The sequence below is a fragment of the Erigeron canadensis genome, chromosome 7 (assembly GCF_010389155.1).
Source record: "Erigeron canadensis isolate Cc75 chromosome 7, C_canadensis_v1, whole genome shotgun sequence".
Lineage (NCBI taxonomy): Eukaryota > Viridiplantae > Streptophyta > Magnoliopsida > Asterales > Asteraceae > Erigeron > Erigeron canadensis.
In genome coordinates, this window is record NC_057767.1 from 3276837 (window position 1) to 3337784 (window position 60948).

The 60948-nt window shown below is 32.5% G+C and overlaps 4 protein-coding genes across 4 annotated transcripts; all 4 read left to right on the forward strand.

Annotated features, from left to right (window-relative positions):
- The first annotated feature begins 11020 nt into the window (after nt 1–11020).
- On the forward strand, nt 11021–13102 carry LOC122606971 (bidirectional sugar transporter SWEET1). The gene is made up of 6 exons (XM_043779877.1): nt 11021–11165; nt 11287–11323; nt 11439–11534; nt 11941–12220; nt 12527–12646; nt 12728–13102. Exons 1-6 carry the CDS (start codon nt 11123–11125, stop codon nt 12893–12895), a joined length of 744 nt encoding a protein of 247 aa, XP_043635812.1. The 5' UTR covers nt 11021–11122; the 3' UTR covers nt 12896–13102.
- An 8135-nt stretch (nt 13103–21237) lies between these two features.
- LOC122608249 (sister chromatid cohesion protein PDS5-like) lies at nt 21238–26313 on the forward strand. Its single transcript, XM_043781335.1, has 10 exons — nt 21238–21361; nt 22467–22670; nt 22761–22942; nt 23403–23526; nt 23600–23683; nt 24457–24702; nt 24771–24841; nt 24940–24991; nt 25088–25177; nt 25639–26313. Exons 1-10 carry the CDS (start codon nt 21266–21268, stop codon nt 26173–26175), a joined length of 1686 nt encoding a protein of 561 aa, XP_043637270.1. The 5' UTR covers nt 21238–21265; the 3' UTR covers nt 26176–26313.
- A 17330-nt stretch (nt 26314–43643) lies between these two features.
- On the forward strand, nt 43644–44843 carry LOC122607250 (putative F-box only protein 15). Its single transcript, XM_043780188.1, has one exon. It carries the CDS (start codon nt 43644–43646, stop codon nt 44841–44843), a length of 1200 nt encoding a protein of 399 aa, XP_043636123.1.
- Nucleotides 44844–47059: 2216 nt separating this feature from the next.
- Nucleotides 47060–48019, forward strand: LOC122607251 (putative F-box protein At5g51000). The gene has a single exon (XM_043780189.1). It carries the CDS (start codon nt 47060–47062, stop codon nt 48017–48019), a length of 960 nt encoding a protein of 319 aa, XP_043636124.1.
- The last annotated feature ends 12929 nt before the right edge of the window (nt 48020–60948 follow it).

The following is a 60948-nucleotide window of genomic DNA, read 5'->3' on the forward strand; positions in this document are numbered from 1 at the left end:
TTTAAAATTTTGAGGTAAATCCAAAACTTTAACCAAACATATATTATATTTATCATTACTGTTTATTAAAACTTAACTTCGATCATTAGTTTACTTTAACCAAAGTTTATTTCATACTCACAAATCATGTATAAGACATATTCAAATTTCTTTATGATATAATTTATATAACTACCGTACATCGTACGGGTATTAGGACTAGTATATATATATATATATATTTAAATTGAAATTTAAATTGTTAATGAAACAATCAAACAAAAAAGTGTTGTTACTTGTTAGGTCAAATCGTTACTACTAATAAAAACATCAACAACGATATTACCTAATTAATTCTATTAGAGACGGGATATAACGAAGATAAGTGTATATCTATATATATATATATATATACATGATCGATGTTGATATCCACCAAGTTTATAAGAGAAGCGAAGACAACAACTATGAATAAAACAAACACTAAATATAATGATACGATCTTTAATTTGATATATCATATCATAATTTGACATGCATGAACACAAAACACATTTATGTTGAGATGAAGACAGACACACGAACCCGAAGGAAAGGGCACTCCAACCGCCAACTATTAATTAATGATGAGGTCCAACTTACCTATTATCACTTCCAAGCATGCATGTTTTTCCAGCCCCACATCATTAATCCATCGATTTAATTGCCCCTTCAAATAATTTTAGTAAAATATACTAATGTTATCAGATATAATTTTATTTGTATGCCTGTAAATCTTCGTTTATCATATATATATATATATATATAAATAGGGGTTGGGTATTGTAAAACAAGTATTAAAGTAAAACAAATATCTTGAACCTTAGATCATGGTTAAATTGATGCACGAAGATTCACGAAGCAATTGATGTACGATGATTTTCATGATGCACAGTGATTATCACTGAAGAAAAACATATTGTTTTATTTGTTTTACTTTAATAGTTGTTTTATTGTACCTAAAACCTAAATATATATATATATATATAGGAGAACAATCAAATAAGAACGGTGGGAACACTTAAAAAACATCATTTTGATACATTAAAAGTCCATAAAACTAACATAATGCATAACTAATTATCATTATTTAAGTGTTTAACAACGCATTGATCCATCAAAATCGAAAAAATCACGTTTTTGGTGGATGCATCGTTTTGAAGAATATCCATCCAAGATGGATGCACAAAACAAAAAACATGATTTTTTTGATTTTGACAGGCCAATATGTTGTTAAACACTTAAATAATGATAATTAGTTATGCACTATGTTGGTTTTATGGACTTTTAATGCATCAAAATGATGATTTTTAAGTGTTTTCACCGTTCTTATTTTAAGACTGTTCTCACCGGAGTGTTACCCTATATATATATATATATAGTTTTTTTATTTTGAGAACCATTTTTTTTTTAAGAACTATGAGAACTCTTAAATTATATATTTGTTTACATGGTTTTTTTGTTCATTCACATGTGAAATGATATAAAAATATATGTTGTAGAAGAAACTTTTTGAAAAAACCTTCAAAGTAGCCTTTTATGAACTTGTGAATGAATTTGTTGACATTTTCTGTTCACATGTGACAAACGACTATATATAAGAATTTGAAAAAAAAAATTTCCGCAACATATATTTTTATAACGTTTCACATGTAAATAAACAAAAAAAAAACATGTGATCCAATATAAAATTTAAGAGTTATCACATGTAAATCTCTCACGTCTTGTTTTTTTAATCCATACAAAAATGGAGGCCCATCATTTATTCAAAATATTAAAAAATTAGTATGTGAGTGGTTATATACCTAACTTAGGTACATGACAACCATATACATGAAATATATGAAAGGTAACATGATATATATATATCTATCTATATATATATAAGAAATATAATAAAATGAATATGTACGTGTATTCTATGTGTAGATAGATAAAACTAAAAAAATAAATAGTTTTTAGAAAGATACGAGTGTTATTGATCTTTAGAATGATTTTATTGGTTCATAAGTTAAAGAGAAAATTACTAACTTTAATTAATTTGTTCTTAAGTTTTTTTATATTATTCGTATGTAAGAGTAGGGTCTTGTTTCTTCTATCTATATCTATAATTTCTTATAAGGAGAATTATGATTAAGAGATTAAACATATTTTTTATTCTTAAAATTAATACCCTACTTAAAAATAAAACCCTTATATACCATCATTATTCCCATTCCCTCTATTAATCATAACACACTCTTATCGATCATCTATCACCCTCCGTCGCCGCCCTCTTTCTCCACTGCCTCCCTTTTATATTTTCCTCACTTTTTACTCATCGCAACGCGCAATCACTATGCTCGTTTTTACAAAATAAATTTAATAATTAAGAACTTAATCATTCAATCAAATTTTATGTTTCTTTTTTGACTTAATAATAAAAAATAACCGTCAATCACCTATATTTTACTTAATTTATATATACATTATTTATACATTCAGTCACTTAATACATGCAGTACTTAATGACTAAAAAAAACGGGCTATAGTTATTATACTACATAATGAAATCGTGCCCGGGAACTAGTTTATATTATTTAGTGCGAAAGTCACCTAGATAATAGAACATGAAATTAAAGCCGATTTCATTGACTGTCGACTTCGTAATCTTGTATATGGTGATTGATCATGATGATGTTAGAATGTGTAATGATCGATTAGTGATATAAATAAATGTACATTTTATTATTCCATTAACTACTTGTCTATATTTTTAGTGCCGAAATAATAATTTGTTGTAATTGAATTTTCAAGTTTTATCATCAAAATAGTCATTAACTTGTATAGATGGACCATAGATTTCGATGAGATGATACACTGTTGTTCTTTTAGTTTTTGATTTGCTTTACATCTTTTGTGTTTCCGGGCCCTTTAAACTTTAGTATCTTACTTTTGGGTCCAGACCTATTTGCATATTTATATTGGAAGGTTTGATCGGTACATGTTGCTATCACTATTACTCGAGGTATTTTCTTTTGTAATTATTTTTTGCGGCTCCCGTTTTCTTTTCCTTTTTATAAGAAAGAATGCGACCTCCTTTGTGAGGAGGCACCTTTTCTCCCAGTTACGGGTCTATTTATGTCAGTCTTAATTAGAAAATCAACTTAAATTTTAACAATTTGATTACATAAAAATAAATACAATCTATTACGAGTGGATCTTATCAAGAACTAGTCGGATGCCCGTACGATACGGCAACGGTGCGGTAACGGCGGCGACTGGTGGTGATGGTGGCGGTGACTATAGGCATAGTTATTGATGTAAAAAAAATAATATAATTATTATATTATAAGTTATTTTATTAAGGTTACTTTAGGTATACGAGTTAAATAAAATATTTTGGTAGTTTAAAGATTTAAAGTTAAAAATTAGGAGGTGTTTGTTTCTTGTTTTTAAAAAATATATGATTATCATATTTCTTTCATAAATGATGATGATGATATATATTCTTAAATGAAATCTTTTGGTAAAATAAAAGTGTCATTTAATCAATTTTAGAGAGAACAAAAGTGTCAATAAATGAAACATACATTACATAATTATACCGTACAACACCTTAATACATATTTGGTGTTGTACGATAAAAAATCAATAGTATACAGTAATACAGATCATCAAGTATTAGCCATTTTAAAAAGTGTGAGTCAAAACTATTATTCACTTATTTATAATAGTCTGGGTAAAAATAAAGTAAGTAAAAATCTTTATCCATTGTTGTTTGTTTTATTCACTACACTTTTGTAGGTAATAATGTGCTTTTTGTACCTATCTATATATGACTTCCTTATAATACAAACTGAGATTTTTTAATTCAGTATTTTTTTTTTCTACTTAAAATATCCATGTAGACAAACAAAGCCCTACATGCTTCTCATTTCTCCTTTCTTCTCCCCTGCCAACACTGAACACACACACAACACAAACACATATATCTCACCATAACCACCCACCATCGTTAATCACTGCAGTCCATTACCACCGTTACCATAAATTCCCAAAATCATCACCGTTTAACTGCTGTAAAGCACGAACATCCATCTAGTATATATATTACCTTTTCTTATAAACTTACACTTTTATGCGAGAGTTTGTTTGTTTTACAATTTAACGACACTTTCATGGGTAATAATGTGCTTTTTTACCTATACTGTTTTTACCTACACTTTCTAATAAATGTAAGTGAAAATAAATTTTACTTGTGTTTTCTATAACTAAAGTGTCATTTAAACTCGAATTTATTAACATCTTTTTATATATAAAAAAAAAGTCTCTAATATATAAAAGTTTATAACTTTTACCTACAATTTATTATTTAGCGACATTTTCTCATTAAAACCATTGTTACTGACTAACATCTTTTTTCTGTGATAACATATGTTAGTCTATCTCCAAAAGTTGCTTCAAATGTAATTTTACTCCAAATTTGGAGATTTGGAGATAAAATATATCCTTCCCAAACGATGTTTTTAATTAAATATGGGTATAGAAGAGATTATTTATCCTTCGTATTTTGATCAAAGATCGGATTGGTCTTAGATTAGTTAAAAGTCATTAAGGTGATGTTTGTTTGAGGATTTATTAAAAAAGTCATGTCAAAAATACTTAATTCATTAAGTCACTAAATTGTTTGTTTTTTTGTTTAATAAATAAAAAATAACTGTATTGACTTAATAAATACAGACATTATTTATCTATTCAGTTATTTTATTAATTCAGCCACTTAACGACTAAAAAAACAAACAGGCCACTAGTCCCCTAAACGAAACTAAAGGCAAATCTAGCTCCAATACCAATGAGGCCCTTAGACATCCTTAAGCTGTCACATTATATCCTTACAAATTCTTTGAGCATCCACAATGACAATAAGTCATTAAAAGCTTTTTTTTATTTTAACACTTCACAAATCCACTAACTTTAACCTATAAAAAAAGTCTTCCCTCCAATGGAAAAGCTTTTTTAAAGCTTTTTTTGTTTAAATTAACATATATTCATACACAATTAAAAAAAAGCTTTTAGTCAATAGGTTGAGATTTCTCAAAGTATTGATCAAATAACCCTTTGCACTCAATAGTGTCAACCTTTTAGAAAAGCTTTTTTCTTCAAAATAAGTCATTTAATTTTTACCATTGGAGATGCCCTTATAAATCATATAATTTTATCTCCAACCATACAAATATACTTACATATCCTTACATAACTAAAAACAAAAATATATTAGGTATAGACAAGTAAGGGCATACCCGTAGGTAAAAGCATCTTTCAAAAATTCTTTAGTTTTGGACAAGATTTAACGACAACAAATTATTCAAAGACACCCCATTAGAGATAGCCTATAAAGGGTCCCGTCTATTGACCTCATTGGAGGCACAACCTGATCGACGCCTACAATTTAAGTTTTACGTTTCTTAGGCTTGATGGGTGTAAGCTTAGTACATATCTAAGGGATAAAGGCATGGGAGTGTAACCAGCTATGACCAAAAGGCTATGTAATGTATTAATCTACTCGACTTGTTATCTAGTGTAACAAACTATGCTTTTTGGGTTATGCAGTGTCAACAACCCGCTACAAAAGGTTTACATCCGGTTTTTATCATCCTTACTAGTCCAACACTCAACGGGAAAAATGGTAAATCGTTGGAAAGTTAAAATCGCGATAACTTTGTTGTTTCTTCGAATTAAGACTTGAAATTACCACCAATCGACTCAAAAGGTGATCCCGCACAAACCCTGACCAAAAATTTTCGAATCCAACACTCGCTAGAAAAAATGGTGATACGCCGGAAAAATTAAAATTGCGATAACTTTGTTGTTTTTTCGACTTAAGACTTGAAACTACCACCAATCGACTCAAAAATGGATCTCGCAAAAACCCTGACAAAAAGTTTTCGAATACAACACTCGCCAAAAAAATAATGATTCGCCGAAAAGGCAGGGGAGTGAAACTTCCTGTCGTAAGCATATCTCTCTTTCTCTCTCACCATTACACACTTTTTTTTTTATAATTTGATCTCATAAGTCAGTCCAGTAGATGTTGCTCACTTTTCACCAACTAATCTAATCATACAACACCGGTATTTTCCCCTTCTTCATTTTCCTTTTCTATTCTAACCCCCTCCCTTTTGTTGTTATTATTATATCTTAATAGAAAGCAGATTCATTAATTAGGATTTAAGATTTGATTCTTTTGCATTAGAGTTTACTAATAGTCATTTTATCTTATTTCTTTTTGGCCAAACGAATTACTTTCTGTTTTTCGTTCATTGCTTTTTTCCTTCCTTTCAGATTAGATTAAATTAGGGGTATATGCTACTGTTAGTACAGATCCCCCCTGATTATTATTCTTATTTAACTTTAGTAATTAATTAAATTAAATTAAATTGGAACATACCTATTGGGTTATAGCTGCTTTTTTTGGAATTTTTTTAATAAAAAGGAAATAAAATTTAAAGTGGTAACTGGTAACTTAATGACTAACCGGTTGCTTACATTGCATAACCCAAAAAACAAAGTTGGTTACACTAGATAGCAAGTCGAGCGAATGGGTACATTACATAGCCTTTTTGGTCATAGTTGGTTACACTCTCATGCATTTATCCCTTTAAATCCGATTGTTACCATCTTTTAAAAAGAATAACCTCCTTTATCTATACCCCATACTTTTTCTTCTAAATCATCCTCTTCTTTGTTCGATAATTTAATTTAATTATCTCCACTACTATACCTAAAATATTCTTAATGAAATAAATTACACTATCAGTCATTCAACTCTTAAAATAACTTCACTAACAATTATATTAATTACATTTACATCAATAACCTACACTACTCGTTGTCCCCACCATCAGTTGTCGCCGCATTGCTATCATCACTATCGCATTTGTGCGGGCACCATATTAATATATAATTACAATAGGTTAGCGATTAAGAATTTAACATAGGTTAGCAATTAAGCAAAATATTTAATTGTATTGTATTTTTTGAGTTGCTATCTAATTTTTGGGGGTTTGAGGACTTAAATATTTCGTTTTTTTCTTTTTTCCCTTTCCTAGTATTATCTGGTATTAAAAAAGTATAATTTGTCCTTTTTTTTTTTTTTTTTGAAAAAAAATGGCAAAATTAGCTTTACCTATTAAAGTACGATTTTTTGTTTTTATTCGTGCCTTTATTATCACATGCGAGAAGTATCTGACTGAATGTGTAAAAGAAAAGGCTAGAGTAAATCATAAATGTTATTGACCGAATGTATCCCCTTTATACTTTTCAAACTCTTTAGGCATCTTTAAGCCAGATTAATACAGACAAATACTAGTCATTTTCATATTAAAGTAAGAGAATATGTGGCTTTTAAACATTTAATTGGGTAAAAAATTTCTCACATATTATTTTTTAAACCATGAAAATCATGGAAACCAAACATTTATTCAATATATTAAAATATTGTTATGCGGAAATTTTTCACCAAAGTTGAATGCATAATAGCCTCATACTCCAATTTTTTCTCTTCGTATTATTATTATATGTTACTATTCCTTCCAAACAAATTGATTGAACCACACCTCACTTGCGGTAGCTAATTCATCCAAAAGTTGTATTTTCAGCTGATCGATGGAACGCGTATCAAGTTATTTTAACGGAAAATGATTAATCCTTTTAAAGATCTTTTTAAAATCTTCAAAACTTAATATGTGAATTCCACTAATTTTATTACATAATCTTATTTCTTGATTTTGTTACATGCCATGATCTTATGATTAACAAGATATTTAAGGTAATTATTAAAAAGATTAATCATTTTCTTATTTTAATTTGATGGTCATACTACGAGTATAAGCTAGTGAATCAACTTTTCATTGCCTAAAATTACAAGTAAAAGATAACTTAAAATCCAATATAACTATATTTCCGGATTTTAAGACATATTATGATCACCTCACTTGTTCTTTTTAGGTTTGTCGACATAGTTTGGTTTGTATAAAAAGGGTATCAAATTAAAGTAGGGATTGAAAGGTTTTTAATATGGAAAATGATTAATTCTTCTAAAAATTAACTTAAAAATTCTCTTAAAGCCTTATGAATGTGACAAGTGAATTTCACTTAATGTCTTTCCTAATCTCTCCATTTAAATTTCCACATGTCATCATCCAATAAATTGAAAGATTTTTAGACTAATAAATTAGGAGGATTAATCATTCTCCACTTATGGAGTGACCAAAATATAAGTATCTAATTAGGATCGTACATTGAAGGATAACTTTATAACTAAATAACTAATGGATGCCTGGATGGTCTTTGATGGAGCTTTTTGTCTTATTCCTTCTCTAATGTTTTAAATAACTTTTTTATATTTACTTTCACCTTTATCTTATATTTTTGTTAATTAAATATATGAAAAAAACTAAAATACTAAGTTATAAAACAAACCGCTATTATAACATATCATACCGTAATTTTCTTTTTCTTCCTATAATTTGAAATGAGTTTGAAAAACATATCACAAGGGTATTATAAAAACTACTTCAACAATGTCTCATTTGTGATACTTATAATATAATAAAAACTTATATGAATGTACAAGTGTTTTATGCGTGGAATGTACAAGTTCTTATAATACATAATATCTTTTTACCATTCTTTCATTTTAACCCCTTAAACTTTCTATGTTTTAACTTTTGTCTCACATTGAAGTTTTCGTTTGTATTTTCTTGATGCTAAATTTTGGATTCTCATATTTTTATCAAACAACTTTCACACAGTACGGTTTTACTTTAATTTTCATCCGTCTTTTTATATATCTAATTTTTTTTTAATATATTACTAAAAACTAATAATTTTTTCCAACTTTACATTTTAACCCCTTAAAGTTTCTATTTTTTCACTTTTGTCCTAAATCAAAGTTTTCGTTTGTATTTTCTTGACACTTAACTTTTGAATTTTTATGTTTTCATCAAACAACTTTCACACAGTACGGTTTTACTTTTAATTTTCATCCGTCTTTTTATATATCTATTGTTTTTAATATATTCCTAAAAGCCTATGTAAATGTACAAGTTCTTTATGCATAAAATATACAAGTTTCTATAGCACATAATAATTTTTACTAGTTTTTAATTTAACCCCCTAAAGTTTTTATATTTTCATTTTGTCCCAAATCAAAATTTCATTTTTATTTTATTGATACTTAACTTTTTGGTTCTTATGTTTTTACCAAGAAAACTTTCACACAATTATGGTTTTACTTTTAACTTTTATCTTTTTTTTTTATATATCTAACGTTTTAATATATAATAAGTTTTATCATCTTTACGTCTTACGTTCATGTAATATTTAAAGCATCCATATAACGCATAATAATATTTACCTATTTTCATTTCCCCTAAGGTTTCTATCTTTTAACTTTTGTCCCACATCAAAGTTTTCGTTTCATTTTCTTGATACTTAACTTTGGGTTCTCATGTTTTTATCAAACAACTTTTACTTGCGGTTCTACCTTTAAACATTTGATTTTTTTATATTTTCATCCGTCTTTTTATATATAATACATTCATGTAACATTTAAAACATTAATATAGTTATTGTTTATATTTTTATATATCTTATTATTAATTTTTTACATTTTTTTTATTGTTATTGTTATATGTTTAGTTGTCTTTTTTAAATTTTGGTTTAAATATTTGACATAAATCCAGGTCTAAAATATTGTCATGTAAAAGCGTATCCCGCAGCAACGCGCGGGTTAAAAAACTAGTTTTTAACTGTATTAATTTTAAGGATTTCTCAATAGATTTTTAAGGATAGCTGTTGTGTGAGCCTTGTAATTAATTAGATAAAGTATTATGATGGTTGATTGTTAATGTAAGAAATATTATTTTTCTCTATCGTGTGTTAATAAGTCATCTTAGGCTAATTAGAGCGAGGCTTTCTCACAAAAGACCGGCTTGCGTCATTTCAAATCTTGGAGTGAAATAACCGAGTTAGAATAATAGAATAGTGAAAAGTGAAAATGTGTGTGTGTTATCATTGTGTGTAAATGTACAATGTTTGTGAGAACTACGGGAGAAGTCGTCCAATAGTTTTATCATTGTGTGTAAATGTACAATGTTTGTAAAAACTACGGGAGAAGTCCTCCGACTAAAATTGGACTGGGGCAGATTTATTTTTGCCAAATTCAGCTAACCATTCTGGTAACGTAGAGGCCAGAGGGCAACATGGGGGCAACTAGAGGCTTCTTGGGTGTGGTAGCGTCTCACTTCTAAAAGCCTTAATACCTTATAAGTTATAAGGTTTATAAATAATCAACCTATTGTTTAGTTGGTCTTAAAAATAATGAAAAGACTCTCTGAAAATCTCAAGTTTAGATCCAAACATCAATATTTAATTACTAACTACTTAAAACTAGTATCTGTTTGGTGAGAAAAAAAAACACTTTACAATGTGATAAATCAATATGTTGTAAGACTATAATTATAATAAAAATAACAACAACTAGCACGGTACACATGCAATACGACGGTGGTGGCTGCAATGACGGTCTAATGGTGTCGGGGACAGTGGTGATGTCGGCGACTATTGGTAGTTATGAAATTGAGTGGTATGTATTGATGTAAATATAACTGATGCAATGGTGGTAATCGAAATATTTTATAAGATAGAAGGTTACCCGCGCAATGTGACGGTGATATGATGGTGACAGCGACCGTCGGTAATGACAACGACGACGAGTGGTAAGAAGTAATTGAAGTAAATGTAATCTATTTAAAGCGGCAATTAAAATATTTTAAAAGATAGAAGAGTCGCTGTGTAAATTGATTTATTGGGTAAATTAATTTATTTAGTAAGAATATAACGGTGATTCCTTAATATTTTTTTTTTCGAGAAGGTTACCTTTCATAAAATCCTTATCCATTAAGAAGTAGTACTACACTACTACCTCTGTATATATAACTCTCCCTCCCTGCCTAACCGTTTTAAAGGAGGTTACCTTTCATATTGGGTATACTTTCATTCCATTTCATTTTCCACACAAACTTTCTTTGTGGAAATTTTAGTATATTTCAACTGAACAATGGGCGCGGTTTCCATTTTACACACGATTTTCGGTGTTTTCGGTGTGTGCTCTTCTTGCTTTTTCTTTCTTCTAATTTCACACACACTACTTACTTATTTATTTATAATTTAATTGATGATTACTAGTTATACTACTTAATTAATGTGTAATTTAACATGCAGGAGATGCCACTGGTTTGTTCTTATTTCTTGCACCAACGTAAGAATTATCTTAATTTTGTTGAACTATTGATTAATTAATACTACATGAGTACATATATAACTTATAACTGTATTTATTTAATGTCTCTTAATAATTTAACTTAATTTTGAAGGATTACTTTCAAGAGGATACTCAAAAACAAATCAACAGAAGAATTTTCAGGGATTCCTTATCCTATGACTTTGCTCAACTGCCTACTCTCCGCCTGGTACGGGTTCTGAAAATAACTTTTTACTATATATATACACAATAGTTACATAAGTAGTACACTGCATTTTCAAGTTTTATTTTGGACAAAAATGAAATACTAGCTCGTTATATTTTCAAGTTTTTTTTTTTAGTATGAAATACTAGCTTGTTATATGTAAATTTCCCAGTGTCTAAAGATTTTTAATTAGAATTTGTAACATAAGTTTTTTCTTTTGAGAATGAGATGATTAGAAAAGAAACTTTGGTAACTGTCTATATCATTTTCCTTTCCTTTCCTATCGACTCGAGAATGTGAATAAATCAATATTCATTTCCCCACATTTAAAATAAAAATGCGAATAAGTTTATAAATGATGTTGATATATATTTTTGATCAGTTAATTTAATTAGTTATACATATGAAGGTACGGACTACCGTTCATATCGGAAAATAACACCCTGGTGACGGTTATTAATGGTACCGGAGCAGTGATTGAGGCAGTATATGTGTTGATATTTTTGATATATGCACCTAAGAAGGAGAAAGCTAAAATCCTTGGTATTGTCACTTTTGTTCTTGCTGCATTTTCTACGGTCGCTTTAGTTTCAACTTTTGCACTTCATGGCAAGACTCGTCGCTACTTTTGTGGCTTTGCCGCGGCTATTTTCTCGGTTATCATGTACGGCTCGCCCCTCTCGATCATGGTATGGGTTGCCGCTTTCGTTCATTTTATACATCCAAACTAATCGATTAATAATCATTGATAAGTTGTGTTACTAGGAGTAAGAACAAACTTTAAAAAAAAATGACGTTGACACGTGACAGAATCAATGATTTTCGTGTAAGAGAAAATCAATGATTCGGAAATTATTTTTCTATACGTTATTCGTTTTGTTATGTGTCATAATCATATTTTTAGGTTTTTTTTGTCTTTGATCTACATTTTAACATCATGTATCATTACTTCTCACGATAATTATTAACTCGATTTTGAAAAATGGAATTGGCAGAGGATGGTGATCAGGACCAAGAGTGTGGAATTCATGCCATTTTTTCTGTCACTTTTTGTTTTCTTGTGTGGTACATCCTGGTTTATATTTGGGCTCCTTGGAAATGATCCTTTTGTCTATGTAAGTCCTTGATCTTTAACTAACTACAGTTTACACCCTTGTATTTGTTTTACATCTAATTTGTTTAATTTGTCTGTAAAGGTATGCAATGGTTTCGGAAGTGTATTGGGGGCACTACAGTTGATCCTATATGCCATATATAGAAACAACAAGGGGCAGAAAGATGAGAAACCACCACCGGTGACTAAGGATGGTGCCTTGGCAATGGAAATGGGGCAGGTCAATGGAAAATATAAGGCGGTGCCATAAAATAATTAAGTGTAGAAAAATATGTTATCTACAAGTTTAAACGTTTCCCTTTGTTATGATCAAGTATCTCTATTTTTCTATAACAGTGACCTTTCGAGGAAGTAGTGACATGACCGATTCGAATAGCTATTATTATCATCATATGGATGTTTTCTTATGCCGTTTGTTACCAAAACTTGTGAATGAGTAAACATCTGTACTTGGTTCTGTCATGGGCAAATATACAACTATTTAATTTTAACCAAAAAGATTGTGTTTGAAAATATGAAGAAAACGAAATTAGGTTGTAGATCGACATTCTAGTCTCAAGTGTGAGATTATGGAGGTAGCGGATATGGTCATCGGTTTTCATGAACATATCCTTCAATTCCTCTACTGATTATCTCACTGTGGCATTAGGCTTACAAATAATTAACAATCAACAATCATAAATTGCATTACTATATACATAAAATACAAAGAAGATGGTCCAGTTTGTAATAATGCATTAACAAAATGGGGACCTTTTACCAAAAAAAGCCCAGGCAATGGCAAAACCATTTACACATGCAGAGATCGACAAAAACAAGGACTTTGCAGTTTGGACAACATGTGCTACAATGAAACCAAATCATAGCAGCCTAAGACCATCTTTAACCCGAAATTGATGTCACGCCAGCAATATATGGAGTCACCGACACATCAATATAGTGTCTACAGCTACGACCTGTTGTTCTCACGTTCCATCAATGTGCACAAGCTTAGTTTTGTATCATAGGTGCAAAAATTTAAAAAGTGAAAGACCTTAATGTAATAATAAAATTGGTTCCAATAGTTTTCTTAAAAAGAATTCACATGAGAGTGACAACTCAAATTTGTGACATAATCCTTACACTACACATGTGATCATCTGCTTCTACTTCACAGTTGCTGCTGTCCATTATACAAATTTTAAGGCAGTGTGAATAATTTGATGATTCCGTATGGGCCTTTATTTTGAGATTCGAAAGTTATGGGTCTGTTTAGAAAGGTTCTTTACTTTTTATGTTTATTCATATTTTGTTTTTTCAAATTAATTAGTTGATAATCTTAAAATGTCAAATTTTTATTCAGAATTGTAAACTATCATCACTTAAACCTATAATATCAACTTGAAATATCTATAATAATTACTGTAATAAATTTAATTTACAACATTTAACTTTAAGTCTTAGATAACTACACTACTAGCCGTTTTACATCAATAATTTTTACATTAATAACTACACCGTTACTCCTGCCGTTGCAACCACTCGTCACTGCCACCGGCCACCGCCGTTAGCCCGTCACTACACCGATGTGTGAATACTTCAATATCTTGTAAGTGTAAAAAAAATAAACACATCTTTTAGTACGAACACATGGATAAAAATATTGACAAAGTTTTTTTTTATCAATTTGTTTATACTTTTTAACAACATGAACAAATGATATTTTTGGTGTAGTGATTAATACAGGGTGTAAATCTATTACAGAAATAGCTCTACAATAGGCTATGATATTGTACATAGACATGTAAGTATAATACATGTCTCAGGCCAATACGGTAAGATATGAGCTTTTCCCTTGATAAACAAAGCAGATATACAATATCTTGAGTATGCAAGTTCCTATTCCGCATGACAAAATTGCATCTGGTACTTGATAGGCACAGATAAGTTACCGTATACATTTATGAAACCAACCATCTATCCATCCATCCATCACAACAGCTCGAGAACAAGCGAGGCATGTGTTCAAACTTGTAGCCATCTACTTAATTATAAAGATTATTCCATTTAGAGGTAGAAAAATAGTCGGCTAGGTTGGGTGTAACGGCTCAAGATGATTATATGTTTTTGGGAGTGGGTCAATATGGGTAACGCTAACGAATCTTTGTCTTATCTTCTTTGACTTTAAAATATATATATTTTTTAGGATTTGTTAGTGAAAGCCGTAAAAACTAATTAGGTGCATTAAAATTTGTACCTTGCTGTTAAGAAAATCAGGGGGCGGTTTTTAATATATAATGTACAAGTTTTTAAGAATGTAATAAGTTGTTAGTGACGGCCCTTAGGGCTGTCATTATCATTTTTCGTTTTTTTTTAAAATACAGTTGGTAAATAGAACAACCGAGAATATTTCACAAATTTTCAGAATAAATTTTGGATGATTATTGATCGAGCCGGCCGGTCAAGTCATTCCTATTTTAACAAGCTAATGTTAACATCCATAGCACTCTTGCAAAATCGGTTGTGTAGATAAATAGAAGATTGCCTGGGTCACTCTTATAGTCCTATACTCCACCTCTGTTTTGTCACCATTACTTCAAAAACACATGCGTTTAACCAGGTTTTTGATAACGGTTCTAGATAAGATACTGTATATATTTGGGATTAGCTTGTTTTGACATCATTCATTCTGATATGGTTGTTGAGGAATAAGATAATGAACTTTTGGTAAATGTATAAATGTAGAATGGGCGTATCAAATAACAGATCCAAAAAAGTAATAATTTTATGAGCCAAGACAAGTTGGATTGAGTTTACCCGTTTGTTAACTTTTGAATACCATTTTTTTTATACCATCTTAATAGTTAGAGAAAAAAGGGTAATTAGATGAAAACCCCCGATCCCATGTACCATTTGGTACCTACTAATATTCTAGTTAGGCTAGTGTTCAGGTGATTCTCAACAACTTAATAATTCCCTGATTATCTCAAGTTTGCCTTTGACAAAACTTACCTAACACCTCCACTGGAAAATGCCGGCTGGTGACCACTAGACTATTATCCAATGGTTACGATCTTAATAATTAGTGTACAAACTATGATCAGGAAAGTTATAATGTCTTTATGAAGATTTAAAATGTTTTATTGCGTTAGAATTATAATCAATATAGAATTGTAAGTTTGTAACTATATGTTGCACAATTGGCTCAATAATAATGACACAAATGTCAGTTTTTGGAAAAGGTAGATCATATGATACTAGTTTACAATACAAAGAAGCCCATTACTCCAAAATGGGGACCTCTTTACCTAGAAAGCCCAAACAATAACATAGATAGTACACAAAATATGGGCTTTGCAGTTTGCACTCAACATGTGTATACTATACTATACAATAAAAGTTATGAAACGGATCCATTATAGCCAAATGCACAAAACAAATTACACACAAAAAAAGAGATAATTACTAGGATAATCTTATTTATTAGATGCATTAACTATTTTTATAACACTTAAACTAAAAAAGTATCAAAATTGTCTGTTGATCCATGATTTTAAGTCGTGAATGGTACTTAGTAGTTAGTATGCCTTGATTTCATGTCGTAAAAAAAAGACCTTTATTTCAAAACCAGTGAAGTTGACGTGACTTATAACTCGTACGACTTAGACAACTATGGTTATTAGTATAATATGATATAATATAACATAGGACAGGGATCCTATAAAAAAAATTGCCTAAGAAAAGAATGGAAAGATGATGGTTTCTAATTTTTTTTTTTACCTTGTTTTATTTTTTATTTTTTTTCCTATTTTTTTTTTTAAAAAGCTCATTCCGAAATAATAAAAACACCAAAAAATAAAAAAAATAAATTAAAATAAAAAAGACCAAAAAAAAAGTTATAAACATTTTTTCTTTTATCATATGTTGGGTCACTCTATCATCTTTTTAAAATAAATATATTAAAAAACTAATATATAATATTTCATCCCAAAATAAATGCTAGCACATAGCTTATGTTGAATATGGATTTGACTCTAATCCCATATAAAAAGTTAGTGGTCATTTTTTATAAAACTAAGTGGATGTAAAATCTGCTTACATTTTAACATCCGGTAAAAATATTAGACCTCAAAATACTCATAAAGAGTTTCTTTAGTTGTATTAATTACGCGCCCCGTATCCCGACCAACATTTTTAGTAATTTGACCAGTCAGATTTTGCAGCGACCCTCGCTGCAAAAACCCATGCCACGTCAGTATTCCACTAAGCCGCTTTAAATGTTTGGCCGACTGTTACTCGACTTATTGCAGCGACCTTCGCTGCAATAAGTTAACCCGGAGCACTTTTTAAAAACCGATCCACCCATCTATTTCATCATTTTCCTTCCTCCACCCTTCAATATCTAACATTTTCTTACACTTTTTCTTCCAATTTTGTTTAACAAAATTTAACAAATCCATCCACCAAAACACCTCCGGCTACTAACAATCCAGTCCCCTTAGTATAACAATCCGGGTATCACGAAGTGTCGGGATCATCACCCCCGCCAGCCACCACCGGGCAGTACCGCCAGCCGCCGCCGCCGCCGTCCACCGCCAGTGTCGGGATTATCCTCCCCCAAATTTTCCGGCCATTTCAAATTCTAGTATGTATTTTATGCTTTTTCCAATATCCAAACCATTATTTTTTAGTATCTAGACCATTACTAGTTTTTGCAGCGACCCTCGCTGCAAAAAGTGAAAAAATGCGGGCCTCCATAGTATGTTAGTATAGTTTTTGTATATATATTAGTTTTGTTAATTTGTTAGGATTATTAGTTGTTTATAGGATTTTAATAGGTTTGTTAGTATATTGGTATGTTATTATTAGTTTTGTTAATTAGTTAGTTTTGTTAGAATATTGGTATGTTAGTATAGTTTTTGTATATTTATTAGTTTTGTTAGTTTTGTTAGGATTATTAGTTGTTTATAGGATTTTAATAGGTTTGTTAGTATAGTTAGTTTTGATTTGTTGATAATTTAGTGATTTGTTAGGAGCCACGAATTTGTTTTGTTAGTGATTTGTTAGAATATATATCATTAAATGCAAAATTACGTAGATTAAAATTTGTTAAAAAATTGATTAAAATAAATAGGCAAGATTATGTAAAAATTTTGATTAAATAAACTACTTAAGACGTAATAAAATTTAGTTCAACAAAAATATGCATAAAAATTAAATATAAAAATTAAGTTCAAAAGTATGACGTATAAAAAAATTAAGTTAAAAAGTTAATATATTGATTTGTTAGAATATTTTAGTCATTAGTGTTAGGTGTTTTACTTTTTGGTTAGAATATTGACAAATTAAAAATGACGTAGATTAAAATTTGTTAAAAAATTGATTAAAATAAATAGCCAAGATTATGTTAAAAATATATGTATTGAACTAAATATACAAAATTATGTAAAAATTTGAATTAAAAATTTTGATTAAATAAACTACTTAAGACGTATTAAAAATTACTATAAAGTTAAATTTAAAAGTATAAAAGTAAATTTATATTGTATAAACGGAGTTCTAATAATTATTATCAAGTAAAAAAGATATATATAAAAGTAATAAAATTTGTGATAATTTTGTTATATGATTTGTATTTTGCAAAAAACGTATAATATGATTTGTATTTTGCAGTATATATGGCGACTTACCATGGCGGTGATGGCGGCAATGAAGACCCACGTCGACCATGGTGGAAGATTACATGGGGCTGCAAAGGCAGCGGCGGTAAGGAATTTGGTTTTTTTATAATTCATATTTTAATTTAATATTTTTTTACTAACTTGTCTTTTTAGAATTTGGTTCTTTATAATTCATATTTTAATTTAATATTTTTTTAGTAACTTGTTTTTTTAATTTTTGCTAGCCCCACGAAAGGGAAAGGGCAGGGGGCCCTGTCAGAATTTAAATCTAGAGGCCGAGTTCGCGAAAAAAGGCCGTCTGTCGATCGACTTTGACACCAGTAACTTAAAAACGTGGCAGGCGATCGACCCAAATTCTTCTATGTATAAGAGCCTCATTGGCACATTGGTCCACCACATCCCTCAGACATACGACTCCTGGGACCATGCGCCTGCTGAAAGAAAGGAGTTTATCATCCTGACTCTGAACGTAAAATATTATTAATTTTTAACTTCTTCTTTGATGTTTGTATCGATTTTTAATTTCGCTAACTTTTACTTTTATAAATTGCAGACTCGGTTCAAATTGGACCACTTTATTCAGATTCCTAACCCCGAGGATCCTATCAGGCGGGGGTTCAGCCTGTGTGTTGATATGGACTGCTCAGATCAGTATCGGCTCCGAAAGAGCCAGTTCAAGAGAGCCCACTTTTCCAAAAAGGGGGGCCTGGATGCAGTTCCCCAGTTGGAACAAGCTGTTCCTCCAGAGGGTATGTCACAAGAGGACTGGAGAGCTTTGTTGGGGTATTACCAGAGGGAGGACCGGGTGAAGCAGTCGGCGAGAAACAACACAAACAGGGGCAAGCAAGTTCTTGTGGGGACCCATTGTCGTAAGTCTTACTCTCAGTATGTCCACCAGGAGAAGGTTATTTATGAATTATATATGTATTAAATATATATACTTGTGTTTAAAAGTATAAGTTTAATAATGTATATTTCTTATAATATATATGTATTAAATATAAATACTTGTGTTTAAAAGTATAAATTAAAGAATGTATATGTCTTATGATAAATTGATGTGTTTACAGGTTGAAAAAAACAAGGACTTGGACTTGGTGGATTTGTTTGAGATTACGCACAAGAAGAAGAAGGATAAACAATGGGAACACCCGATGGCTGAAGAAATACATGTATGTGTCTCTCTTTAGGATTTTATATTTTTTAGTATTAAATGTTAATTAATCAACCTTATGTATAATGTAACGTTTTTTACAGTCTCAGCTCAAGAAGAAGAAGGAAGAGGCTGAACAGGACCCCGTTCCAACACCAGATCCTGACATTGTCATGGATGTACGGGGATCCCGGGCGGGGCATCGTCGAGGCATAGGGCGGGTCATCAGGCAGATGGGTACCGAGGCGTATGACTATACGCATCTTACCCAGGGACAGCCACGTGCATCATTCGACTTGAACAATGACCCACCTCAGCCTAGCCAGACGTCCTCCTTATTTAAGGAATTATTTAACTATTCTAGTTATGCACAGGCTCCTTTTCCTCCTCACCCGTCCCAGCAGTTGCCCACAGCCCCTCAATACTCAGCCGGATCGTATCATGTCAATTTGGATGACGATGATGATGATGATGAGAGCGATGATGCTCATCATTAGTATTTTGTGGTTATAAACAATATATTTTTTATCGTATGAATTATGTTTGTGGTGTATATGTGTTTATCTTTTCAGATGTGCTGGTGATCATGGTCATAATAAACGAAAAAAACGTAAAAAAAATATGCCTAATCTACATAAATAAATACGTCAACTATTATTAGTAATAGAATACGTCAACGATATCTAGTACTTATAAAAACAAAAACATCAAAGATAGCTATAGAATACGTCAACTATTATTAGTAATCATTATAACAAATATAAGTAAAAAAAATACATCAACGATATCTAGTACTTATAATAACTATTATTACATACGTTAAAGAGTTACAAACAAACAATTATACGATATAAATAAACTATTCTAACATTTTAAAATTGCAATATCTAACATTTTAAAATTGCACTAAATTTAACATCCTAACACAAATTAAATAGTACTAAAATATAAATATTTTAATGATATTTGCCTAAATTAGTTTTTTTTAAAAAGGCGTCTGGTAACCCGACCACCTTTTTGGTAACCCAAATTATCATTAATTTGTATACTAATAAATATCTAACATTTTAAATATGCAATAAATTTAACAGCAAAACACAAATTAAATACTACTAAAATATAAACTAATAATGATATTTGCTTAAATTAGTTTTTTTTAAAGTTAACAAAGATACCTGATCGGTGTGGAAAACCCTAGCGTTGTAGTCAAAATGAGGGATCGCCTCTGGTATCTCAAATTCTTCATCAGGTTCTTCTAAGTGAAGCTCAAAACCTTCCGCACCCATTTCGCCCCATATACTTTCAAAATCCATCTGAAATAATGATAAACTATAATAATAATACTAAAGATCTACAATTTATAATACTGAAAGATAATACTGAAAGATAGAAGAACGATAGTAATAATACTGAAAGAACAACGATAGTAATAATAATATTAAAGTTCTATGAAAGATAGAACGAAAGATAGATAGAAACGCTTTAAGATACAATGACAATGACGCTGATATAGTTTATATTTATAGAACTTAACCGTACACTGTGGACTTGATGGTCAACAGTGTACGGTTTCGTACACTGACTTTTTGCAACGACCCTCGCTGCAACAGGTGTGGTCATTTTACTAAAAAATTGGTCGGGTCACCAGACGCCATTAATTTTTTTCAAGTAATAAATATACAACAAAAAGACAAAGAATGGGATATGGGGATTGGTGGCGTCTCTTTTGTTGGTTTGTAACTTTGTATATATTGTTTGTGTAAATTGGAAAATGTATGATACAATAAAAACAAAGAAATTCTTCTGAATGACAAAAAGTAAAACAAAAATGAAGCTCATGGATGCTGGAAAAAAGCTTTTGCATCTGCCTTCTTCAAATGCTGATCTTCTTCAAGCTCTTTCAGTCAGTGGACTTTCTTTTCTTTTTTTTTTTTTTTTTTTTTTTTTAAATATATTATTTAGTAATGATCCTTGACTTTAATGGGTTTGAATGAATTGCAAATTTTCAGAAATGTATATCTTTTGTGCATTTATTTTCACAAAAGAGGTTTTTTTTTCCCTTTATTTTTGTACCTTTTTTTTTTGTTGCTAAAATTTACTCTTTTTTTAGAATAAAAAGCAACAAGCTTTATGTTAGGGTTAATATTTCTTGTAAAATGTAGTTTAGGGGTTATCTGGGATTTTACTTATTTGAATTTTTATCTGGTTATTGTTTATTGTTATAGCGGATAAGTGATACAAAACAATTTTTGAAATATATATGTTCAATGATTGTTCATTATATTGGAAAAAGTGTTAGATATAGTTTTATAGATATCTTTTGAAAATTTTATTTTTGTAATTAAAAACTTATAAAATATAAGTTATATTAGTGATTTCCAAAACACCAACTAATCTTCTAAACTAATAATTAGACTTGTGTGTGGCTTTATGCTTTTAGGAGCTTATGAGAGCTTGTGAAAAGTAAATTACATAAATGCCCTTTACATTTTGAGTATTACTAGAGGTTTTTTTGTTGTCGTTTTTCCTTCGTACGCTTTAGCTTCAGCTACTTTGTCAAACACATATATACGTATATAGAAGTTACGGTTACAAGCCATAAGTAAAAGGTCTTTCTAGTTTTGCCAAACGTACGCTTGATAGTCTCCAACGTGTTGCCTAGTTGGTTTTGATATGGGCATTTAGAAATATCGTAGGTTCAATTCCCGGCTGAGACAATTAGGAACCCCGGTTATGAGATTGCTGAAACTGGATTAGTAGGTTGGGTCAGTGCCTAAGCAGGCTGCTAATGTTGGGTTTTTGGTTTTCTTCAAAAGTTCCAAATCTTCCATTGACATGTATATGAATATATGAAAGAAATAAAATGTAAACTCTTAGTGTGTATTCATTTCGTCAAGGGAAAAGGACTATACTACCCCTCAAGAAATGTATAATTATGTTTTATGCAGTTGTATTGGTTACATATCACTGAACAAGGCTTTCATTTCTATGCTGCATTCTTGTAATAGCAAATGGAGCAATTTCTGTCTGGGGTGCAACGATCATCATCCGAATCAACTATGAACGCACTGCATCCGATAATTGATGCACTTATTGATAAAAAACTGGTGAAAAATCCTGACATGGATGTGAATATCTCTGTTTGTTGTTGCCTATGTGAGATCATGAGAATTATGGCACCGGAACTCCCTTACACGGGTAAAGAGACGAAGGTACAAAACATCAAAACAAAGGTTTATGTTTTCAATCATAATTTAACACTACAAAGTCTATCATAATTCTGTTATTCTTGTTGTTCACAGGAGTTTCTTAAATTGGTAGTGACGACATTCGAGAAACTATCTATTACATCTGGTGGCTGCTATACTAGAATGACCAAGTTTTTTGATATATTTAGTAATTTCAGCTTGCCAGCGTTGATGTCTAGCCTGCAGCTTGACAGATTAATTGTTCGACTGTTTAAGCAATTTCTGAACGCTGCCGAGTAAGAAATGTATCTAAACCAGCTTCTGATTATTAGTAATTAGACTTGTTCTAAGGGAAAATTTCACATATATGGAGCTCATGTTTAGGCAAGTTTCAATTTTAGATTTTGAGGAAATGTTTAAGGGCATGCATATACGCTTAAAATCAAATAGGGGATCTGGTTACCTGCTAAAGGTTATATTGGTAACCAGGTCCCTTCTCTGATGATCAACTTATATACACCCTTAAATCTTATTGTTAAAGTAAGTTTTCTGAATAAGAATTTCACCTCCTGTGGTCCTTTTAAGTTCAATTTCCCCCCCTTTTTTTACTTGCAAAGTTTTTCAATTGTTTGATTATCAAAGCGTCACTGTTTTTGTCTATGGAAGAATAAAACGGTATCAAAATGACTCATGTCTTTTATTGGAAGACTTTATTAAGCTTGACTGAGTTTCTTTTCCCTTCTGCTTGCTTTCAAGCTCGAATTCCCCTGCTGTTGTATGCAAGATGGAAGAATTCATGACTATGATCATAGAGGAAAGTGAGCCACTCAATCTTGAGCTTGTGGATCTCCTAGTCACGGCTGTGAGAATGGATAATAAGGTAATGTTTACTGATGTCGCCTCTTCATTCATCCCTAATGACATGGAGTACTAAATTGTTGACCCTTCTGCAGATTCGTTCACCTTTCTGTTGGCAACTAGCGGAAAATATTATCGATAGCTGTGCTGATCAACTTAGACCACATCTCCCACATATGGTATGCAAATTAGACATAGCTCTTAGGTATATTTGGCTGGCTGGGACGTACGTGGTAATGAAATAAGATGGTCATATAGTGGTTACTTTTGCTTATTTAAGTCACCACCAGTTTCGTTCGTTGGAGTCCCCTAAGAATTAATTTTTTTTTTTTATAGCCAATAAAGTTTTGCCATACGTACCTCCTCCCTAAACAAATACGGTCATAAAATTTCTTTTTCTAGTTAACCTTTGAAATATTATAAAGAAAAGGGTGCTTGTTTTTCAGATATAAAGTGGGTTAAACTGTTAAAATTCTGAAAAACAAATATTGTATTAACGGATGTCTATTTGTAAGACTGAGTTAACATTATAGTATCAGATCATTCCGTAATGGGATGGAGAGAAAAGAAAGCATCTTCTGTCCACGGATAGGTATTGAACGAAATATAAGGAAGTGCTGTCCATTTCTTTCCTGTAGACAGAACAAACAGCCTTCTTCCATTTTAGTGGAATGGAGTTTCTTTTCTCCTCTGAATATTGCATACTAAATACTACTTATGTGTTTTTTCTAGAATGGTCGTTCGTATTTGAAGCGTTTATCAGAAAATGACATTATGATGTTTGTCACTATTTCCCCTTTACGTATCGTTAACATACTCTTTTGTTATTGATACTCGTACAATTCTACTGTTGGATTTTTATGACATTCATATAACGCTGGTCATATTTGATACCGCCTCTATCCCAAATCCATGGTCCAATTGATACTCCTCACTTATTTTTTTTTTCCAGGAATCTAAAGAATGTTATCCACATACAACTGAGAAAAGCATGTTGTTAAAGGAAACAACTCACAAGATAAAACTTGAGTGTCTAGAAGATACAGATAACCTTGTAAACGTCCACCTTGAAGTTAAAATGGATCATGTTGAAGTTAAAAAGGAAACCTTGTCATTTGAAAAATCACCAGTTTCAGCTATATCTGTAACTGACGTGAATGGAAAACGCAAGAGAGATGACACTCCACAAAAGAAACAGGTAATACCATCTACTTCCACTTGAGCTAATCTTGGTTCTTATGCTAACCATATCCTGTATTAAATCAGGTTCAATACGTTGAATATGGTGAAAATTTGGTGGGGAGCAGGATAAAGGTTTGGTGGCCTGATGATAAATTGTAAGTGTACTAGTAGTTGAGTGACATTCATGAATCATTGTCTCTTTTTTTATTTATTTATATTGTGACTCTTTTAAAACAAATATCTTCATCTGCAGGTATTATCCAGGAGTTGTCAAATCTTTCGACTGTATTAGAAAGAGGCACAAGGTGTGATGTTGACAACCATTTTGTTCAATGGGTCTATATGAATGTTTTGTATGTATTTTGATTGTTGACTAACTAGCGCTGTTCAATTTTTATTAGTTATTGTATGATGATGGTGAGGAAGAAGTGTTAGACCTGAAGGAAGAACAGTGGGAGTTTGCTGAAAACGTGTCTGCTATGTCGGATTCTGTAAATACCTCCCTTCCTCTTTTTACACTTAAAATTTTATATTTTTTGCTCACCTTGATGGTATTAAATGATGCTATCCATTCCTATGGTTTATATTATAGGTGGTACTTTTAACCCTTTTAATTTATGAATGAGTTGCTTCGGGTTGTGTTTTATATCAAACGAAATATCAAACTTAGCATCAAATGGATCAAATGGGGTGAAAGTCTATATTTACTGCATACAACCTCCTCAATATCCGGTTCATTTAGAAATAGATCATTCCTGTAATGATATTGTTAGTGTAAATCATACTTAAAGCATTTAGTTCATAATTAATTTATGATAATGGACATAAAAGTGTTTGGATGTCAACAATTCCCGACTCGCTTGGTTTCAACCAATACTAAAAGTCAAACTGTTTTAACTCGTTACTACTGCCAATTTTGCTATACACTAACTTATATATTCATTTCATACAGCTGGAACGAGAAATGGATTCTTCTACTGAATCTAGCATAACTTGTGTTAATGGTTACAAGGTGAACCACAATGTTGCACCAATTCTTAAAGCCATTATCATGAAATATGGTGACATTGCAGCCAAATGTGTATTCAAAGGAGCTTCTGTGCGAGCATTAATCCTTGAGAGTGTTTGTGAAATTGTGAGACGGATTAAAACCAATGATGCTATTCGGATGAAAGAAATTGAGACTGATCTTATAGATGCAGAGGCAGCCAATATTAATGTGTCGTGGCTTCGAGCTCACGTGGAAGCCATTGAAAGGAAGGAAGACATGAAAAGGTGCAGTTTGCTTATGGAAATGAAAGTGAACAGCGGTTTGGCTAGAAAAGCCGCCAAAATGGATCTAAAAGAGAGACAGATAGAGCTTATGGCTGCACAACAACGGTTTGATGAGGCTGAAAGGTGTGTAAAAGTGCTCGATCTTGTTCAACAGAAGCTAAGTAACAACATATTCGAAATCGAAGCTAAAAAGAAGCCTTCACCAATTTTATAGGCCAACTTTATCATGGAATGTGTAATTAATAGAAGAATTCCGGAGTCATGCCTACACTCTTATTTTGTCTAATGGCGTAAGACCCGCTTTTGAAACTGGTTAAGTCTAATCTATATAGCAGTATAGCAATTACTAAAATGCTTGGAATTAACTTTTTTTTTTCTTTCTTTATCATCCATTTGGTATGTTTGTTAAAGATCAAGATTATGAGGCTATGCTACCTATAGGCTATAGGTAGTGGGTGGGTCTGATTTATGGATCAAAATGGGCAAATTGATTTGAAGAATTCAAATGGACCGGGTTGAGTTGACCTCAAAAGTCTTCTTTTACTCGTAAATATCTAGAGGTTTTATGCAAAGTTACATCTTTACAGTGTATTCTTGAGTTTATTTTTAGAGGTATAAGAAAAGAAAGGATAAGAAAGTTTCTAATATTGTTATTCTTGAGTTTTTTTTTATACATGAATGGAAAAGAAATGCCAGGAAAACCAAGGAGGTTTTGTTCCAAATATTTTCTGCCCATTTATGGCCGGATTTCGATGGAAATAACTTCTCCAAATGTATAATTACCAATATAACCTTCAACTAATGTTTTTATCTTGAGCTAGTGGAGGTTTCCACAATCCATTACCACAAAATTTACTTCATAAAATTTTTCCACAATTTCTTTTTCTTCCACAACACATTTGACCAGGTATTCACACTCTCTTGAATTATGATTTCTTGAGTTCTTGTTTGCAAGGTTATATTAGCAGTCCACCTAGTTTTGTTTGAAGAAAATTACAAATATTTTTTTGATTTCTTGATTTCTTAGATGTTGGATCTTTTAAAATCATTGAGTTTTTTGGGTATAGGGGGTAATAGGTTTTGGATTCAAGAATGGTTGTTTCACTTAATCCGTATTATGTAATATATTGTTGTTAGTTCATAAATATAAACCTGGATATAATATACCTCTGTTAATTTTTTTTATGTTCATATGAGTGTTTGGGAACTTTTATTGGACTCATGTTCTGTATGTCTCAGACTTTTTGATTCAAAACAATATCTAACCTAAAAAAGTAGCATTTATTTATGTTCCAAACAATAAAAACGTCTTATTGATCCAGAGATGATGTTGCTGCTCGTATTGTTTGACATGTATTGTTTTATTGATAAATTATCTAAGTCGGATATAATTGTAAAATTACACATTTTTTCCTTTCTTTAATTTTCCTTCCAACTTGAGAATGCTCATTTCTTTTTTAGTTTCTTATCTTTTCTTTCTCTTATCCAATCTTCTCCTTTCTTTTTTTTTTAACAAAAACTTGAGAATGCAGTGTTAGTGATTCGGAAGTGATTTTTTTACCACATATATTAATTAATCTACCACATGTATGCTTTAATGGTTTGTATTGTATGTTTTAACAGTTGTACTGTGTGGTAGATTTAACAATATTTGTGGTACGGAAATCTTATTGATTTCCAACCCTTTTTCCTGTTTCTTTTGTAAACATTATCTGAATAATACAAGTGGTTCAATCGAAATGGTGTTTTTCAACTACTGTTTTTATGTCCTCTTTTTTGGCAGATTCAAAATTTTAGCTTAGATATGACACTATAATGATAATAATCAAGTATAGTATTAAACATTAATCACATTTTTAAGAAGTGGTTCAATCGAAAATTCAAATTAGTAATGCTAGATTTAACAAAATTCTTCAACTACATAAAATACTTCTTAATCCTAAACAATAAAACAATGTGGCATACTAATAATGTCGGAAAACTGAAAATTATCAATTGGGGATCAATTTGTACAACACTCTGGCATGAAAAAGTCTAACATGGAAAAAGTAAAAAATATGACTTGGTGTAACAAGTTATCAGATAAAACATTAGTTTTTTTATGTCAGTAAATAAGAAAATATTTCTGATAATAGTAATAATAATAACTTTTTAAAAACATTGCTAAGTCTATGAATCGTTTGAAGTTCTATTATTATTATTTTTTTAATCTTGTATAGTTATCCTTAAATTTAATATTCAACATTAATGTAAAGAAAGAGCTGTCAACTTATCATTATGTGTAGTCTGATTCAAACTTCTAGTTTCACTCTATAATAAGTTACTAGCGAATTTTACCCGGGTTTAACCTGGGTATTTTAATTAAAATTATAAAACTAAAAAATATGCTAGTAATTTTTGAAGATAGTGAATTGAATAGCACAATATTTATATATTGATAAAGTACCTATTGCATTAACAAAACATAAAAGAATACTTATATATTAGCGAATTTATCCGGGTTTAACCCGGGTATTTTAATTAAAATTATAAAGCTAAAAAATATGCAAATAATTTTTAGAGATAGTGAATTAAATAACATAATATTTATATATTGATAAAGTACCTATTGCATTTACAAAACATAAAAGAATATTATATACTATATAAAATAAATTTCTTTGTTTATAAATAAAAGATTAATAACTTTAAATAAACTTAGTGACCTATTTTTAATTTAAAAAAGTGTAAACTATTTATGACATCATAATTAAAATATAGACCTTTTAAGTAAAATTATAGACTTGACACATCACAATTTTTCTAAAAATACTTTTAAAAGACAATTAGGTTTTGGTTGGGCCCCAATTAAAAATTTTCTAAACCAAAATCAAACCGTTTAACAACTTCCTTATTCGGTTTCAACCAAACACCAAACCAAATCCAAATAATACAAATGTTAAATGGATTGGGTGGGTTATTTGGTTAATCCGAATAATGAACACCCCTACAAAGAATTCAAGTGACTTTTGTGCTGGCATTCTTCATTTGGGCCGTACAATTACTCCACCAGCCCAACAGCTTTATTTTCTTTGATTTTTGGATCGATCAAGACAAACAAAAGAAAAGCCCATTAGTTTTAGTTATGTCGGCTACGTGGGAAAGCAAAAGTATAAAGTAAAGATACTCCCAATGCCGTTTTCTACGGGTTTTGGGTCTCAATACCGTCTTTGACGGTGTATGGGAGATGTTGATATGTAGATAGCCTTACCCCTACCAAAGGTATAGAGGCTGCTTCTAGTTTCTACCATAGGTAGAAAAGGACCTCCAGTCTTGCTGGGCATGAGGATCGAACCCATGACCTCTGTTTCCAGATGCATGAGCTCCAATGACTGATCCAACCCAGTTGGTTATGCAATTTTAGTTATATACTGGGAAAGCAAGAGTATACATATAGTATATTTTAGTTATGCAATTTTTGAGACATGCTTATCATTATCGTTCGACTTATTGTTCTTTAGAGGCTGCGGACGAACTGAAGAATGGACAGAAAGTCTACGAGCGACAAAAGTGATGCATCAAAGATGTTCTTCATCAATCCTTGGTTAAAATAAAAAAAACTATGTCCGGCTAATGTTTTTATTATCTCTCCCGATGAACAATTGTTAATTAATTTATTTGATGAAGTTTACTTTTAATCACGTAAAAAATGTTCTTTTTGGATCATAATTTATACGACGTATTTATACCCTATTATTTGATTTGAATATTCCTAAACAAACTATTGTGAGTTAATGATTTGTACCGAGTCCACCTAAATTAAGGATTAAGACAAGTCATCTAATTAACATAGGTCGTACCCAAAATTGTTGTTCATTTAATAAAAATTATGTCTGTGTAATTCAAAATAAATACTCGATAAAATTTAGTAAGTAAATTAATACAATTTTTGGGATTTGGGAGAGATGCACTTTCAATTATTGTTTACAACTTTATTTTTAATTTTGTCTTGTTTTATTAATTAAGTCTAGCTATTTACTCGTAGTTAATTAAAATTAATTTTTCTTATTACTTTCAAGTTCAATAAAAAATTGTTAAAACTTGACTATAACCATATACTCGTCTTGTGAGAACAATATACACTTAACCTATTTAGTATAAGGTATTTAGATTTATTTTTATCGATACTCTGACATCGATCACTCCAACCAAGGTTCCTCTAGCTACAGTAACTTTCTAAATGAGAAGAACAAATAGACTAGACTTTATGGGATAATGGCAATGTCAGAATAGATATTTTCCATTTTAGATTTAGTTTACCCTGGCAAAATTTTCTTGAAACTACTTTTTCTTTTCATGCACAGTAACTAGTGAAAGTGAAATCTGGCCAGAAATGGCACAAAGAATGTCTGAGTCTGAGTTTCATACTGAGCTAATGAAACTATTGCCTTTCCCTTCTTCAAATCTGCCGCTTCTCCTCAACATTCTTCATGTTAGTCTTTTTGCATCTATAATCTACTACTTATTAAGTTACGCCCACATTATGTTATTAACCTAAAAAAAAAAATAGTATACCCGCTCAATGCGCGATGAACCTAACACTTGGTGGCCGACAAGTCGTTTTAAAGACTTTTTTTTAATTTATTGATGAGTTAAGATTTTCATACGATTCTGCGATCCGTGTAAGATCCTTCCCAGCCTGGCCAAGTTTATCAAGTTTATGATCGAAACAGGATCAGATAATAGTAAATTGTTTCGATCATAAACTTGGCCAGGCTGGGAATATGATTATGTGAGTAATGGGTTTTTGATTTATAGATAGATGATGACTAGTTTTGATTAAAAGGATTAATGAGTTTTTAAAAGATGAGTTGCTCGATCAGCTTAAAAAGATTAAAAGATAAGTCGTTGTGATGGCTTACGAAATTAATATTTTGATGAGTGTATGTATGTATAGATTACATACAACAACACCAATACACACGCCTTTGCGCCGTCATTGATACTACACACTATGGCCACCCCCGCTGGTGACCAAGTCGGACCCTGCTTCGTGAATGGTTTTCACAAAATCAAAAAGGCAAAACAAACACTTCAAAGATTTTATTTTATCTATTTTTATTTCTTAAGTAGGTAGCCTGTTAAAATTTTTAATTTTTTCTTTTATTTTTCAATTTTCATGATATAGCTTAAGTGGGTGTTTGTTCATGTGTTTTTTGATAAAATTACTTGTTAGAGACCAGTCTAGTCTTAAACAACCACACACTACAAAGTGTAGTTTAAAATAAGCAAATACCAAACACCCCCAACATTGCTGATGCGCAATCCGCCATGTCTTTTTTTTCTAAGTAGCAGTGACACGGCATGCCGCATCACACTAGTTCTTGACATGGCATTAAATCTGGTTTGCCATGTGGACAAAGAGCTAGAGGGGGCGTTCTCATTTTGGTCACAATTTTTTTGTTTTTTACTGGGGGGAATAAGAAGGGACAGTTTTGAACAATTTAGTGTCTTGTTTTGCAGTTTGCCCTTTTTAGTATTAATGATGTTTTATTTTCCCACAATATATAGCAAATGGAGAAACTTCTAATTAAGATCCAAAGACGATCACGCCTGTTTAAATCATGGGGATATCCAATGCTTCCTGTAACCGAGGCACTGTTTGCTAAAGAATTGACGGGCCATTCTGATATGAATGTGAACATCTTAGTTGCATGTTGCATATGTGAGATTTTAAGAATTATGGATTCCCCTTGCAACAAGGAACAGATGAAGGTACTAAAACATCTACGTGAACATTTGTGTGAAATCTTTTCAACACAATGTAACATGTCACTCCCAACTCCCAAGTAATGGTTTTTTTTTTTCCTGTCAGGAACTGGTTGGACTGACTGTAATCACCTTTGAGAAACTATCGTCTGCATCTTTTGGAAGCTATGTGAAAATGACTAAAGCTGTCAAAACATTAAGCAGGGTTAAGTTTTCGGTGCTAATGTCTGACCTGCAGATGGACGGATTCATAGCTAGACTATTTAAACAGTTTTTAATCATTGCTAAGTAAGAAAATATATAATCACAAAGTGTTCAACCCTTCAGTTGTTTTTAGGAGCTTATTTTTGTTTAGGGCAGACTTTTAAAGCCCGACTAAGTTTCTTCTTCTTCTTTTTTTTCTTTCTTTCTGACTTTTAGCTCCAGCTCCACTACTGTTTTACTTTATATGGAGAAGATTATGACCATGATCATAGAGAAAAGCGAGTCACTTAACCTTGAGCTTGTAGAACTTTTGGTCACAAGTGCAAGAAGGGAGAAACAGGTGATGATTATGTTTCTCTGTCCATTAATTACTTTGTGTTGTAACTTGTTGTTACTAAAGTATTGTTTGTGTTCTAGATTGCTTCGCCTGTTTGTTGGCAACTAGCAAGAAAAATTATCAAAAACTGTGCTTCTCGACTCCTATTACATCTCCCAGATAAGGTACGTAATATGGTATTGGGTAAGACCCGAGTCCCATATTGGAATATACTTTAAGCATGTGTATAACTCTATGGAGACTCCTACTTCTAATTAGTTGTACTTTGAGCTATGTACAAGTCAGGCCAAACTTCGCCATAACATCTGTTGCGGATTACATATAACATTTCTCATATTATAAATTGTTTAGGTGGCGAAAGAAGTTTATGGTTCTTTGAGAGAAACCATTTCATCTACAAGTGAGGCAAGCAAGTTGCGGGAGGATGCAACTAACAAGAGGAAATTTGAGGGTCCAAAGGGTAGTGGAAACATTCTGGATACGGTAAGGCACTGATCACATTTTCAAGATGTAAATGAACATGAAAACAGAACTCATTCATTTGATGATACACCATCAAATGCTGACCCAATCTGCAACAAAGCTGAAAATGCAAATTTTAACTATATGAGTTAGAGGCTGAAAAATGGTTGATCAGGTTGAATGTGGGTCAAAGTGGGTTTTTGGAGCAGAGCACTTTTTGTCTTTTCTTTTCTTTTTTTTTTTGTACTAAAATATATGATGTCTTAATTATGAAAAATTGAAAAGAAAACTAAAATTTAATTTTGGGTGTAAATCATTCAAGTCCTTTCCGTTATACATAATTTACTCTGTGGCATAATAGAAGCAAAGTATAACCACCTTGATTCTGGTCCCTAATAACAAACTTGAACTATTATTCATTCCAACTACTATGCATGTAGACTAACCTGTTTTTCTTTATCTTTGTAGTTATGGCCTGATGATCATTTTGTAGAACCCTTTGACCCCAAGCGGGAACGGATGGAATGGGCTGACAACGGGCCTCCTATATCAGATTCTGTATATATTTCCTGCCTCTCATCATACTATGGAACTTTTTTTGCTTAGTTCCATGTTATACTAAACCAAACTATGTTACATGTTGATTTATGTTAGAAAGAACTATTTTTATTTTGCTATGTTGATGATTTTCAGCAGGCGGTGGAGAAGACCCAAGCGGCATTTCCATCACAGTCGGATCAGGGCCCAGATGCATGGCACTCCATTTCACCTTCATTTGCTACTTCCAACGACAGATGCCGCCATGACCATCTTGACGAGACAGCTGATGCAACTATGCGTTGTCCTGACACCACCACTTGTCACCAGAAGTGGTTGGCGCCTATAGAGAAAGAAGTAACCAAGTTGTTTCACGTCTACAGGAAGTTAGATGGAGATGTCTCAAGGCTACAGGAACGTGTTGAGGTTTTATCTTTCAACCTTTTCCTTTTCATTTTTTAAGAAAGTTTTTAAAAAGATGATATAAGATATATTTTTCGTATGTAGGCAATCTCGAACGATAGACGACCACCTGAAGTCCAAACAAAGATGCCGAAGATGTCTGAGTTTGAAAATGAGGTTAATGTGTGCTTACTTTTTCTCTCTTTTTTAACTGTTCATTTGTTACTTCAGTTAGTGCTAATTGAAAAGGTATTGTATCACAACTGCCATATGGAGGCAGCTATTTCTGTGATTTGTTTGGATCTTTTTAAAAAGTTGATTGTTATGGTTAATTTTCCTATGCAGGATCTTTTTGAGGATAGACAACTAGGTGATATCTATATGGAGATGCCAACGACGTCAGAGTTTGTAGCTGAGGATACCCGACATTTTCACATCGAGAGGCAGATAACACCGCCAGTTGATAGTGTCATGCCGGTAAATGTGCTTACCTTAAATATATAATTTGAAGTTTTTTTTTGTGTGATTGTTGCTTAAATAGACCTAAAGTTATTCATATAGTGATTACTGGAGTGACTAAGTTCACTTTCATATCATGGTATAAGTTTTGTGGAATAATCATCTTATGGTTACATTTACAAATGCCATTTTTCATGTATAAAAAGTTTTGACATTTTGTTTGCAAGTGAAGAAGAATCTGATATTTCACCACCAACGCAACCAAAATGATTTACTCAGGTTATGAGGAAATTCGAGAAATAGAACTCCAAAGAAGAAACACTGTCTTCTTTGGAAACTATTCTTAGGTGGCAAGATTAGATTAGCTTAGGTTGGGTACAGGTCAAAATGGGTATTTCAGAGTGAGTCACTTTGACTCGGGCGACCCACAATCTTCTTTTCGTTTCTTTTCTTGAGCTTTGAAATATAGTGTTTTGAATATGATTTTAAAACTATATTATTACAACTATATTTAACTTCTGACATATTACGATTTAGGCAGTTCTATGCATATTGAAAAGATTTCGGGTGACTGTTGACCCGGTTCCAACCATTCACATTGTTTCCATATTAACAAACTTCTAGAACTACCCACTTTACCTGCTAGAGGCAAATTATAACCCAAATTGACCCGTTTAAGCATAAATGGGTATTGCCTTCCGAATTCTGGTCTTGAATATGAACAACTCGATTAAATAAGTACAAAATGCAAAACATTATTCTCCTATGGGGACCAAAGCAAACATAAACAACTCTCCACTCCAATTATTCTTTTATTGCAGACTAACATGTTTTGCCATATAATTTTAGGCATTGCATGATAATGGTGATGAAGAACTCTTAGATGTGAATCAAGAACACCCCGAGTTGGTTAGTAAGGTAGATCCTGTGCCGGATTGTGTATATATCTTCCTGCCTCTCTTTATACTTTTGAACTTGTATGTTATAGTAGAAAAAACTGACATGTCAAACCCAACTTGTGTGACCCATTACCCAACCTGACCTAATCTTACTGCCACCACTAATCTTTATAAATTTTTTTTACTGCTGGGACAGGCACTTCCTAGAAAGGTTTCATCTTCTCCTTGCGACATAATCTGTGTCCAAGGCTATAAAGTGAAACAGAGTGTGGCACCGGTGCTTGAAGCCATTTTCAAGAAATACGGGGACATTGCAGCTGCATGTAAATTCAAAGTAATTTCTGTCAGAGCATCTATGCTTGAGGTTGTTTGTGAAGTTGTCAGGCGAGTACAAAACAATGAAGTTATTGTTAAAACAGAAGAAATAGAAAGCCAGATGTCAGATTTAGAGGCAGCTAACTTTGATGTGATTTGGCTTCGTGCTCACATGGAAGTCATTTACAAAAGGGAGGCTGCCACGAAAAAGTACACTTTGCTTGTAGAAATGAAAGAAAACGCCATTTTGGTTAAAAAAGAGGTAGAAATGGATATGAAAAAGAGATGTGCTGAGCTCATGGCTGCTAAAGAACGGTTCAAAAATGGTGAAAGGTATGTGAAAGTACTTGATCTTGTTGAAAAGAATCTTAATGACAATATATTGGAATCTAAGGCTGAAGAAGACTTGTGGGCAAAAGACCCAATTTTAGAGCCGCTTCATGAAAAGGTTTCATCTCCTCGAAGTGGCACTATATGTGTCCGAGGCTATAAAGTGAAAGAGGATGTTGGAAGGATACTTGAAGCACTTTTCACAAAACACGGTGACATTGCAGCTGAATGCTCATTCAAAACAGCTTCTTTGAGAGCATCTTTGCTTGAGGTAGTTTGTGAAGTTGTAAGGCGAATTCTAACAGATGATGTTACAAAAATCCTTTCCGAGATGGAGGAAATAACGAGCCAAGTATCAGATATAGATGCAGTCAATGTTAACGTGTCATGGATTAGAGCTCACTTAGAGGCTATTTACAAAAAAAATGAGGCTATGAAAAAGTCAACTATGCTTATGGAGATAAAATCAACCACTACTATGGTAAACCAGGAGGCCCATATGCATCAGGAAGAGAGAAATGCAGAGCTCGTGGCTGCACAAGAACGGTTTGAAAAGGCGGAAAGGATTGTGAAAGTACTTGGGCTAGTAGAAACGAAACTAAGTAACGATATATTGGAATCTAAAGCTGAAAAAGATTCGTGGGTCGAACAACCAGTATTATAGGCTAATTAAATTGTGCTGAATAACCAATAGAAGTTTATCAGGGTCACGCCTACAAGCTTGTTTTGTCAGCATACTCAATAAGAACTCTATCTTTTGTCTAATGGCGTGACTGTTACATTTGATGAATATCCTTGGCTTTTTTTTGTTTGTATACGAAATACACTTTAAAACTCATTAAATTAAATATTAGACGAATACTCGCGCGATATGACAGTGATGATGGTAGCAGTGACTTGATGTAGGCGGCGACAGGGGTAGTGGTGCCGGTGACTAGTTGTTAGGTAATTGATGTAAAAAAGACAGTGTAGTTATTTAGGAAACTAAGGAGTACATTTTACAAATTAATTTTATTAAATGTATCTGGGTATTAAATATGTTCATGAATAGGGATAGTTATATTGGTAAAGACATTTTTGTAGTCAAAATCAGAAAAATTGAAAAGCATGGAGGTAAAGTAGGCAATGCAAAAGTTGAAACAATGAACCTTTCAATTTTAAATCAAGAGAAAATGTCACAAATGGTTCATGTGGTTGTCGGTATTCGTATTTTGCCCCTTATGCTTTTTTTCGTTGCAACCAGTCCTTTGAGTTTTCATTCTCGTTGTCAGTAGTCCCTGACACTAACTTCTGTTAATTATAGCCGTTAAATCCCTCACGTGCGTATTACGTGAGGGCATTTTGGTCCTTTTATCTCTAAAACACCCATCTTTCCTTTGCCCTCTCAAAACTCAACATTCTCTACATAATCTCTAACCGATCTAACTATCTATCTTAAACATCTATTCACATGAGTATATATTATTGTACCTAATAATATAATACAATAGAATAACTACGAAGTACAAGTTAGACCACCGTGGTTCAATAAAGTGTTCATTATCATCAGCCTCTAGTTTCTCATCTACCACAGTAAGTAAAAAACTAAACCCATATCCATACAAATCATATGATGTTGAGGTGTTCTTGTCCAAACAAAATAACATCAATGGTTCAATCAATTTGCTATAAATGAAACCAAACATTCTACCAACAAAAGCAAATACCATTGCGATGGTGGAATGATGGCCAGAAATATGTGATGCGGTCAGAGATGGTGGTGACCGGATGATGGCCAGCGAGAAAACACCATCAACGCCAGTGACCAGACCTCCCGGCGATAACATAAACGGATATAATTTCCGTACAACGGTTATTTATCTAGCCAACAAAAACTCTGTACAACTAGACCACCATAACTCATCCTTTTTATCGTTACCGCCTCTGCCTCCGTGTTGGCTTCATTACCCTGTCATGGATCTACCAGCATCGTTGGTGTGGATTTGGTTTATTTGTTTGTTTGCTACAATACATATACACCCTTCCACTGAAATGATAAAGGGTGGAAGAAATCGTGAGCGGTTCGTTTTTTGTTGTGGCGGCAGAAAAAGAGAAACGAAGGTAAAGGCGGATGAAATGATAAAGAGTTGTTGAAGGTTGATATTTAATCTATCTTTTTTAGCAGGTAGTGACCGATTGATTGTATTTAATTTTTTATTTGTATTTGGGAATTTATGATCCTTCCTTTAATTTACGGTGGTGTGGTATATAGGTCATAGATACATACATATAAAGATAAGATGTATATATAATTGCTGAGTTTTGATCTGAAATTGGGAAGGGCAAAGGAAGGATGGGTGTTTTAGAGATAAAAGGACCAAAATGCCTTCACGTGAGGGATTTAACGGCTATAATTAACAGAAGTTAGTGTCAGGGACTACTGGTAACGAGAATGAAAACCCAAGGGACTGGTTGCAACAAAAAAAAGCATAGGGGGCAAAATGCGAATACCGACAACCACATGGACCATTTGTGACATTTTCTCTAAATGAAATATTGATATACGAGTATTCACTTTTGGACAATTTGGGGATGGATGAAGATTCCTTTAGGTTGAAAACAACTTGAAGGGTTAAGTTAGAAGAATCATAACTTTTAGATTATAATCAAGGGTTAGGATTTAAAAACGATCATTGAATTTTATCCTTAATTTTAATCTAAAGGTCAAAATTTTCTAATTTGACTCAACTTAAGAAAATAGATTGAGAGAATCCTCATCCACTAGAGATATCAATATTTATAATTTTATCATTAATTTACCAACATTTCATTTATAGTACTTCATTTTATTTGAAACCTAACATGTGGCTGCCATCAAATATGCATAAGGTTTGATACAAACTCGAGACATCTTGTGAAGAAATAAAACTTCTTAGCATTAAACTATCTGGTGATTAGTTTTTCTATTTTTAAGTAATAATCTCGTCTTATTATCCAAATCTAGAGTAGTTTATGTCATTATTAAACATATTTGTTCTTTAAAATCTACTTTACTTTTTATTTATATGTTTTATGTTTTTTTAAAGATCTTAGCTACTATCTATTATAGATTTCACTTGTTTTTTATAATTATTTTAAGGATATTTTTAGCATTTTCTATTGCCTATGAAAGATAATTTTAAATTGTTAAATTCAATATATTCTATCTTTTGGAATTTCAATACCGTACTACTTATAATTATTTAAGAAAGATTATAATTTTTAAAAAATATTAGCTTAAAAATCTTCAGAAAACTATAAAAAAGTTACCTGTATCCATTAATTTTCTTTCATAATTTTACTTCATTTTTTTCTACATGATATCGTCTAAATTTTTAGACTATTTGGTTATAAGGATTAATCATTTCTTATTATTTAATACTTGAATTTTTGTATGACTTAAGATTTAGATAAAATTAGTTTTTTTTAGATTTATAACATATATAATTATTATGATATATATATATATATATGATGTGACCCCTCAATGTCTACTATGAAAGTGTGAATACCTGCTCTCACAAATATAGTAATAAACAAAACTAATAATCCATTTACAAAATGCATGCCATAAATAGTAGTTGTACAATACAACCAATATAAAAAAATTTGTGACTTTATCATGTAAATATAAACTAGATCAGAATCAGATACCAAGACTTTCAAGTTTTTGCCAGATCAAATTATATGCAGAATTGAGAACCTTTGTTTCCTACTTGGAATAATTTAGGTTCAAGAAATAGTACGGAACAGCATAATGAGAATGGAATCACACAACATAGCAGTAGGAGAAAATAATGAAACACAACAACAAAGGAAAGCTAAAAGAAAGCCAACAACCAAAGGTATGAAATGCTTATCAAACTTTATAATTTTTTTTTTTCTATTTTAGGTACAAATGTTGCTGTAATCTTAAGTAAATTGTAGTACTGTTACACCATCTCCGACCCAAAACCCACTTGTATTCTATGTCGGGTTTTAAGAGGATTGTTAAGAATTATAAAATATGGTGTCAAATTGTAATCCTTTAGTATTATTAAGGGTATTAGTGTTAATAAAAGAAATGTATAAATATCCCTAAACCCTACCTTTTGTAATTAGGTCTTTCATATCAATTTACCATCTTTCTCTCAACCCCATTATACACACAAACACACATTACACACACTAGATCTAAATTCACAATTATATCAGCTCAAATCTAAATATTACAAAGATTTTTAAAAGGATTAATCATTTTCCGTATTAGCTAAGTTCAAAGTTATCTGGTCACCCAATAAAACATACACTTAAAGTCTCTCATACTTTGTGAATAAATATATATATATATATATATATTGTAAGGTTATTACTTAATTATTACATAGTTAAATTTTCATATATCTTGTAATTTAATTTTACACTTCTTATATCTTGTAAACCGTTCGGACGTTCAACGACCTAGCTAGGCTTAAAATCTTGGCTTTACCGCGCTTATTCCGATTTGCAGTTTTATACCGACACGTCAACCCAACACTGAACCATTTTTTACCTCCAACCCTTGGTTTAAACCACAATTTTTATTCCACTTATTAGTATATTAAACTTAAAACTGATGTCTATACATTAAGAACATAAAACTAATTAAGCCATTAAACTGATGTTAAAATCGAGGCTTCAATGGGTTTTAACTGGAAACCGGCGTTATGGCTCCATAAAACAACAGGACTTAACGGCGGGATTGAAAATGGTCTAGTAGTAGTACCCGAGCAATATGTTTTTAAGAAACCCTGACCTCAAGTTCATTTGGACCGGACTGACCTTGGACTAGAAAAGTTTCGGTATTATTGGTGGCATGTTTGGGCACATTGGAATTGATCAACACATGTTATGACTTATGAATTTATTAGGTAAAATATATGATGTATTATGTATATGTGCAAGACTGCAAGGGTAAATATTATGATTTATGATTATGAATAGAGGCTGGTATGTTTTTGAGTGTTATATGTTGACTAAATAGTGATGTTTTACATTTTGTATCACCAAAGTTGTTAAAAGTAGATGCAACTGTTGTTAAGTGTTCTGTAATTGTAAGTAATACCTGGTTTAACATGTTTTAGATGAAAGGACACAACAGAAATGGAATATATATAAAAGGCTGAAAATGGAAGAATTTGATGATGAACCGAATGATGATTATGTAGCATTGTAGCAAGACACCCAACTTTCTCGGAAAATAGGGGGAAGGGCGTTGTGGATTCAGAGGCTGAGTATGCTAAGAAAGGATCGAATGTCAAGAGAACAAGTCTAAAGCGACAATACAAAAGAAAAAAGTCGTCGAAAATTCCCCACCGGATAAAACCAAGGTCACCCCCGGCTTCTTTTTCTCTTTTGATGTGGAACTTAAGTGATTATCAAAAGGCTGCCATACGTACGGGAAATAGGATTCGCGTCAATGATTGACTTTAATTAAAATAGATAAAGTTCCAACAGTTATGGGATATTGGGCTGTGAAGAACTTTGATCATGAGGCATGCATGTTACAGGTCAGGGATACATCGATCATTAAAAGTCACAAATAAAACAATACATGATGTACTAGGTGTTCCAATGGGTGGAATCAATTAATATATACAATGTAAAGTACTCTAAGAAGGGTCATGCAACACAAGAACTTAGGAAGCAATTTCCAGCCACAAAGAGATTAATATATGTCACGGATGTAATCAGGGAGATGAAAAAGCAGGAGAAAGGTGGCTGGCTATTCAAATTGAACTTTCTAGTTTTGTTTGTTACAGTCATGGCGGAAAGTCAAAATTTCTGGGGTGTATTAGGAAGTTGGAGGATGTGAGAAATATGGATTGGTGCCAATACATTCTTGAGTGCCAATAATTATAAGAGAAAATAACATCAGTAACCAAATTTTTATAAAAGTAAATCAATTTAACCAACTTTTTTCAGATTTTTATAAAATACCCAACAAAATTGCAATAACAAATGAAAATCGCAATGAGATTTTGAAAATCACTATGAGATTTAGAATTATGAGATTTGGCAAAATCTCATAGAGATTTTATAAAATCGCATAAAGATTTTGAAAATCGCATAAATATTTTGCAAAATCGCAATGAGATTTTTAAAATCTCATAGAGATTTTGAAAATCGCATAGTGATTTTCAAAATCTTTATGAGATTTTAATATTTTTTTTTTATTGATTTTTTTTGAAATTTTGATTTCCGCGTTACATTTTGTGACTTTTTTTTTTTTTTGAGATTTCGACTTTTTTTTAGATTGAAAATACACTATTCAAAATTCAAAATCTTAATAAAAAGTCAAAATTAAAAAAAAAGTCAAAATCAGAAACAAGTCAAAATCTCTATGCGATTTTCAAGATCTCTATGAGATTTTTAAAATCTCTATGAGATTTTACAAAATCTCTATGAGATTTTTAAAATCTCATTGCGATTTTGTAAAATCTCTATAGGTTTTTTCTCAACGCGAATACTCTGAAGACCGTAACTTAGAAAAGACATCAAAAAGAAAGCTTTTTTGTAGTTCCGCTTCTCTGAGTTCTTTTCCCTAATCTAATTGAACTTTAGGGACCAAAGGCTTGTTCAAATTCATTTAAATTCATTTCAACGCTTATGCGTGCAAATTTTCCCCTTGTCCCCTTTGCTACTTCATCCTGCTCTGCTTTGTCAATTCGCCGGGTGAAATCACTCGATGCCTTCATTGAAGTACTTCCTTAGCTTAGGATGTCCTATTGCCAATTTACGGAAGCAAGAAAAAAAGGTACCTTGAGCAATTGAGGAAGCGAAGCGGGCTGCTTGTCTTGCCTCGAGCCCATAAGAGAAGTACTGCTCTGGACTAGGATGGTGTTGTTCTGCTTAAAACTAGGCTAGGAAATGGGCCTAACTCCACTCGGATTGCGATTTTCAAAATCTCATAGCGATTTTCAAAATCTTGTTGCGATTTTTACTTTTTATTGCGATTTTGTAAAATCTCATTGCGATTTTCAAAATCTTGTTGCGATTTTTACTTTTTATTGCGATTTTGTTGGGTATTTTGTGAAAATTAAAAAAAAGTTGGTTAAATTGGTATATTTTTTAAAAAAATTGGGTACTCATGTTATTTTCTCTAATTATAACTACAACACCATCCGCCACGCTACCATTACCAACCATCGCCCGTACCAGCACCTCGAAGCATTATTTTGATAAAATGATAGTTTTGACGAAAGTTAAGGATATACTCACAAATGAGACCCATTAAAATTTCCTAACTAAAAAAATTAAAGATAAAGATGAAAATTAATTAAACTTGGTGGCCAAGTTTATGAATTAATGACAATTTCACGTTTGAAACAAAATCTCTATATATAAACTGTAAAGCGAGTATAGAAATTATAAAAGCGTGCGTCTATATATTCTGCACTCTCCAGTCTTTTTTTCTCAATTTTATAATAATTCAAAGGTTCGATCATTCCTAAACCTGTCTATCTCTCGATCTTTATCTATTTTGCTTATATTTTATTCTTTTGGTACGATTGTTCAATCTATCTAATTCTGTTATGTTATCATCATCATCATATATTGTGTTCTATCTATCAATAACGGGTTGTGTTAGGGCTTAATGTTTTAATTATTAATATAATTGTGTCTCGGATTAAAATAGGTTGATCGAGTTAGGGCTTAATATTTTAATCACCGTCAAACTGTTTATATCAAAACTTTGATTATCCACTAATATGATTTAGTTGTAGTAATATTTTTATTTTTGATTTATAAGTTATGAAATAAACAAATATTAAATTAAATGGAATTTTATATTTTCTGATTGGCTAATAATTATTAATATTGTGTTTGGTTGAAGGGTAGGGGTATATGTTTTTCGTTTCTGTACTATCCGATCAGCCGCACAATTAATATCATAGAGTAGTAATTTAATTTCATACCCCTTTTGCATATGCAGTTGGTCGAACATCATAGATGGCAGGTGATCTTTGTCAAAAAATCCCAACCCACATAATTTTGTTCCACATACTACCAAGGTTGCCGGTGGAGTCGTTACAACGTTGTAAGAGTGTTTGCCAACAATGGCGCTCGTTCCTCAAAACACGTTACTTTGCTAGCATGTGTAACCGCCGTTTGACCAATGGATCCACTGTTGATCAGTCCTGCCACAAACTTCTCTTCTTACCCTGTTATGATAATTATGAGCCTGGTTTTAGAATCATGGATTGTGAAGCACCTGATGATGGTGGTGGTTTAAGTTCCCAATGGAACCCTCTTCCGTTTAAATATTCCGGGCAAGATAAGATCAGGATTCAAACATCTTTACATGGACTGGTGTGTATATGTGTCCAATATGAAGACTGGTATAGAAGCAAAACTGAGCTAGTTTTATGGAATCCATTAACACGCAAGTATAAAATGTTAGGCAAAACCAATCCTCACATGGAATCTTACTTTCCAGAAGTAAGGGCATTAGGATTGTATTACAGCGGCATGTCTGATGATGATGATAAGGAATATAAGCTTCTAACGGTATCATATAAACAGAGTTTTCACATATACTCACTGAAATCCGACTCATGGAGAAAGGTTGACTTAGCAGACAACTATCAAACTCTTATTTCCGACTTAGAATTAGGATGGGAGATGATTAGTGATAGTACCTGGTTCAATGGAAATCTCTATTTTTTGAAGGGACGTTTAGTTCTAAAGTTTGATACAAATGTGGAAAAGTTCACCATAATACCAACTCATCCCTCTTTAAACGATTTAGACGTTAAGAGGATGACGATGGATGTTCATAAAGGCGTTATGCACTTGGGTGTCCATTATGAAACTAGTCAACATCAGAATTCTAAAAAGGCCCATATCCAGTTGTGGAAGATGACAGAAGATGAGAATTGGGACAAGGTTGGAGTTCCGTTTAGAATTGATATCTCTATGTACCCATTCTCCCGGTTAAGGAATAAAACTTGGCTAATGGTCGAATCAATTAAAAGGGGATATTTTGATAAAGAAGAGAAAAAGTTGCATAAAGTTGATTACAGCAAAAGTTATACCAAAGGCAAAAACTGTGTAACCAATGCCAAAAGCACACAGATTATTAGCATATACGACAGTCTTGCGAAAGTGAACTACATAGAGTCTTTTCTGTCAATTGATGGATCGATATGAAGATGATGTCGTCGTGTCGTCGCATCTATCCATGGTTTATATTGTTTTAAATCAAGTTAGCTAGTTGATATGATGAATAAGAGCTAGATATCTTTATTTGGGGGTATATCCATGGTTTTTGTTTCTGTAATATTCTATCAGCCGCACAAGATCATAGAGTAGTAATTTCATACCCTTTTTTCGTGGAGTTCGTTGTTTGTGATTTCTTATTAGGTAATTTTTGATCGAAATAATATGTTTGTGATTTCTTTATTTTAAGCCGTGAGTATATCTTCCTTGTTTGTTTCATGACAAAGCTTGGCTTGGTTGAGTGTGCTAGATTAATTATATGGAGATAATATGAATATGATGCTATGTATATAATAAGAGTTCTGATCAATCATTTTAAATTATTAGCTTAAAAATCCTTTTAATGGATTTCATGTATTAACAAGTGGATATATTAGGAGGATTTTTTTTAAGAATTGTTTAGGAAGATTTATCATTTTTAATATAATAATAATTAATTATGATATGACTAGAAAAAGATCATGACGAAAAATATGACATTGTGAATAAGATTATATTGTTCACAATTAACAGTGTTGAATTTGCGTTAGTCCTTTGACTTTGAAAGACGACTAAATTGAGGTGGAGAAAAAAACGAAATGACTACATGGAAAAAAACAAATATAGTTTTTTTTTTTTTTTTTTTTTTTCTAGACTACAATATAAAAATTCTTTACCCTACTACAACACGAAATGTTGAAATGTCTTCATGGAAAATGAAGATTGTATCCTTGATGAATTAATAAATTCTTTATCTTTTATTCACTAGTTTAAACATATTCATTTGTCTACTATATACTTAATGAAATAATTTACAACTCCTACATTTATATCAATTATTTTTACAATAATAACCACACCACTCGTTTTGTTGGGGAAATCCGTGAATAACGAACAGATAACTGGATATAATCAAACTCTGAAAAGCGTGTAATCACTTTCAGATTGAATCAATTTTGCGGTCACCAAAACTATTCAATCGGATGCAATTCAGAGAATTAAGAATTTTCTGTGTGTTGATATTTGAGAGAAGAACCAGAAAAGAGATAAAGAAGAATTATCAGATATTGATTACGAGATGTATAAAACTACCAAAACGGCAGTTATTGCAAGGGTATTTCGATTGCCACTTTTGGTCCTCAATTTCCGAAAATTAAATTTTCAGAGGGATTTTTGCTACAGCTCGACCCCAGTCAGGGGTTGCCGCCCCTTGGACCCGGCTCCCAGGGGCGCTGTCCCCGGGCCCCAATAAATTCAAATAGGTGTGCACTCCGCACCTCCAATCCTATATAATGTATTATTATGACGTTACTGGTCAAACAAGTTAAATCCAATTATACTAAAATATTCAACACGTTTCGCCACCACTACCAACCATCGTTATCACCATCACCATCGCGCATTATAATGATACTCACAAATAAGTCTGACCCTATAAAATTTCTTGACTTATAAAATTATAGATAAAGATGAGAACTAATTTAAACTTGGCGGCCAAGTTTATGAATTAAAGACAATAGTTGAAACAAAATCCCTACACTAGCCATATACTGTAAACTAAGCGAGTATAAAAACTACCAAAGCGTCTATTCTGCTCTCTCCAGACTCTTCTTCTCAACTTCATAATTCAAAGGTTCAATCTATCTGTCTATCTCTCGATCTGTATCTATTTTGCTTATATTTTGTTTTTTATTCTTTTTGTATGATTGTTCAATCTATCTTATGAATTCTGTTATCATCATCATCAAATTCATCATATATTGTGCTCTATTAATAAAGGGTTGTGTTAGGGCTAAATTTTTTAATTATTATAATTCTGTGTCGGGTTATATGTTTTTTGTTTGTGTACTATCCGATCAGCCGCACAATTAATATCATAGAGTAGTAATTTAATTTCATACCCCTTTTTCGTGCAGTTGGTCGAACATCATATATGGCAGGTGATATTTGTCAAAAAATCCCAACCCACATAATTTTGTTCCACATACTACCAAGGTTGCCGGTGGAAACGTTGTAAGAGTGTTTGCCAACAATGGCACTCGTTCCTCAAAACACGTTATTTTGCTAGCATGTATAACCGCCGTTTAACCAATGGATCCACAGTTGATCACAAACTTCTCTTCTTACCCTGTTATGATGTTGATTATCGGCCCGCTGGGTTTAAAATCATGAACTGTGAAGCACCTGATTGTGATGGTCTGATTTCCCAATACTACCCTCTTCCGTTTAAATCCATGCAAAATAAGATCAGTAGTCAAACATCTTTACATGGACTGGTATGTATATGCGCCAAATTTGGCATTTACGTTTACAAAACTGAGCTAGTTATATGGAATCCGTTAACGGGCGAGTATAAAATGATAGGCAAACCCAATCCTCACATGGAATCATCTTACTTTTCAGAAGTAAAAGCATTAGGATTGTATCACAGCGGCATGTTTGATGATAAGGACTACAAGCTTCTAACGGTATCATCTGATCGCAGTGTTCACATATACTCATTGAAATCCGACTCATGGACAAAGGTTGACTCATCAGACAACTATCAAACTCTTTCCGACTTAGAATTTGGACGGGAGATGATTAATAGTAGTACCTGGTTCAATGGACATCTCTATTTCCTAACAGAACGTTTTGCAGTTCTAAAGTTTGACACAAATGTGGAAAGGTTCACCATAATACCAACTCATCCCTCTTTAAACGATTTTGACGTTAAGAGGCTGACGAAGGATGTTCAGAAAGGCGTTATTCACTTGGGTGTCCATTATGAAACCAGTCAGCATCGGACTGCTAAAAAGGCCCATATCCAGTTGTGGAAGATGATAGAAGATGAGAATTGGGAGAAGATTGGAGTTTCGTTTAGAATTGATATCTCTATGCACCCATTTTCCTGGTTAAGGAACAAAACTTGGCTAATGGTCGAATCAGTTCAAAAGGAATATAAAAGGGGATATGGAAGGGAATATGATAAAGAGGAAAAGTTGCATAAAGTTGGTTACAACAAAAGTTATACCAAAGGCAAAAACTGTGTAACCAATGCCAAAAGCGCACCGATTATTAGCCTATACGACGGTCATGCAAAAGTGAATTACATAGAGTCTTTTCTGTCAATTGATGGATCAATATGAAGATGATGTCGTGTCATTGCATCTATCCATGGTTTATATTGTTTTAAATCAACTTGGTTAGATATCATTATTTTGCTTTACAATCCTGAAATTATGAACATTGGTAATGCGAAGTATAGTTAATGTTTTATATTATTACTCGTATTATTTAATATTTAATACAGTTGCTTCAAATTCATATACATGTATATATAAAATGCTTATTGTAAACGGTTTCCTTCTTTGAGAGGCTAGGATCTGTTTTTTGAGGTTGTTTGTGAGGTTGTAAGGCGAAATGGGTTACAAAAATCATTTCTAAGATGGGGGAATTAAAGAACCAAGTATCAGATGCAGATGTAGATGCAGATGCAGTCAATATTAACGTGTCATGGATTAGCGCTCACCTAGAGGCCATTCGCAAAAAGAATGAAGCTATAAAAAAAAGTCAACTATGCAGCTATGCTTATGAAATTAAAGTCAGCCACTACTTATTAAAACGGGTGGCCGGAAAGGATCTTGAAGACAGAAATGCAGAGTTCGTGGCTGCTTAAAAACGGTTTGATAAGGCTGAAAGGTGCCTGAAAGTACTTGGTCTAGCTAAAAGAAACAAAGCTAAGCAACGGTATATTGGAATCTAAAGCTGGATAAGACTCGTGGGTCAAACAAGCAGAATTATAGACTAATTAAATTATGCTAAATGTATGACCAGTAGAAGTTTATCAGGGTCATGCCTAGCTAGTTACATCCTTAGTTTATACTAAAAGTACAGTGTGTGAGACTAATATGGGATCAAATGGGGAGATTATTTTCCAGTCAAATGGACCTGGTTAAGTTGACCTCACACACATTATTGTTCATGGCTTTCAGATACTTAAATAGTTAGTGTGTCATATATAATGACAAATTTCATATTATTTTAATAGTTTTCTTGTTTGTTTTTTAATTATAGAAAGTGGAACTTTTTTTATTTTTAAAACAGCAAGGGCCGAGCCACAGATATCCGGACTGGTTACCGTGGACCTAAGACCCGTTTCCCTCCCCCTGTCCGCCCCACCCGGTAAATGCTCCACGAAAGCCCAGAAAACCTAAAGTCTATAAATCTCACATCCGAAAATATCAAACCTAAAAAGAACCAATTGATAAAGTTTATATGAAAAGAAAATTAATGCATCATTTGGAGATATAATAATTGTTTAATACACAAAAAAATATGACATTATGCATATGGGGTGAAATATGTAAATATTGTATGTCAGTTTGTGTATTGTTAAAAGTTATCGTGTTCATATTATCGGTGTATGCGCTTTAGTTTGTATTTTTAGTGTAATTTAGTAGATAAGCAATCTAATAGAGCTCTTTAAACAGATGGCCATATATGGACGGCCATTCTTGACATCTTCACTGTTGCCCCTCTTCTCAAAGCCCCCCAGTAATGTTTGGCTCATCGCATGATGTATCCCTAATTTTGTGCATTATGGGGATCAATTAAGATCAAATTAAACTATAAAATGAGTTTTATAAAAGAAGTTATTATATTGATTTGAAAGAAATTAGGTTATCGGTCAAAAGTGCAAAATATTTTATCAGAAGCAACACGGATCTTAATGGGGGTTTTGCTTTGAATGGGTGAAAAGGGTGCCGATAAAATGTAATATTTTTATTGTTGATTGTTAACCTAAACTTTGGGTTAAAAGTGTCAGAAGATAATAATCGAATAGATGGTTATATGTTGAAAGGATGTGTCTGTACGTAAAGGGTCGTTTGTGAAAGGGTATGTCTGTTAGAAGTGTCTGTTGGTTGTCTATATAAGAAACAACCACCGCATGTTTTTAAGGGTCGATAGTTTGTATGTGTAAACAATTCTGTGATATATTATAGCAAGTTTATTCATCAAAACATAGCATTGTTTATCAAATTAACCCTGTTAAACCCAACAATTGGCATCAGAGCCAACGGTTAATTGACCCAGGGAAGAAAGAAACCAACGATTCCTCTTAGTAACCGTTGATTTCGGAAGCAAGAAAAAAGAGAAAAACCGATTTCTGTTCGAAATCCATTGACCGAACCAAAAAACAAGAACAAAACAGAAATTGATTTTCCAAGCAAGCCTTTAATCAATCAGAGGGGAATTAAGAACGAGGGAAAACATACCTGTTCGTTGATTTGGAATCACGAACCAGAAAAAGGAAGAAACCGTTGAGTAACCGTCATCGCCAGTGAAGAATTGAAAACCGTAACCACCGAACCACCCATTATCTTAATCGAAAGAAGAAGAAGAAGATCGTGAAGATCGTGTTGGTGACTATTGGGTGTTTTTGGTTTCGATAATAACCAGAGAAAGAAGCAAAAAGGGAAGTTGTTTTTTGATCCAAATTTGTGAGATATGAAACAAAGGAGCGACACACGTTTTGACTGTAACAAGGGGACACCAAAATTGAATAAGTTTCTCTACTTTGACTTTTATATTGAATAGGAGGATTTATAAAAGTTAATAAGTATAAAAAACAATTGTCCATATCAATCGTTTTTTCCATATTTAAGATTTGTGTTGGAGATTTTATACAAAACCAAAAGTTTTTTCTTAAAATTTTAACACAAATAACACAAAGACACAAGTTTCTCTTAAAAGTATAAAAGGAAGATTGTAAGGATAATTTTGCAAGTTATTTTTCAAATATTGGTTGTTAGTAAGATACGAAATTCCCGATTAGCAAGGAAAATTCCCGATTGATTAAAATAGCAAAGACCGAATCTTTTGAGATTCATAGTAAGACGAACGGATTTATTTTAAATTCGTTTAAGCAAGTGGCAAGTTAACCGAACCTTTGTGGTTCATAGCAAGTTAAACCGAATCCTTAGGTTCATAGCAAGTTTCGAACCATAAGATTCAATAGCAAGTAGAACCCTTGATTCAATCTAGCAAGCAAGTATGATCATTGTGGTTCATCAGCAAGAAAGGATCAATTATTTGGTCATAGCAAGCAAGTTAGGCCCTAAATAGCAACTTGGTTAGGAGCACAAAGGTTGATTAGCAAGTTGGTCAACGTTCATACTGGGTAGCAAGTAGCCCAGAAAACAAGTCCATTGGGTAGCAGGTAGCCCATATAGCAAGTTCATTGGGTAGCAAGTAGCCCAAACCGCAAGAAATTTGATCTTAGGATCAACAGCAAGAAGAATCAATTTTGATTCTAAGCAAGCAAGCAAGAGAAACTTTTCAGTTTCAAAGCAAGTAAGAACCGATCGTACGATTACAAGTAAGAAAGAAAGCAAGTAAGAAGGCAACAAGCATGACAACGGGAGAAACATATACACCAACTCGAGAGCAAAACATAGCACTTTAATGCCCGAAACTGACCGAAACAAACTACACAACATAGGCAATCATGATGGAAGCAATCTTAAAGGCTCATGGTTTGTTTGAAATAATTAGTACCGAAGATAATGTGGATGAGAAGAAAGAAAATATAACCAAGGCAATGGTCTTTCAAACATTGCCACAAGATGTCTTAATGCAAGTTGCGCAATCCGAAAGTGCAAAGGAAGTATGGGATTCGATCAAAGTCAAGTATCTGGGTGCGGATCTAGTTCAAAAGGCACGACTACAAACCTTGAGGAGCGAACTAGAGACACTAAGGATGAAGGCAAATGAAAAAGTAAGCGACTATGGAGGAAAGTTAAGTAGTATAAAAGCCAAGTTTAAGGGCCTTGGTGAAACTTTGAAAAATAAGGTGCTAGTAAGGAAACTACTTAACTCTGTTCCGAAGAAGTTTCTACCTATCGTGGCGTCTATTGAACAATGTCAAGATTTAGACAAGATGTTGTTTGAAGAAGCCGTTGGAAGACTAATTGCTTTTAAAGAACGACTCAAAAGTCAAGACGAACATGAAGAAAATTATCAAGACAAACTTCTACTGGCAAATTCGAATAATCAAAGCTATGGTAGAAGACGTGGAAGAAACTTCAACAAAAACAGAAACAACTATGGAAAAGGTACTAGTCGTGGAAGCATTGACAAAAGCAAGCTAAGGTGTTATGAATGTGGTGATCATGGACATTTCGCGAAAGAATGCACGAAGTGGAAAGACAAGGAGAAAGAGAAGGAGCAAGAAGCACTTCTTATCTCAGAAGACGAAGAACCATCATTACTGTAAAGCAAGACAAAGCAAGTTGAAGACCCATCTTAAACCAAAGTTTAGTTTAAGGGGGAGTGTTGATTGTTAACCTAACCTTTGGGTTAAAAGTGTCAGAAGATAATAACCGAATAGACGGTTATATGTTGAAAGGATGTGTTTGTACGTAAAGGGTCGTTTGTGAAAGGGTATGTCTGTTAGAAGTGTCTGTTGGTTGTCTATATAAGAAACAACCACCGCATGTTTTTAAGGGTCGATAGTTTGTATGTGTAAACAATTTTGTGATATATTATAGCAAGTTTATTCATCAAAACATAGCATTGTTTATCAAATTAACCCTGTTAAACCCAACATTTATGTGGCGGGTTTCTCTTGATAGTTTACCTACTTATAAAGCCCTACAGGTACGCAACAACTGTAACTTTGGTTCTACTTTATGTGGTTTATGCAGCGGGATGAAACCATCGAAGACATCTTGTGCAATTGTCACTTTGCTGCCTCCATTTGGGATCGACTGAGTATGTGGTGTAAAGTGGGTCCGATTTTTGTTTCCACAGTATTGGACATCATTGACCTCTCTGGCAATATTAATCTAGATAAGAAGTCGAGGAAGGTTTTTAAGTGTATCGTTTTTGTCACATGTTGGTGTTTATGGAAGACGAAGAACGGGAAAATCTTTGACAATGTGATGGCTAGTATAGATAGGGTGTTTTTTGAAATTAATTCGATATGTTTCTTGTGATACAAATGTAGACACAAAAGAAGTTCAGTTAGGTGGGAATATTAGAATTCTTTCAATCTAACATATATTGTGTAATTGTTCTCTACTCCGTAATTGCGGAGTAGAGTAGAGTGTTTAAATGATATAATCCTTACTTTTCGAAAAAATAGAAAAAAAAATATTGATTAAATTTTTTTTTTGAACGTCAAATTTGGGCTTAGCGACATGCCTCTTTATATACTCAACTCCAATTCCAGAGGTACTCATAATGAGAAATTCCTGTAAATATTTTACTCACATCAAGATTTGAACTTAAGATCTCTCAGTCTTAGGTTGTACTATATACCAACTCTATTGATTAACTTGAGTTATTTGTTTTGTATATTGAGATCAAACATCCTTTGACAACATATCACATGAGCTAATTGATTGGTTATTACATATATCGTGTGAGTTAAAAGCTCATGAGTAATAACTTTTTGTATTCAATTACTTTAAATATTTTATTAAACTTACAAAACATGTATATTTTATTAAACTAGCATTATACCCGCGCAAGCGGTGATGGCGACGGTGGTTTAGTGGTGTCGATGACGGGTGGTGATCGATGACATCGATAATTGGTGTCGAGTGGTCTAACCGTGTAAGTTGATACAATGGTGATAGTGATATTTTAAAAGATAAGGGTTTAAAGTGTAAACTAATTCATTAAGGGTAATTTTGGTAATATCTAATAACCCTTGGTTGTTTATTAAGGACAATCTAGTAATTTTCCATCTAACTATTTTCTAACCTTTTCCTAAAATAGGGGGTGAATAATCATTATAAAAAAGTAGTAGATATAATTAAACAAATGTTATATATTTCTTTTTTTTCTTCTTATTATTCTATATCAGTCTTATAGGTAAATTAGACTTAGCTCAATTGACATGGACGATTGGAGGTCAATTATAGAAGACCTTGTCCCTTTATAAACAGGGTTTGATCTTTGAGTGGATTTCACCAACAAATTTTTGTCGCACCTATAGTGTGTAAATTAATGGGTTTTTTGGGATCTTGAGTAATTTGTGGCATTTAAGACCTTTGTGCGGCTGGATTGACCAGCTAAGATGGTCATTGTATTATGAAAAACATATAAATATAATATTTGTGTACATATTTACATGATTTTTAATGCCATTAGTATATTAAAATCTAGGGACTAATTGGTTTTAAAGGTCCTGAACTTGTCATTTTTTCTTATTCAAGGACTCAACGTAAAATTTCATATAACGTGGAGAACATCGTGGCAATTCGCATATAACATAGGACCAAAAACCACTATCTGTTTTTTTTATGCCTATGTGGCATGGTTTTGTGTGTGTTTGACTGAGTTGACTGACACAACTAAGAAAGGCAACCAAAGTATGGACTAACAGCAGCAGGAACAACAAATATTATCATTAACAAAACATTCATTCTATCCATTTTCATTTCTATTTACATTAACAAAATAAAAATAATTGTTCCAACACTTATATCATTTCATTCAATGTCTGCTCTTCTTCTTAATCATTCACCAATTACTTATACTACTATTATATATCATTTACACTTTCCAAAGTATTATATATATAATACAAAACTTTAACACCCAAATCTGATTAATAAACAAAAATTTACAACAGAAATAAAATTAAACAAATAAATATATAACAGTAATGGAGATCTAGAGAATTTTGTCAAAAATGTTAGAATATGAACACCTAAACAAACATAATCACGAGTATGCGCAACGGAAGAAATCGAAACATATATGCAATCAAATTAATTAACAAAGACTAGAATTGAGTCGTGTACCTTATGCAAGCTCCAATAAAAATAATAATAATGAGATTATTATTAATGCTTAGGGTTTAGAGCAAAACCCATCTACGATCGCACACTAGACACCCTGAATAACATATGCTAGTACTCGATCACAAACCAAACAAACCTTTTGCTTGAACCTTAAACTTCAAAGTCGAAATCCCTCTTGGAAGAAGGAATTTCGGCCACTTCAAAGAAAGGAAGAAAAATGAGAGAATTTGCTTATGTGAAAAAGTATGTGAAAAATCAAGAATTAAACATCTATTTATAGGGCTTAATTAGGTTAATCTTAGCTTGGAAAATAAGCAACATAAAGGCTTAAACAAGCCTTCATGTGCCGTCCCCCCTTATGGACTTTAGGTCCAAGTCCATTTTTTGATTTTCACATTTTAATCCTCCTCTTTAATCAATTAAATATAACTAACCCTTTAATTATGTTTAATTAATCATTTCGTGATCAAACTAATCAATATATTACTTTAATATATCAATTAATATTATCGAGTTACCGTGTTATTTCGTGTGACCCCGTAGGCTTAAATTATTCCCGGACATGTGATTTATAATAAAATGATCACACTCCAACCGCTCCCACTTGAGCATGTTATTATAAATGCAATAACATTGGTTGGCGTCTAGCAACACTTCAATGTTCCCGGAAATATTTAAGAATAGATTCTTAAATTGCCAAGTTGAAATGATTTAGTCTTTAATATCCCTTTGTTCAGATACCCTTGTTAATTATGAATATGGATCAATGTCATTTCATAATTTAACGATTATGTTTCTCATTTCTACAATTAATTAAGATTACCAAATTAGTCAAGACAACTTCTTGAGTTCATTTGAGTGTGGCCACACAAACATCTTCAATTAATTAATGAGGGCGCCAAATGGTATCATACTTCAGTTGCAAATTGAAGGAACAAATCCTGTATTGACTACAAGTGTCTGACCATGTCGTTTCTTAACATTTCTGAAAATAGCCCTTTATTACTGCCTTGTTCAGGACAGTTAGGAACTATATCAAGAAATGCAATCCACACATGCATAACTCACTTGTATCTCAAGTCAAAGGATAAATAAAGTAACCATTTCACGAATTTCATTTAATGATGCTGATCCATAAAATGATAATTCGTTCGGTGGGGTAAGTCCAATATTCACCTTTTGAATATCATGTGAGTTTGGTACGATCCACCATCTTCAAAATATTCCCTTAAATATTTTCACGAATCTCTCACAATTGTCTTACTTTAATTATATTCCCATATAATTAATCGACAATAGACATTTAGAATATTTAACTAATATTCATGGATTTAAACATGCAAATATAGGACACAATTATTATAAAAATGAAACCACTTATACCGCGTATAAAAATTCATTTATTGAAAATAACAATTGTTTAACATCTCATTATCCAAATACCAATCACAGATTTACATGATATAACTTAGCAATATCTAAGACCTAAGCCTTGCCTTCTGCATGCTTGTTGAGCTTTCCATTTGACAATGCCTTTGTAAAAGGATCCGCCAAATTATAATCTGTGTGAACTTTGAGTAAATTGATTTCACGTGATTCGATTTGCTCTCGAACATAGTGATATCTTCTTTGGTAATGTCTGACACCTTTTTGAACCCTAGGTTCATTGGCAATGACAATTGCTCCAGAATTGTCACAGTACAAATCCATAGATGTATTATTTGATGGCATCACATCAAGCCCAGAAATAAACTTTCTGATCCAGACAACTTCCATTGCTGCATCCGAAGCAGCTATATACTCAGACTCTGTAGCAGACATAGCAACAGTAGATTGCTTCTTGCTCTTCCAATCTACTGCTCCTCCATTCAAAATGAAGACATACCCTGACTGAGACTTGGTATCATCCTTATCAGTCTGAAATCCAGCATCACAGTATCCAGTGACTTTAAGTTCTTGATCTGGATTTCCTCCATACACCAAAAACAATTCTCTAGTAGCACGCATGTACTTAAGAATGTTTTTCATATCAGTCCAATGATCCTCTCTGGGATTTTGCTGATATCGGCTAACTATATTTTGCGCGAACACAACATCAGGTCTAGTGCATCTAACCGCATATATGATAGATCCCATCGCCGAAGCATAAGGGACTCTCTTCATACGCTCCACCTCTTCAGGTGTAGAAGCACCATTCTTGTTGGATAAATTAAGCCCTTCTTGCATAGGCAAGTTCCCGCGCTTAGAATTTTCCATCTTGAATCTCTTCAAGATCTTATCTATATAGGCACTTTGACTTAATCCGATCAACCATTTACTTCTATCTCTATAGATTTTGATTCCAAGTATGAATGTTGTTTCACCCAAGTCTTTCGTAGCGAAACACTTTCCAAGATAAGATTTAACGTCTTTCAACATTAGAATGTTATTTCCTATTATCAATATGTCATCGACATACAAGACAAGGAAAGTAACATTACTCCCACTAGCTTTGCGATATACACATGGCTCATCAGGATTCTGAACAAAATCAAACTTTTTGATCTCTTCATCAAACCTTTTATTCCAACTCCTTGATGCTTGCTTTAGTCCATAAATGGACCTTTGAAGTTTGCATACTTTGTTGGGATATTTAGGATCGACAAAACCTTCTGGTTGTACCATATAGACTTCCTCGTCTAGAAAACCATTCAAGAAAGCGGTTTTGACATCCATTTGCCATATCTCAAAGTCATAGTACGTTGCTATGGCTAACATGATCCTAATAGCTCTAATGTCCGCAACCGGAGAAAAGGTTTCCAAAGAGTTGAGTATAACCTTTCGACACAGGACGAGCTTTATAGGTGTGTATATTTCCATCCATGTCGGTCTTCTTCTTGAAGATCCACTTGCACCCAACGGTTCTACCATTTGGTGGAAGATCAACCAAGCTCCAGACTTGATTGTCTTACATGGATTTTATTTCCACATTCGCAGCTTCAAGCCATTTGTCAGATTCCGGATCTGATAGTGCAACATTGAAATTAGGAGATTCATTCAAATCTCCTACCACGTGTTCTTCAGACTCAATCATAAGATTTAATCTATCACGAGCACGTATTGTCCTTGAGGACCTACGAAGTGGAATCGCTTCATCTTCAACTTGAAGTTCATCTTGAGATTCATCTCTTTGAACATTCCCCCCCCCCCCCAAGTTGAAGATTGCTAGTATCTTTAGAAGTTGACACATCTTTTTGATGCTCATCAAGTTCAACAATCCTCCCACTGTCTTCTTGAGATATGAGTTTCTCCTCAAAGAACTCAACATATCGATGAACCTTGACAGTGTTTTTCGTAGGAAAGTAGAAGTAGTAACCCATCGTTTCCCTTGGGTATCCTACAAAGATGCACTTGACAGAAGAAGGAATTTCGGCCACTTCAAAGAAAGGAAGAAAAATGAGAGAATTTGTTTATGTGAAAAATTATGTGAAAAACAAAGAATTAAGCATCTATTTATAGGGCTTAATTAGGTTAACCTTAGCTTGGAAAATAAGCAACATAAAGGCTTAAACAAGCCTTCATGTGTCGTCCCCCCTTATGGACTTTAGGTCCAAGTCCATTTTTCGATTTTCACATTTTAATCCTCCTTTTTAATCAATTAAATATAACTAACCCTTTAATTATGTTTAATTAATAATTTCGTGATCAAACTAATCAATATATTACTTCAATATATCAATTAATATTATCGAGTTACCGTGTCATTTCGTGTGACCCCATAGGCTTAAATTATTCCCGGACATGCAATTTATAATAAAATGATCACACTCCAACAAAAACTACAAGAATATGGCTCGGATTTGCTAGATAAAGAATTCCGAAGGGCTAGCCACCTGCTTTTTTTCCGGTGATGAAGATCTAGCCGGAGAAGGAGGTTTCGCCGGAAAACATGATAGTGGCGGGTGATTGTGACGTTGATTAGCGATGGGGGAAGGGGTGGGATATATAAATATATATGTATATACATTATATATAGGGATTTACCGGTGACATACCCACCACCTCCATCTCCAGATTCCGGTGATTATGGTGGTGCCGCCCCATCACTACCAGATTCCGGTGGTTTGCTACTACTAGATCGGGTCACCTCATCCTCACCTCCATCATGATCTGACCACCCTATCACCATCACCACCACCTCCACAAAAATTCAGTCACCCCATCATCACTGTCATCAATACCCGATGGTGGGTTCGATTAAAAGTGTGTGTGAGATCCAGGCACCAATTTACCACCACCTCCAACATCAGTCCACCCCGATTTCACCACCGTCACAATAATTCATGACCTTTAAAACCAATTAGCCCTAAAATCTATATAAGAGTAATATTACAAATATATAGGTTTATTTAGAAAATGATTTTACTATTTTAAAACTAATTAACAATACAGTGACCTAAACTAACCTAACAAAATATATGTGGTTCAAAAAATACAATCTAACTCATGTAAAAGTAATTCTAGTAGGAAAAAGTCGTGTTGTTTATGATACAATATTAGGGGGGACGGAGTGGGCGGGCGGGTAGCAAACTTATGGCTTCATACTGCAGGCTACACCGCCGCCAGTCCCAACGGCTAGCTCCAACGGCATGCTCACAGGGTTATATACCCGCGGGTGATAAATGAAGAGAGAAGGGGAGCAGTGATCATTTAAGCAGGGTCCACTATAAAATTCCAGCCGTCTTCCTCTCTTTTCTATTGAATTATATATATATGTGTGTGTGTATGTATATCAGTATATGCATATATATATGGCTGTGTGGCTGTGCTTTTATATGTGTGTGTGTGTTGTAAACACAAATAATGGAAGAAGATCAAAGATGATACATGTGTTTTATATATATATATATATATAATTATTAAAAGAGTAGTAATCCAAGCCTTTTAAATACATCTTCAAAATCAAACCTATACTAAAAAGTTGCCACATAGGATTTTATTTTACATGACATCTCCATAATTTTTTTTACAATATTTATTTTATTATATGCTAAATTTTAGAAACAAAGGTATAAAAAAATACAAAAAACTTATTTATAATAATTACATTCAAATCATTTAACTAAATAAGTAATATCTTTTTCTTAACTAATAACTTATTAATTATTTTTATGTCTCCATTGTGAAGAGGTTGTCGAACTCCACCAAAACCATTCTTTTCTTTTGTATATCGTGGAAGTCAAAAAAATAAAGACAACAACTTTTCTTTGTTCAAAGTTGTCGAACAAGAAGAAAAAAATTCAAAGGCTTATTTTGTTTTTCTTAACTCTTGATAAATTAAAGGACAAGCATCCGAATGACGTTGGTTGAAATATAATATAGATTTAACGCAATTCAATCCACAACGGTTAAAGGTAATCAAGCTTATCTCTTTATTATTTATGTTAATTAATTGTATGTTATACGTGATTTATTTTTCGCTCCATTTATTCGTGATTATTACATATTATGTTTGTCATGACAATTTTGAATTACTATAAAACTGCTACGTACAACACCCAATGACAAGTAAATAATTATTTTGATATCACGTCTCATCTCTCATTACAAAACTCTATATATACAAAATTAAAAATTAAAAAACCAAATCCCGTATATTAAGAAAAAACCCGTATACTAGAAATGAAAACATTGCATCCAATTGTTTATTATTATATTTCATATTCCGTATAAAAATAATAATACATTTATATGATCATATTCAAATTTTGCAGGCAAAATATTAAGGATAGTAACAAATATTATAAATCTTGACAGTATATATATTATTCTGATCTGAATAAATCTAAACATAAAATATATATCAAATATCTCAAGTTTAGCGATTTCATTTGATTTCTTTTCGTTCTTTTTGAGAAATCCGTCTAACACAATGACTTCTAATCGGTCCACAACAATGTAAGTTCTTTCCATGATGATAATTTAATGTAATATCTTGATTGCTATCTAAATTTTATTTAAACTTTTAATAAGTATAATGACTCTTTATTATGAAAACTAAGTTACTATCTTCATATGAATTGGTTTTTAACTCTTTTGGATATATCTTTAATTATGATCGTCTTTGAGCTTTTAATAGATGTTTGGTTTGTTGATGCGCAATATGTAGGTTAATTCGTTTCTTTTATGGGTAGTGATTTGTTTTAAAAAAGACATGAGTTAACAGTTATTTCTTATCTAATACGATGCTAGGAGCAAATACGCAGACACAAGATACCGTC

Coding starts and splice junctions, on each gene's coding strand:
- LOC122606971 (XM_043779877.1), top strand. CDS start 11,123: ATGGGCGCGGTTTCCATTTTACACACGATTTTCGGTGTTTTCG. Junction 12,221..12,526: donor GCTCGCCCCTCTCGATCATG/GTATGGGTTGCC, acceptor TGGAATTGGCAG/AGGATGGTGATCAGGACCAA. Junction 12,647..12,727: donor GAAATGATCCTTTTGTCTAT/GTAAGTCCTTGA, acceptor TTGTCTGTAAAG/GTATGCAATGGTTTCGGAAG.
- LOC122608249 (XM_043781335.1), top strand. CDS start 21,266: ATGACAAAAAGTAAAACAAAAATGAAGCTCATGGATGCTGGAAAAAAG. Junction 24,992..25,087: donor GTATTAGAAAGAGGCACAAG/GTGTGATGTTGA, acceptor AATTTTTATTAG/TTATTGTATGATGATGGTGA. Junction 25,178..25,638: donor TGTCTGCTATGTCGGATTCT/GTAAATACCTCC, acceptor CATTTCATACAG/CTGGAACGAGAAATGGATTC.
- LOC122607250 (XM_043780188.1), top strand. CDS start 43,644: ATGGCAGGTGATCTTTGTCAAAAAATCCCAACCCACATAATTTTGTTC.
- LOC122607251 (XM_043780189.1), top strand. CDS start 47,060: ATGAACTGTGAAGCACCTGATTGTGATGGTCTGATTTCCCAATACTAC.